The sequence below is a fragment of the Sorex fumeus genome, unplaced genomic scaffold (assembly GCF_029834395.1).
Source record: "Sorex fumeus unplaced genomic scaffold, SorFum_2.1 ptg000007l, whole genome shotgun sequence".
Lineage (NCBI taxonomy): Eukaryota > Metazoa > Chordata > Mammalia > Eulipotyphla > Soricidae > Sorex > Sorex fumeus.
The window spans coordinates 9,392,362-9,462,315 of NW_026606064.1; the positions used below are offsets into that span (position 1 = coordinate 9,392,362).

At 54.9% G+C, this 69,954-nt stretch overlaps 1 protein-coding gene across 1 annotated transcript; it reads right to left on the bottom strand.

The window, feature by feature from the left end:
- Window positions 1-6,996: 6,996 nt before the first annotated feature.
- Window positions 6,997-49,383, bottom strand: CREB3L1 (cAMP responsive element binding protein 3 like 1). Its single transcript, XM_056130826.1, has 12 exons — window positions 48,865-49,383; window positions 26,725-26,953; window positions 21,753-21,952; window positions 18,847-18,925; window positions 16,955-17,112; window positions 15,024-15,173; window positions 14,796-14,854; window positions 14,161-14,229; window positions 11,336-11,435; window positions 10,453-10,576; window positions 7,391-7,658; window positions 6,997-7,257 (listed from the first exon to the last, which is right to left on the bottom strand). Exons 1-12 carry the CDS (start codon window positions 48,964-48,966, stop codon window positions 7,221-7,223), a joined length of 1,575 nt encoding a protein of 524 aa, XP_055986801.1. The 5' UTR covers window positions 48,967-49,383; the 3' UTR covers window positions 6,997-7,220.
- Between the last annotated feature and the right edge of the window lie 20,571 nt (window positions 49,384-69,954).

A 69,954-nucleotide genomic window follows, 5' to 3' on the forward strand; every position in this document is an offset into this window, starting at 1 on the left:
CATGGTACTGTGTACACAGATGTTAGCATGGTACTGTGTACACAGATGTTAGCATGGTACTGTGTATACAGATGTTAACATGGTACCATGTACACAGATGCTAGTGTGGTACTGTGTGCACAGATGCTAGCATGGTACCGTGTGCACAAGAGACTCCTGGGAAGTATCTGTTGAATGAGCGAATGTGCGCCACACTAAATGTCTGCTTTGTCTCTTATTCCTCTAGTTCAAAATTTCCCCCTACCCCCAATTTAGCTCTGATGTCAACTCTGCCCACATTTCCTCTTGCAATTTCCCAGAGATGGGGTCTCCCCCAGGTGGTTTTTTTTTTGTACTTTTGCTTTTTTGGGTCATACCCAGTGATGATCAGGGATTATTCCTAGCTCGGCACTCAGAAATTACTCCTGGAAGTGCTCAGCGGACCAGATGGGATGCCAAGGATCGAACCCAGGTGGGCCACATGCAAGGCAAACGCCCTCCCCGCTGTGCTATCGCTCAGGCCCTGTCCTTACTTTCTGTCTAGGCTTCATTGCCTGCTCCTGGGATCCCTTCCAACCCCTCACCCATCCTTTCCCCTCTTGCTGGCTCTTTGTTGTCTCAGAATCACAATTGCGAGAACAGTCCTGATTCCTCTGGGTCTCAGGAAGCCCTGAAGAGGCCCCTCTCCATCAGGGACCAGCTTCCCCAGGGAGCTCGTGACATCCCTCCTGCCCCAGCTCTCTCAGACAGAGTCCAAGTGGGTCACTGGTGTTCTCTGTCAAGGCGAGCAGAGCCTTGGTGGTCCTCTCTCCCTTTCTCTCTCTCTCTCTCTCTCTCTCTCTCTCTCTCGCTCCCCCCCCCTCCCTCCTAATCCCCCAGCTCTGGCATTGCTCACCTCCAGCCCACTCCTGGGAGTTCTCTCTCATCCCTCTGTTTCTGGAACCTTCCATGGGTTCCCCCTTTTCTCCCTTCCTTCTCAGCCTCCCTGGTGACACCATGCCCATCTTCCCTGGGGCTCTTGCCTCTGCCCTTCCCGCAGCGCCCAGACTACCTGCTGACCATTGCCTCATCCCCATTCAGATCCTTCCTCCCAACCCCACACTCTCCTGTTAGCGTGGATTCCCGCAGGCCACTGCCACTGAGGCATGGACTGCAGGAGATTCACCTCCTCCAATAGGAAGGCCTCCAGGTTGGACCCCTCAGTGCCAGCCTTGGCTCCACCCCCTCGTCCCCCACAGCCAGTGTGATAACAGTCTATTGGGAGGCACCTTCAAGAGCACCTCAGAACTGAGTAGCTCACCCATTCACCAAAACCTTCAGGTAGTATGTATGTGTGTGTGTGTGTGTGTGTGTGTATGTGCGTGTGTGTGTGTGTTCAGGCTTCCCCAGCAGTGTTGGTCACCACCAAGGCTATACCCAGCAGAGCTCAGGAGGCTGTGTGGCTCGGGGATTGAACCCAGGACCCTGTGAACAGCGAGCATAAGCCCTAGTGCTTTGAGCCGTCTCCCCAGCCCTATAAGTCCTCTTTCTTTCCAATTCTGTAGGGACCGATCTTTTGTAAGGGGTCTTAATTGGGTCCCCCCATTCAATGGTGCTCAGGGTCTGTTCCTGGCTTGGTGCTCAGGAGTGGTTCATGCTGATGTTTCGAGGACTATATGCCATGTGGGGGCACAAACCCGGTCATGGCCTCCACAGCCATATGCAAAGCAAGTGACTTACCTCCCGCACCATCTCTCTGGAAAGAAACTCATTCATTCATTCTTCATCTCTTTCCCCCTTCCTGCTCTTATTGTTGCTACCATGAAGGGTCTGGGAGAGGGGTGGGACCCTCACACTCATACGCTCTCACTTACACTTGGGAAAAAACTCACATATTCATATCACATTCATACTCACACTAACACCGATGCACATACTCACAGACTCATACAGTCACTCATTCAACTCACACTCATACTCAAATCGTACACTAATACTCAGGCATTCACTCATACACATACTCACACTCATACTTACTCTCACCGATATGCTTCCCCCAAACTCACTCACTTGCACTTACACTCACATTCACACTCTCTGCACACACTCACGTTCACTTATGCTCACACTCACATTCATTCACACACTCACATATTCAAACTCACATACTCACACTCATTTACACTCCTACTCGTACTTCAATGAGACTTATCTTCTCCTATCACACTAAAACGGAACTCACACACTGACATGCACACACTCACACTTAACGCTTCTACACACTGACACTTATACTCACATTGACACGCATAGTCGCACATTCACACTCATACATTCATACTTACGCTCATACCCATTCATACTCATATACAGTCGTGCACTCCCACTCACGCTCACATTCGTCTTATCCTCGCACACTCATATTTATACTCATACTGTGGTCATACTTCACTCAAACACATACCCACACGCATACCCCCCCCCACACGCATGCATGCTTCACTCACACATTTACACTCAGAGACTCACACACACACACACACTCATACAATCACACACTCATACTTCACTCACACATTTACACTCAGAGACTCCTACACGTATACACTCACACTCATACACTCACATTCATACAGTCACACTTCACTTCACACTTGTACTCACACTCGCACTTTCACATAGCCTCACACGCTTTCCTACTCACCGTCCCACTTCAGTGGTGACCCCAGCAACCCTAAAGAGCGGTGCTGCCAGGACTCTACTCAACTCGGGCAGTTCCAGGCTTGGGACCCGCAGCCCGGTGCCCGCAGGACAGCTCTCTACCCCCAGGATCATGGATAAGCAAGCTGGCATCGCAGGAGGTCCTCACTGTCTCAAGCCCCGCATGGCTACCACTGGCATCCCCTGGCCCCGACCCTGATTTCGCGGCCTGTGTCTGCACTTGTTGGTCCCTGCACCCCGATTTCCTCTTTTCCCTCACTCCCCGGCTCCTACTCATCCCAGTAGCTATCCCAGTTGGTTCCCTGGCACAGCCGGGCGAGGTTCCTCTTGCTCCTGGGTTTGTGCTCTGCCGGGGCGCTCTGCTGGGGGTGGCTCTCCCAGAAAACAACAACAGAAGCTGAGGTCCAGCAATAGGTAGTGAGGACCCCAGAGGCAATCAGGCAGCAGGTCCCAGGGCACCATCCGACCCCTGCTTCTGGGGGTGTGAGTACGGGTCTGCGGGGACGTCCCGGTGTCTTCCAAGGTCTTTGGCATCCCTGGTCACCATTCAGCTGTGGCTCTCAGCAACCTGGATGGCTGCCTCCCCAGGGCTCTTTCCTCTTGCCTTTTTCTCCCTTTTTCCTTTAGGATGGGGAGGGGTGGAGAGGAAAAAGAAGGAAGAGAGGAGAGGGAGAGAGAAAGGCGAGAGAAAGGTGAGAGAGAGAGAGAGAGAGAGAGAGAGAGAGAGAGAGAGAGAGAGAGAGAGAGAGAGAGAGAGAGAGAAACGGGAGAGGGATGAAGGAGGGAAGGGAGAGAGATCCTGAAGACAGAAATCGTCCACCCTCGCTGGTTACAGGCAACTCCAGGATGGAGTGTGCGTGAGTTTTCTTGACGTTTTCTCATTTTGTTTTTGTTTGTTTGGGGGCTGCTCCTGGCGATGCTCCTGGGTTACTCCCGGCTCTGCCCTCAGAAATTATTCTTGGCAGTGCTCAGGGATGCTGAGGATCAAACCCAGTTGGTCGCATACAAGGCAAGCATCCTACCTGCTGTACTATTGCTCCAGCCCCATATTTTTTTTATTTTTAAAACTTCCCTTTCCTCTGGGCTGGAGCGATAGCACAGCGGGTAGGGCGTTTACCTTGCACGCAGCCAACATGGCTGACCCGAGTTCGATTCCTCTGCCCCTCTCGGAGAGCCCGGCAAGCTACCGAGAGTATCTTGCCCGCACAGCAAAAAAAGCCTGGCAAGCTACCCGTGACGTATTCAATATGCCAAACACAATAACAACAAGTCTCACAATTTGTTGTGAGATGTTACTGGTGCCGGCTCGAGCAAATCCATGAACAATGGGAGGACAGTGCCCTTTCCTCTCTCCTGCCTACTTTCAACAGTCTTTTATGTCACCTCCTCCAGGAAGTCCTCACTGCTCAAGTCTGGGGTGGGGGGGTACTCTCCTGCCTGTTCTGTAACACACTATTGAGGTTGCCTCAATTTGGGGGCTGCTATTGTTCAGTTTTTGGTTTCTGTTATAGTTTGGCTCTAGCTCTCCAGCCCTTTGAGGTATCTTCCAGTCCTAATGTTTTTTCCCTTTTTTTTTTTTTTTTTTTTTTTGCTTTTTGGGTCACACCCGGCAATGCACGCACAGAGGTTACTCTTGGCTTTGCACTCTGGAATTACTCCTGGCGGTGCTTGGGGGACCATACGGGATGCTGGGAATCAACCCAGGTGGGCCACATGCAAGGCAAATGCCCTACCTGCTGTGCTATTGCTCCAGTCCCTCCTTTTTTTTTTTTTTAGTTAAAATAAAACAATTTCCACTTTCCTTCCTCTGGCGGAGTTGCACACACACACACTGGTTGGTGGGGCTCTGAAGGTCTCCCTTGCTGTCATTGCACAGTGCTCCCGAGGGTGCACACATGCTCCGTGCTGGTGCTCACACATATTCCGGTCAAGGTACTCCTGAGAGGTCGCTGCAGTGCTCAACCCCAAGCTGGCCAGGGCTCACACATCTCAGTACTCACAGATGCATGCTTAATGTCTCTTGGATCTCAAGATGTTCTCATTGATGACCTCATTAAAGGCCAACAACAGCTGTGGCACTGAAGCTATTGTCCAGTTTATGGTTGTCAGAGTCTTGGGGAGTGGGGAGAGGATCATGGGGCTGCCGAGTATCTGTGCTACTCAGCAAATTACCAAAAACGCAACAACTGTTGTTAGAAAAAACTGGGGTCGAGAGCAATAGTACAGTAGGTAATGCTTTGCGCGCAGCCAACCTGGGTTTGATTCCCAGCACCCCATATGCCTGGTCCTCCAAGTACTGTCAGGAGCAGTTCTTGAGTGCAGAGCCAGGAATAAGTCCTGAGCATTCCCAGGGACGGGCCCCAAACTGAAACAAAACAAAAATTTGACGGGGAGGAGTTTTAAGGCTGTACCTGGCAGTGTTCAAGGGATGACTCCTGGCTCTGTGCTCAGGAATGACTCCCTCCAGTATTGGGGATGGGACCAGGGTTGGCAAGTTAAGCATTTTAACCCCTGGACTATCTCCCCGACCCCAAACACGACAGCTTACCCAGTGCATGGGGGACTCTGCCGCTTCCTATAGGCACCTGATGTCTTCAGGACCGGGTGTGGCTTAGCCCCGTCCTGCGCTTAGCAGCAGGCCGTGCGCTGGCCTGCCAGCTGGCCTCTCAGTTGCAGAGCTGGGGTTCTCTTTGAGGCTTGTTCAGAATTCAGTACCTTGCCCCTATGATGTGGCGCCCCCGCCCCATCCCCCTGCAGCTGGTTACAGGCCAGAAAGAACCTACATGCTTATCAGTGACTTTCTCTTCTGATAAAGTCAGACTCAGCGAGGCTGTTCTCCCTTCATCAACTCAAAAACAACTCAGTTAGAAACTTAACTGCTGCTACAAGATCTCTTTGCTCTTTTTTTGGGGGGGTGATGGTAGGGGGCATGGTGTAGGCCATACCCTGCGGTGCTTAGCAGCAGTGGGGTGGGGGCGGTGTGGGTCACTCCTGGCAGTCTCAGGGAACCAGATGCAGTGCCTGGGATCGAACTGGGACTGGCTGAGAGGCAGATGCTTTAGCACTCCTGCTATCTCTCCAGCCCCAAATCTCTTTACATTTTTCCCTTCTTGGTTTTTGAACCACACCTAGTTGGGCTCAGGCCTTATACCTGGCTCTGCACCCAGGGATCACTCCTGGAAGGGTTCGGGGCATGGGGGGTGCTGGGGATTGACCTGGTCGATATTACCCTCTGTATTATCACTTTGGCCTCATCAAATTTAACCCCTCACCATTTTTTTTTCTTTTTGGGTCACATCCGGCGATGCACAGCGGTTACTCGTGGCTCATGCACTCAGGAATGACTCCTGGCGGTGCTCGGGGAACCATATGGGATGCTGGCAATTGAACCCGGGTCGGCCGCATGCAAGGCAAACGCCCTACCCGCTGTGCTATTACTCCAACCTCTACCCCTTTATTTTTGCAGTGACATGCCTTTCATTCTGGAGTGACAGCCCTTCACTTCCACAGGTTTAGACTTCCCCCAGACCTCCCATCACTGAGGGGAGAGGGTGAGGGCGTGTGGGTGCTGGGGACCCTGTTGGGATTCTACCGAGCACACAGCTAGCAGAGAGCCCAACACGGCGCCTGGCCCAGGGGCTCTCTGGACACTGCCCCGTCCATTCCGCTGGGCCTGCTAAAGTCTGTGCCATGACTCAGCGGGAGGGGCTTGCAGGGGCCTGGGTGGGTGGGGGGGGGCTGCTGTCCAACGCTCGGCTGGATTTCAGCCTGCACCTAGCTGGAGCAGGGACCCCTCTGCAACCGCCTCCTCATAGCCCCCGCACCAAAGGCAAAGGCAGAGCACATAGAACAGAGTCTCCCAGAAACCAGCCCGCGTCCCCTGCCCCAGGAAGGAAGCCACCACACCAGGTATTGATGCTGCATCTTTTTTTGTTTTACTTTTGCCTTAAAGCATGTGCTGAGCTGATGGATGGAGCAGTTTGGCAATGAAAAAGGCCCGAGGCTCGGGCAGCGGCAGGGGGAGGCCAGGCGAGGGGGGGGATCACACCCTCTTTTCCCGGCCAGGGAACAGCAAAGCCCGCACTAACTTCATATAATATAAAACAAGGAGTGGGTGGGCTGAAGGGCGGAGGGAGATTGTAAAATACAATATCTTAGGGGGTTGGCAATAATAAAAAATAAGGTCATTATTTACAAACAATTTCTGGTTTGGGTCTCTGTACAGTAGGGGGTGGGGTGCATGTTGGGGTGTCCGTGGTGGGGGCGGGGGGGTCTTCCGAGAAGGTGGGGCTGAGTGGTTGATCTGAGGAGAGAGGGTTGTGGGTGGGAGGGAGGGGCGAGGACAGAGTGGTTAGCCCAAGGGAACAGTCCAAATTGGGGGGTGGGGCGGGGTGGGGCGCAAGGGGTGGCCCCAGCCAAGATCCGGGGCAAAGGAGGAGGCTGTGGAGTCGTGAAACCCTTTCTCAGGAGCCGGATCCGGGTTCGTGGGCAGGACACGCCCAATCCGAGTCGGGGGTGGGTGAGTCCTGCCTTCTGGTCGTCTAGGAGAGTTTGATGGTGGTGTTGGGGCCCAGGTCCCTGCAAAGGGAAGGAATTGAGGCTGTACCCTGGGCTGCGGGGAGGGCGACCTCCTTCTCTGCCTGCAACCCCCACCCCGCGCGCCCCCCTGCTCCCCCTGGGGACACCCCCTCAGAAGGGGGAAGACACGCACCTCTCGCGGAGCCACTCCTTGGGGTGCGAGAAGTCGGGGCTGGAGCCGTTGGCCCCGAGGTCCTTGGGCCAGGCCTCACTCAGGTACTTGGTGGTCTCGTGGGTGCTGTCCAGGTGGTCGTGCTGCAGGGGGTCCTGGGGCCGGGGCTCCGCCGGCCCCCCGGGCTTGATCTCCCAGCCTTCCGGGGGCTCCACAGGCAGCAGGGCGCCGCGGCCGTCCTCCCACGAGCCCGCACCCTCGTCATAGAACAGGAGGCTCCGGGAGGGCACTGCAGGGGTGAGGGGGGGGAGCGGGGCTGAGCGGGGCTCTCGCAGGACCCCCCACCACGGGGCACAGCCTGGAATCCTCTAGGCGGTTGTTTGGTTCGTTGTTTGGTTTTGAGGCCAGACCTGGTGATGCTCGGGGGGCTTAATCCTGGCTCTGCACTCAGGGATCACTCCTGGTGGCCAACTCAGGGGACCATACGGGGTGCCGGGCATCGAACCTGGGTCAGCCGCGTGCAAGGCCAACGCCTCCCCGCTGTCCTGTCGCTCCGGTGCCTTCACTCTGGGTCGTTTGAACCCCTGGCCCGCTCACTCCCTAACTGTGGGACCTCGGAAGTCACGTCTTTGCTTTTCACCTTTCTAAGATGCCACCCCAGGATCCCCACCCTTCACCTGCACGTAGATAGCAACGCCAGGACATGGCCAGGAGGTGGCGCTGTGGGGAGACCCAGTGGGACATGGGCCACAACGGCTGCATCCCAGCACCGCTAGTCGTGGTCCCCAAATTACGAGTAAAATAAATGAAGACACCAGGCGGTGGGGCTGGGAGCATGGCGCTGGCTGGGTCCGAGTCCTCCCCTCTGCTGCTCACCGCCGTTGAGTAAACCTCTCCTCCATTCTCCACCCTGCTCTGCCAGCAATGAAAACACGTCTATGGGGTCCCTCCTCTGTGTGCTGGGTTGGGTACAACCCCCCCGTTCAGCCCAGCAGGCCTCCGTGCCAGTGTGTGTGTGTGTGTGTGTGTGTATGTGTGTGTGTGTGTGTGTATGTGTGTGTAGGGTGAGGAGATGGGAGGGGCAGGGCTATGGGGGCTCTCCGGAACAAGAGGCGACACCCCCAGCTTCCAGTATGGGAAGGGCACCCCCTGCCAGTCAGCTCCAGAAGCATTTCCTCTGGTAGACAGATGAGCCCCCGCTTCCTCCTGCACCCCTCCCTCCTCCCGTCCCTCCCCTACACCCCCGCCTGAACCCCACTGCCTTCATAGGGAGGGAGGGAGTCCTTCCTGCCCGGCTCCCCGCCCTGTCCTGCTCATAGCTCAGTTCCACACTCGCCCCCAGTTTGTATCCCATCCCCTACGGCGAGGGGGGGGCTCCCTCCACCTCCCTGGCCTTAGCAGGGGACACCAGGGCTGTCCCTCTGGCCCATCTGCTGCTGCCCCTGTGCCGCCTCCCTTAGCAACTCTTCTCTTCTCTCCTTCTCAGTCCCCAGAGTGGAGCCCCCCCACCCCCACCCCCTTCCTCTTCCCGTCCCTGGCCTCCCCTGCTTCCTGCCTCCAAGGCCCTGCAGGACTCAGGCCTCCTCCACAGGAGCACTGAGGAACCTTCTTTCTGCACCCCTGCCCCCACCCCCGCCCCCACCTCCATCTGTTTCCTCTTCCTCCTCCTGCGATAGCTCAGCACTCCCCAAGGTCAGGCAGGCCTCCCTGGAATCCCGGGGCGTGCAAACCCAGCCTTTCCTTCCCTGCACCTCCTCTTTCCTCTGGAGTGCTCCCGCCCCCCCCCCCCCCGCGCTGCCCCCCCCACCCCACCAGCACCTGCTCTGCTCCACTTCCCTCCTGGCTCCCACGCTCAGTACACAGGGAATTGCTGCTCTCAGTTTTCCCTCCCCAGAGGAAGCAGTTAAAAAAAAAAAGAAGCACAGAGAGCCTAAGATACCAGCCCAACAGTCACACAGCCAGCAGTATGTTTCTAGAGCTCCATGTTGTTTTTATGTTTTGTTTTTTTTTTGGGGGGGGTGGCTCATGCCTGGCTCTGTGCTTAGGGATCACTTATGGCAGTGCTTAGGGGACCACATGGGGTGCTGGGGTTTAAGCCCAAGTCAAGCATGCTACACACTGTGCTATCTCTTTACCCCACCCCCCCCCCGCCCCCATGCTATGTGTGTGTGTGTGTGTGTGTGTGTGTGTGTGTGTGTGTGTGTATAAAGGCGTTTTTGGCTCTGCACTCAGGAATCATTCCTGGCGGTGCATGGGGGACCATAAGAGATGCCGGGGATCCAACCTGGGTCGGCATGTACAAGGCAGATGCCCTACCTGTTGTACTATTGCTTCGGCCCCCATGCTAATTTTTTTGGGGAGGGTCACACCCGGCGATGCACAGGGCTTACTCCTGGCTCTTCACTCAGGAATTACTCCTGGCGGTGCTCAGGGGACCCTATGGGATGCTGGGAATCGAACCCGGGTCGACCGCGGACACAAGGCAAATGCCCTACCCGCTATGCTATTGCTCCAGCCCCCATATTAAAATTTTGTAGTGTTTACATTTATTGTTTTGGGGTGACACCTGAGGACACTCGAGGCTCCTCCTGGTGTTCGGGAGACCATTAGCTGGACCCTGGGCCTCCGACACGCGGTGCAGGCCTGCAGCTCCGTGCTCTGACCCACCGTGTCCTCCCAAGCCTCTCGGGATGGTGAGATGAGGTGCCCTGGTCACCACCCTGTCCTCTGTCCTTGGCAGACATGGCCAGGCAGGCATCAAGGCACCCCTGCTGGCCCCGGGGTGGGGTAGGGGGATTGTCTCAGAGGTACTCAAGGCTCAGAGGTTACCTTATCAGAAGTGGCCAGTCAGCGGGCACCCCTTTGCCATCTGGCTGGGAGACACTGAGGGTCTCAGCAGGTGTCCACTCACCCTGTCTCTCCTCCCCACCTTCCCTAACCCCCCCCCCCCGGACCTGGCATCTCAGGTCCAGCCCTCCAGCGCACACGGGGCATCTGGGTGCCCTTTGACCCCCTGGATGAGGAGAGAGCAGCAGAGGGGGTTACCCCGAAGACTTCCAGCCGGGGTGGGAGGGGGGACTCACTCTGACTGTCCGTGTAGACGCTGTCAGCCGCGGGGTGCTCCTCCACAGCGTGGGGGCTGGAGGAGAACTCGGGGAGGCAGGGCACCAGGGAGCCGAGCACCAGGACGAAGCACAAGGCTGCCACCTGGGAGGGGAGAGCGCCAGGACACCGATCAGTGGGAGTTCAAAAAAGAGGCTCACCCCAGCTGACCTCCACTTTCCCTCTGACCCTCTGAAAAGTTTCCTTCCAGGGGCTCCGGGCACTACCGGGCGAGGTGGAGGGGCAAGAGAAGGGACCCTGTTTGTTTTCCTATTCTTTTTTTTTTCCTTTTTGGGTCACACCCGGCGATGCTTAGGGGTTTCTCCTGGCTCTGCACTCAGGAATTACTCCTGGTGGTGCTCAGGGGGCCATATGGGATGCTGGGAATCGAACCCGGGTCGGCCATGTGCAAGGCAAACACCCTACCTGCTGTGCTATCGCTCCAACCCCCCTGTTTGGTACTGAGGGGGGAGGGGTCTAGATTCTCAGCTGCAGGAAGGGGCCCAAAGCACAGACTAAGTGGGCACCTGCTGGGAGGCTGTCCCTCTCAAGGAGGGGCCAGCAGAGGCCCCCGCTGGGCACTCAGGGCTCCTCTGCATTCAAGGACCCCGACCCTCATCCATCCCAGAAAGTCTCATTCCCAAAGCACAGAAGCCGCTTTCATCCCCTACCCGTGAGTCATGACAAACCCATCCCAGGTGAGAACGGGTCATGTTCTAGAACATTCCATGGGCCTGGTGAAAGAGACTGGCGTGGTTCACTCCAGGCACGGGGCGCCCATAGGACTGCTGCCTAGACACCCAGCCCAGAGAGGCGGCCTGTGAAAGTCCTCCTGTGACCGGTGGGGTGGGCAAGGACACGTACCATGAGGCAGGTCCCTGTCTGGGTGGCGGCCATCTTGTACGGTCTGGAGATCTTGTTGGTGACCAGAGTCTGGAGTTTCTGCAGCTGCTGGAGCAGGGTCCTGGGGGTGGGGAGGGATGTTGGGACACAGCGGTCACTGGCGGGGACCCAGCAGGCCTCCTGCCACCCATCCTGGGAAGGACCTGGGCTGGCTCCAGACCCAGCTTCCGCCCCAGGTGGCCGTTTCACTCAGGACAGAAAAGGTCACCCCCTGCTCGGCTCCTCTGTGGTGTGGCTCGGACACCTGGGGCCTGCCTCATGGCGAAAGGCTGGGCCCCCTGAGGGTGGAGGGGGGTGTCCTCTGAGGAAGCCAAAGTGGCGGAGGATGGCCAGGAAGGCCGGCGCCCACCTAGGGGCTGAGCTCACCCTCTCCTTCTGCCCCCACCCACACCCGCGTCCACCAAACGGGCCTCCCTCTGTGCTCTGACCCCTCCCTGAACTGACAGCCTGTGGCCACTCTGGTCAGTGCTGAGTGCTCAGTAAATGGTGGACTCATTTTTGTGTCATTGCGGTTTTGGCATTAGTCATAGCACACGGAACACTGGGTTTATTTATAGACATCCCTGTCAGTCTCCATGGCTAACTCTGGGCTCCCTGAAGGCGGGGGGCCAGTTTCCACCCAGTGTGGCATCTTTCCCTCTGCACCGAGGGGGCTCGGCCCACGCAGCCTTGGAACGAGTCTTGAATCATCGTGTTCTCCACCCGCTTGCAGTTCTCAGAATGGACAGCAGGTGGCGAAACAGCTCCAAGGGCCTGGCCCAACCTGGGGCCTCTGAGGCACCTGGGGAAATTCGGTAGAAGGCTGAGGGGTCCCCTCTTCTTCCCTGAACGAGGGGGGCTTTCTAAAGGCTATTCTGAGGCGTGGAGGAGCTGGGGGAAAGGAAGGAAATAAGGAGAGACCCTGCCATCGAGCACATGCTTCTTAGGTGCTGTTGTGTCAGGGTTACTTGGTTTTTTACTTGTAACTTGTTTACTCCATCATTATCAAGCACTGAGGCTGGGGATGATGCTCAGTAGTAACTGCATCCTTTGTACGCGTGAGGTCTTGGGTTTGACTCCTAACACCTCTCCTCATAACAGAGATCTTCTGTTATGGGCTCCTGGCTGGCTCCGGGCGAGGAGGCCACAGCAGAAACAGTCATGTGAGTTGACATTTTTGTTTTGGGGGCTGCACCCAGCAATGCGGTTACTACTGGTTCTGCTCTCAGGAATGCAGTAGTGGTCCCCTGGAGATGTTCAGGGGATCATGTGTGATGCCGGGGATCAATCCTGGGTCGGCCACATGCAAGGCAAGTGCCCTACTCACTGTGCTATCACTCTGGCCCCATGAGCTGACATTTCAGAAACGCCAGGCGCAGTGTCATTGGACCCTCCCAGAAATAGCCCCCCACGTCTCCAAACCCAAGGGTCAGCAGCTTCCTCACAATCATCAAAATAACTGGGGGCACGCTGAAATAATTGGGGGGGCACACCAAAATAACTGGGGGGCAGGCAGAACCCAGAGAAGCAGCAACTTTGGAGCTGCTGGGTCAGGGCCAGGCTGTCCGTCCACCCTCCCCCACTATCCCCTACCCCCCACCCCCCCCAACCCCTGTCCTGCTCCCCATCTCTCTGACTAAACTGAGCAAGTGAATCACCCGGGAACTGGTCAAAGCACCGGCTCTGAGTCAGCCGGGCCTGGGAGACTCCCGGGCTCTAGATTTCTCACGCCCAGCAGCTGCCGCTGGCCCAGAAGCTTCTTTAGAGCAGCCAGGGGCCAGACAGTCGTTGTGAGGGGTCAAGGGGTCCTGGGTGACCCCAGGGCTTATGAGGTCCCTTATGGCAGAGTCTTGGCCGGCTGCCTCTATGAGGCCTTGAAAGAAGCTTTTCTTCTCTTTCTCCTTCTTTCTTCTTCTTCTTCTTCTTCTTCTTCTTCTTCTTCTTCTTCTTCTTCTTCTTCTTCTTCTTCTTCTTCTTCTTCTTCCTTCCCTCTTCTTCTTCTTCTTCTTCTTCTACTTCTTCTCCTCCTCCTTCTTCTCTTCTTCATTCCTTCTTCTTCTTTCTTCTTCTTCTTCTTCTTCTCTTCTTTCCTCCTCCTCCTTCTTTCTTCTTCTTCTTCTTCTTCTTCTTCTTCTTCTTCTTCTTCTTCTTCTTCTTCTTCTCTTCTTTCCTCCTCCTCCTCCTCCTCCTCCTCCTCCTCCTCCTTCTTCTTCTTCTTCTTCTTCTTCTTCTTCTTCTTCTTCTTCTTCTTCTTCTTCTTCTTCTTCTTCTTCTTCTCTTCTTTCCTCCTCCTCCTCCTCCTTCTTCTTCTTCCTCTCCTCCTCCTCCTCTTCTTCTTTCTCCTCCTTTTCCTTTTCCTTCTCCTTCTTCTTCTTCTTTTGGTTTTTGGTGGTGCTGAGGGCTTATTCCTGCCTCTGTACTCAGGGATCCCTCCTGGCAGGGCTCGGGGGACCATATGGGATGTTGGGGATCAAACCTGGGTTGGCCGCATACAAGGCCAGCACCCTCTCCACTGTCCTACTGCTTCAGTCCCCAGAGAAGCTTTTCTAAGAAGTCGTGCGGGGGCCACTTGACCCTTTGACCACACTTTGAAAACCTTGAAAAGCACTGAGCCTCCTGCCACATCTTGGCTCTCTCTGGCTCAGCCCAGCCCTGCCCAGGCCGTGGTGTGCAGGCAGGCTGGGGAGGTCTGTGGGGCCCCTGGCTTGGAGTGCCTGGCCTCCTGAGTTCCCCAGCCTCCCAGACCCATTCCACAGCCAGGCACCCCCGTGGCAGGGTGGGGACGGGTGGGGCGGGGCCCTGCCTACCTGTTGGCGTTCTCCAGGGTCTCCACCTTCTTCCACAGCTCGTTGTTCTCTGATGTGAACGTCTCTACCCTGCGGGGGCGGGGCACACACCCGGCTGAGGGAGAGGCCCACCTGTGCCGCCGCCCCCTCCTCCTGAGCCCTGCCTCCCACCTCTGCAGCCCCTGCCCACTCGCTGTACCCCCTCAGGATGATGCCCCTGTCTGTGCCCTGGTGCCTGGGGGCAAGGGGCTGGGGAAAGTCCAAGCCTCTTACTTCCTTTCTTCTTCTTCTTTTATTTTTTCCTTTTTGGGTTACACCTAGCAATGAACAGGGGTTACTCCTGGCTCTTGCACTCAGGAATTACTCCTGGCGGTGCTTGGGGGACCATATGGGATGCTGGGAATTGAACCCGGGTCGGCTGCGTGCAAGGCCAATGCCCTCCCTGCTGTACTATCCTTCCGGGCCCCTCTAACTTCTTTTCTTTTTGTTTTTTGGGGTCACACCCGGCGATGCACAGGGGTTACTTCTGGCTTTGCACTAAGGAATTACTCCCAGCAGTGCTCAGGGGACCATATGGGATGCTGGGAATCGAACCCGGGTTGGCCGCGTGCAAGGCAAATGCCCTACCCGCCGTGCTATGGCTCCAGCCCTCTTACTTCTTTTCTAGGCACTCCACGTACTCCTTCTTCTTCCGGCGGCTCTCCTGGGCCGAGATCTAGAGGTGGGGGGGAAGGCCGGTGCAGGGGTTACTGTGGCCACATACAGAGCCACTTCCTGCAAACCTCCCCCACCCCACCCCTCACTTCCGGGCTGGTATTTCCAGGGGGGCTGAGCTCCCCATCCATCCAGGCAGCCCCCCGGGAGGGAACCGGGCCACTCTTTACCTTATTCTTGATTTTCCTCCGGACCCTCTTCAAGGCCTTCTCCTCGGCTTTGGTGAGGGGGAGTTTGGTGGGGATGGGGTAGCCCTCGGCGATCAGGGTTCGCTTCTCCTCCTCTGTCAGCAGCAGCGGCCCTGAGGTCCCCTGCAGTTTCTGCGGGAAGGAGGACAGGACTGTCCTGGGCTCCAGGGCAAGCTGCCCTGCACTGTGGCCTGGCAGGGACCCCACTTCCCGGACCCAGTTTTCTGTCTCTCTTTCTTTCTTTCTTTCTTTCTTTCTTTCTTTCTTTCTTTCTTTCTTTCTTTCTTTCTTTCTTTCCTTCCTTCCTTCCTTCTCTCCTCTTCTCTCCTCTCCTTCTCTCCTTCTCTCCTTCTCTCCTTCTCTCCTCTCCTTCTCTCCTTCTCTCCTTCTCTCCTTCTCTCCTTCTCTCCTCTCCTTCTCTCTTTCTCTCTCTCTTTCTTTCTTTCTTTCTTTCTTTCTTTCTTTCTTTCTTTCTTTCTTTCTTTCTTTGTTTCTTTCTTCCTAACTACACCCAGCAATGCTCAGGGGTCATTCCTGGCTCTGCACTCAGGGATTATTCCTGGCAGCGCTCAGGAGATGATGCAAGACTCTGGGGATCGAACCCAGGTCAGTCATGTGTGAGGTAAGCACCTTTCCAGCTGTGCTATCCCTCCGGCCTAGTTTTCTCATCCGGAGAAGGGGGCTTGAGTAGCCCTGAGGGGGAATGTGTCAGGCTTTCAGCACATGACCGGGGTTCCCGAGCTCCAAACCTGGATTCCACAGTCTCCAAACTCTTTTTATTTTTTATTTTTGGGGCCACACCTGGTGGTGCTCAGGGCTGAGTCTGGTGTCCTCGGGGGACCATATGGGATGCTAGGGAGTGAACCTGAGGTGGCTGCGTGCAAGGCAAATGCCCTCTCCACTGTGCGATTACCAGCCTCCAAACTCTTTCCAGGGCTCCTGAAATAGCACCCCTCCTCAGACCCCTACAGGTTTTCACTCCCGGAGTCCTCAGCCCCATCCCTGGACTCAGGGTTCAGTACACTCGGCCTAGGGTATTCTGGACTTCCTCAGCTCAACTCCCCCAGAAGAACTCTCCAGCTGCCTCGAGAGTCACAATGTTAAGTTTTATGGGGCTTGAGTGATAGCACAGTGGGTAGGGCATTTGCCTTGCACGCGGCCAACCCAGGTTTGATTCCCAGCATCCCATATGGTCTCCTGAGCACCGCCAGGAGTAATTCCCAAGTGCATAAGCTCGGAGTAACCCCTGTGCATCACCGAGTGTGACCCAAAAAGCAAAATAAATAAATAAATAAAATTTAAAAAAAGAATGTTAAGTTTTAGGTGGGGATGGGTGGGAGCACCATTCCCAGTGGTGCTCAGGGTTCATTCCTGGCTTTTTTTTTTTTTTTTTTGCTTTTTGGGTCACACCTGGAAATACTCAGGGGTTATTCGTGACTCTAAACTCAGGAATCACTCCTGGTGGTGCTCGGGGGACCATATGGGATGCTGGGCATCGAACCTGGGTTGGCCGCATGCAAGGCAAATGCCCTGCCCGCTGTGCTATTGCTCCAGCCCCTCACTCCTGGCTTTACACTCAAGAATCACGGTGGGGCTCTGGAGACCCTGTGTGGTTCCAGGGATTAAACCAGACGAACCATGTACAAGGCACGCGCCCTCCCCCCCTACTGTCTCTCCAGCCCCTCACATTCTAGTCTTAGCTCTGACATCCGGGCGGGGTGGCCTCACAGGCCCCTCCTTGTTCCCTCTTCACAGGAGGCAGGATTAAAGGGGCCTCACTGCCACCAGCCTGGCAGGCCGCTCTCTGAGTGCCGACGGGGTGGGGACCAGATCTGGGGGGCCTCATGAGCAGGAGGAGCGCCTTGACTCAGAGCCAGTACCCTGCACCCTCAGCCCCGGGACTCCCTGCTTACATGTGGGGCAGTGAGGAGCGGAGAGCTGGAGATGGCCGTGGAGGAGCGGGCCATTGGCCGGACAGGGCTGGAGGGGGGCAGGGAGCGGGGACTCTGGGAGCCATCGCTGTCACTGCCGTGGCTGCTGGGGGGCGTTGGTGGCATCTGCACCAGGTCCTCTGGGGAGAGAGGGGAGCCGGTTAGCAGGGTGACCCTCCCCCATCTGCTGGGCATCAGAGTGGAGTGTAGCGCCCCTGGCACGGTGGGGGACAGGTTGTGGTCCCCGAGCTGTGATGTCAGAAATCCCCTTCCCCACACACACACTCCACCTGTTCACACAGACAAGCACAAAGTTGCTTCTGGAAAGCTGTCCATCCCTGCTGCCCATTCCTGCCGTCCACCCCCACCATGCATTCTCTCCATCTACCCCTGGGCTCCTCCATCCTCACCGTCCCTCCCTACTACCCATCCTGTGTCCACCCCCGCCGTTCATACTTGCTGTCATCCCTGCCATCCATCCCTGCCTTCCATTCTTGCCCCATCCCCACTGTCCATCCATCCATCCATCCATCCATCCATCCATCCATCCATCCATCCTACCATCCATCCATCCATCCATCCATCCATCCATCCATCTATCCATCCATCCATTCCTGCTGTCCATCCGTGCCCCTGCCTCCTTGGGGCCTGGTCATGGACATGGATACCACCAGGGCTGGATTCTGGGATCCCTTCCTTGGCTCCATTTTGGGGTGGGGTCACGCCCCGTGGTACTCAGGGCTTCCTCCCGGCTCTGCACTCAGGGGTCACTCCTGGCAGGCTCAGGGGATCATTTGGGGTGCCGGGGATCGAACCCAGGTTGGGCTCATGCAAAGCAAAGGCCCTACCTGCTGTACTGTTGCTCTGGCCCCAAGCTCCTTTGCTTTTGGACCACACCTGAAGGTGCTTAGGGCTTCCTCCTGGCCTTGCACTCAGGGATCACTCCTGGCGGGGATCAGGGGACCATATGGGATGCCAGAGATCGAACTTTTGAGCACGTGCAAGGCCAGGGTATTAGCGCCTGTATTGTCTCTCTAGCACAACTTTGTGGAACATAACCCAGGCCCTGAAACACAACAGGTGCCTCTTCAGCATCTGAGGGATGATAAGGGGGATGAGATTTAGTTAACCCTTTTTCCTTTGGGCCAACTCAGCCTTTTCTCCTAGTCAATCCTAGAAGCTCCTGTGTTCCCTTCTCCCCGGCTGGGCCTGGGATGTCAGGGTCTTCAGGCTGCTGGGGTTTTGCTCTCTTCAGTTCACAGACCAGCTATGTTTGGGGCTCTCACTGCTCTGCGGTGCTCACTGGCTAGGGACTGTCTCTTCTCTCTGCTTCCAAAGCTCCTGAGAAGTCCAGTGCACTCTTGTTCTATACATGGATGGATGGAGGGATGGGCAGATAGCTTGATGGATGAACAATAGAGAGATGAACGGATAGACAGATGGATGAACAATGGATTGGTGGTTGGAGAGATGGGTAGTGGACAATCAGCCAACAGACAGATGGATGGATAGATGGGTAAGTGGACAGATCGACCAACAGACAGATGGGTGGATGACTGATGGGTAGATGGGTAAATGGACAGATGGATCAGGAGATGGATGGATGGAAGGAAGGGATGATGGATGGATGATTGCAGATAGTTAGTGATGGGAGGGACATTGACAAAGAGGGTGAGAGGGTGTAAGTCACAGTGTGACAATTATAGACTGGGTAGCAAGGGGACAGAAGGGATGGAGAGTGGGCAGGGTGGGGAGGAGATTCTGACCTGGGCATTATAAGCAATGTCAAAGGAGATGGGTGGGTGGGACCAAGGGAGTAAAGATGCCATCTCCTTGTGATGGGGCCTGGACGGTGTCCTCCTGGACACTCTTACCTTGTGTCACTTTGAGGAACTGGTTCACCTCCTGGGGCTCTGCTTTGATCACTGGCAGCTGAGTCATCTCTCCTGGTGCCTGGGAAAAAGCCAGGTGGAACTCTGTGTTTCTGGGGCTGCCATCCCATCCCCCCACTTCCTCCCACTGAGGAGCTGAGGAGGTGCCAGGGCCAGAGTTCCCGGACTCCTGGAGGCTACGGAGGCTGGTTCTCCTTCTGGGAGGAGCCAGGTCACTCGAGTACGGCTCGTGGAGCAACCCAGGCCAGAAGCTCTGGGAAAGAGGAGGATGCCCTGCGGATTCTTGAGGCCAGGCCCCCAACGCTGACCACCAGGGCTTGGGAGTTGACTTCAGCATGGCACTGGGGAAGGACTGCACAGGCTGGGCAGCTGTGGGAAGTGAGCCTGACCCCTCGAGAGGGACGCTCCAGAGGAAGGATGGGGTGCATCACGGCAAACCTGAGTCAGGCTGGGAGAGGAGCTGAGGTCAGGTGGTACCCGAGATCTGAAAATTGCCAGAACTTAGGGTGCTGGAGTCGAGGGGCAAGGCAGTAGATGTCGCTGGGGTGAGGTGGGGGGTAGAATGTAGGCCAAAATTTTGAGCCATTGAGGAATCCTGGGCTGGAGAGATAGTACAGTGGGTAGGGCATTTGCCTTGCATGCAGCCAACATGGCTGACCCGAGTTCGATTCTTCCGCTCCTCTCGGAGAGCCCGGCAAGCTACCAAGAGTATCTCGCCTGCACAGCAAAGCTTGGCAAGCTACCTGTGATGTATTCGATATGCTAAACACAGTAACAAGTGTCACAATGGAGACATTACTGGGCCCGCTCGAGCAAATCGATGAACAACGGGAGGACAGTGACGGTGACAGTGAGGAATCCCAAGGTGTTTGAAGCGAGTGTGGGTGTTCGAGTTACCCTTCGAACAAACAAGCATTTCTCTCTCCCTCTCTCTTAGCCAACTTCCTGTTCCAGAAAGGACTTGAACATACGGAGCTGCAGGTACATGACGACCAGCATGCAAATATGGGGTGTGCTCTCCGAGGGGGGCACCGCGCAGGGGGGCTGGTTTCAGGATCACCCGCCATCCCCTGGCACCCTGGGGTCTGCATCCAGCAGAGACAGGGGTGGGGTGTGCAGAGACTCTAAGATTGAGGAGAATGGGTAAGAACTGCAGAAGGCCGGAGCTGGTAAGGAGTCTGGGGAGTCCCACGGCACAGCTGAGGGGCGGGGGGACCCTGACGGGGACAGAGGGGGCTCCATTGGTGTCACATCGCACCCTTGCCCAAGGCCTGGCCCTGGCTCCTGGGCCTTCTCCTTGGGGTTGTGACCTCACTAGTCAGGCTGAAAATGGGGACTGGGAGCATTTCCCATCCTGCTGGACAGGGCTTCAGCGGTCATGGTCAAGGCCATACAAGTTCCTCCACAGGGGCAGCCAGGCCTGACCTCAAGGTCAGTGGACGCAGAGAGGCTGACCTGTTTCTTCGATATCTGAGTCTCTCCCGGCGGGACTCAGGGGCCTACTTCTGCCTCTGTGCTCAGGGGTCAGTCCTAGGGGTGCCGAGGGATGGAAGCGGGTTTGGCCACATGCAAGGCGAGGGCCTTAGCCCCTGGACTGGTCCAGACTGGCCACAGGAGCTGATTCGGGCGGCCAGCAGGGGGCGGGGCTGACCAGATTCTCACCCTGAGAGTCTGCACTGCTGACCCTCCCTGGGCAGAGAGACAGGGTAGAAACTCAACAGCAGAGAAGGAAAGGAGAGGAAGGGGGAGGCTGCAGCCCCGTTGTGTCCCCTGAGGGCCCCAGGACACAGGCAGCGCCATTCCCAGAAGGACTCTCATTCCCAGGAGTGTCTTCATGCTCTGCCTTTCATCTCGGGCTGGTGCTGTCACCGTGACACTCCTGGGGGCTGATGTGGGCATGAGAGTCGGGTGGGCAGACTCATCCCGGGCCAAGGACATAGCTCAGCTGTGGGTGCTGGGACCCAGGTTTGAGTCCTGGGATAGCATGTTCCCCTACACACACACACACACACACACACACACACACACACACAACATACCCCTTAGAGCAACATCTGGAGGGAGGCCTTCAGACACTGCTGAGGTGGCCTTCGTGGCTCCTAGCCCCGTGGTAGCACCATGTCCTCAACCCTGCCACCAGCTCTGTCACCTGGCAGTAGCCCTGGGAGCAGCCTCCTGAGCTGTTTGTTTGTTGCTTGTTTGGGGGCCACACCCAAACGATGCTCAGGGCTTCCTCCTCCTGGCTCTGTGCTCAGGGATCACTCCTGGTGGGGTTTGGGGGACCATATGGGGTGCCGGGGATCGAACCTGGGTCATGTGCCAGGCAAATGTCTCACCCATTGTACTTTCTCTCTGGCCCCCTCCTGAGCACCATTTGGGACACCCCCCCTCACACCCCATCCGACCTCTGGAAAAAACATGACTTGGGGGACTGGGGAGATGTTCAAAGGGCTGGAATGCAGGAACCCCAAGTTCCATCCTTGGTGCTATAGGGTATGGCCTCCAGCCGTCAGCCCCGTCCCAGTCCCTAATCTCACGAGTTTAACAACGAAATAGAGCATACAGATTTTTGTGTTTCCCTTTCAGCCTTTCTTCATTTTAAAAAATCCTGACCCTTGGAGGAAGCAAACTGGCCAGGCCAGCTCCATCTGCGGGGTCCCGGTCCAGCCCCTCCCACCTGCTCCTGCCTCCAGCCAGGTCCCTGACCACTTCAGGAGGCTTCGGGGGGGTGGGGGGTGGGCAGAGAGAGGCCTGTGGCTTGGACCTCCCTGTCCCCAACTTGTCCCTGTTCCAGAGCCTTGGGATCAAGGGGGGTATGGCTGCCTCTTCCCCTGGAGTCCCACGGTCCCTCCTCCCTTCCTCAGCCCCTCTGAGGAGCCCAGACTCACCTGGTGGGGGATGGGCAGCCTGGACAGGGGGCTGAGGCCCAGCAGCGGGGCAGGGCCCACAGGGGTGGCAGTGGTGGCAGCGGCGGCAGCAGCGGCAGCAGCGGCGGCCAGCGGGTCCACGGGCAGCTCTGGGCTCTGCTCCTGCTTCACCATGACCGAGCAAAGTTTGCGTCCCAGCAGCCAGGCTCCATGTTCCACTTCTGGGGGTGGGGGCGAGAGCAGAACCCAGGCTCAGGGGAAGCCAGGCCCGGAGGGTTGTCACCTAGCTGGAGCACTGTAGGTCCGGGCCGAGGACAGAGGCTGGGGTGCTGGGAGGGCAGGCAGGAGAGGGAAGGAGGTCCCCCGGGAGAGGGGAAGCAGGGCCAGGACCTGGAGGAACGAGGCTGGCATTTTCTGTTTGTTTATTTATTTATTTATTTGCTTTTTGGGTCACACCCGGTGATGCTCAGTGGTTACTCCTGGCTTTGCACCCAGGAATCACTCCTGGCGGTGCTCGGGGGACCATATGGGATGCTGGAAATCGAACCCGGGTCGGCTGCGTGCAAGGCAAATGCCCTAACTGCTGTGCTATTGCTCCAGCCCCTGTTCTTTTATTTTTCGTTGTTTGGGCCACCCCTGGCGGTGCTCAGGGATGACTACTTGGCTCTGCACTCAGGGATCACTCCTGGCAGGGCTTGGGGGACCAGTTATGGGCTGCCAGGGATCGAACCCGGGTCAGCTGTGTGCCAGACAAGTGCCCTATCCATGGTGCTATGGCTCCAGCTTTGGGGCTGGCTCTTTCGTCCTGCACCTGACCGAGTGGGCGTGGCTACAGCCTGGGTCCCTCCGGATAGCCACCCTGCCGCCACCTCATGGGTTGGAAGTAGCCAAGAGGAGGTCACTAATGGCCTTCCAGCTACCGCTGGGTAGCAATGGTGAGCTGGTGACTATTGTCTATGTGCTATGCTAGTGTTGGCACCCAGTGGGGAGCCCTATTGAGATGCTGGGGTGGAAAGGGAAGGAGAGATGGGGTGAGAGGAGCCAGCGAGGCTGGTAGCCAGGCCTTGGAGACTGGGGCTGTGAATTTTGCAGAAGCAGTGAAGAATTTTTTTTTCTTTTTGGGTCACACCCAACGTTGCTCAGGGGTTATTCCTGGCTCTGCACTCAGGAATTACTCCTGGCAGTGCTTGGGGGACCATATGGGATGCCGGGAATCGAACCCACTTGCAAGGCAAACGCTCTACCCACTGTGCTGTCGCTCTGACTCAGCAGTGGAGAGTTTGTCGAAGTTTTCAGCCTTGCTCAAAAGATCAGAGAGAGAGAGAGAGAGACAGAGAGAGAGATAGATAGATAGAGAGAGAGAGAGAGAGAGAGAGAGGGAGAGTGAGAGAGAGAGAGAGAGAGAGACTGTACAGCAGCTTGGGCACTTGCCTTGCAGGCAGCTGACCCAGGTTCGATCCCTGGTGCTCTGTTATGGTTTCCTAATGCTTCACCTGGAGTGATCCCTGACACTGAAACCCTGGAATTGCTGGGTGAACAAATCCTGGGGAGATGACTCAACAGGCTGGAGTGCAGGCCGGTAGGGCGTTTGCTTTGCACGCGGCTGACTGGGTTCGATCCCCGGTATTCCATATGGTCCCCTGAGCTCTGTCAGGAGTAATTCCTGAGTGCAGAGCCAGGAGTAACCCCTGAGCATCACTGGTATGACAAAAAACAAAACCAAAACCAAAACAAAAATGATCTCCAGAGACTAGGGGAGGCCTGAGCAAAGTCAATGATAGTGGGAGTGGGGAGTAGGGAACATTCTAGAGACACACCTGGAAGGAAGAACACACTTCCTCAGTGTGACTGAGGCAAGTGGTGGGGGGGGTGTGAGGGGTCACGCCTGCTCAGGCTTTCCAGGGCAGTGCCCACTTTCTGACCTTCCCATCCCCCCAGTGCACCTACCCTTGGACACTGGACTGGCAGCCTCACCCCTTTCCCACATCCTGGTCAGCCTGGCACACGGGGGACGGCGCATGGGAAGCAGCCGGCAAGGCCAGCTGCAGAGCAGTGGCTAGGGGGGGGACCCTGGACTTGGGGGGGCGTGGATGAGAAAGGGGTCACCAACCCCTTGTCAGAGGCCAAGCCCCGCCCTGCTGGGAGCATGAGGGCCTGGCACTGGCCCACAGGCCACCCCTGGGCTCCAGGGACACCCACAATCTTCCAAATTACAGGGCCAGCCCGCTGGCCTCCGGGAAGTTGGCCCCCGCAAAAGGCCCACAGACAAATTGCTCTAAAAATAGATTTGGGGTGGCCCAGCAGGGGTGGGTGGAGGGGAGAACTGGCAGGGGCGAGAATCCGCCCCCCATGCAGGCTGAGGCCTCTGCGGCTGCAGGATCTAGTAGCCCCACCAAGATGTCCCAGCCTTCATGGGGTGGGAGGGGGGGAGGCCCAACAGCCTGATCCTGGGCCCCAGAATCTGAAAGATGTGCACGAGCACAGCTGTCAGCTCTGCATCCATCCGCAGAAACTGGCTTCAGCCTCCCGCGCGTGGCGGGCAGGGATTCCGGCAGCCTGCAGTGCCCCCCTCTGGCTACTCCTGAGTCCTGCTCCCTCACCAAGGAGGTGGGAGAGACTCGCTGGAGAACGCGGTCCTCCGAAGGCGAAGAGGACGCAGGACACGGCTCACAGTCAGAGTAGAATTCATTCAGAAGGACTTTGGGGGCCAGAAAGATAGGGCAGCAGGCTAGAGGGCATACGCCTTATAAACAGGAGGCCTGTGCTTGGTCCCCAGCACTTCATAGGGTGCCTGAGTACCCCCGGGTGTGGCCCCAAAGGAAAAAAAAAGAAAAGAAAGACTTTGGGACCAGGGGCTGGAGCGATAGCACAGTGGGTAGGGCATTTGCCTTACACGCGGCCGACCCAGGTTCGATTCCCAGCATCCCATATGGTCCCCTGAGCACCGCCAGGAGTAATTCCTGAATGCATGAGCCAGGAGTAACCTCTGTGCATCGCTGGGTGTAACCCAAAAAGAAAAAAAAAGACTTTGGGACCAGATGATAGTACAGCAGGTGGCGGTGGCCTTGAATACGGGCCACCCCAGCTCAATCCTCAGCATCCCATCCCATATGGCTGCCCAAGCTCAGCCAGGAGTTATTCCTGGGTGTAGAGCCAGGAATAACCCCTGAGCATTTCTGGATGTGACCCCAAAGCCATAAAAAAAAAAAGAAATGAAATGAAAGACTTTGATGAGTGTAGCCAGAGACTAGCCACTAATTATTGATCTATTATTATTATCGAGTTATATAGACATTTAAATTTAATCCTGACCAGGCTTCTCTAGGCACATATGATCATTATTTTATTTTGTTTCTTGGTTTTGGGACCACACCCAGCAGAGCTCAGGCCTTACTCCTGGCTCTGTGCTCAGGGATCACTCCTGGCAGGGCTCAGGGGACCTTCTGGGGTGCCAAACCCAGGTCAGCGACCTGCAAACAAGTGCCCTGCTTCCCTGGACTATTTCTCTAGCTTTTTGATCTTCATTTTATAAATGAGGAAACAGAGACTCAGTGAGGTTTAGTAACTTGTTCAAAATCGCTCCGTAGCTAGTGGAGGCATGGGGGTTTCCACTGAAGACAGTCTGGTTCCATGGCCAGTGCCTCTTGGCTGCAAATTTGGGGGATGCCAGGGTGTGAAGCATAGAATCAGACTTGCTTGTTTCCAAGTGTCGGCTCTACATTTCACTGTGTGTGTGTGTGAGAGAGAGAGAGAGAGAGAGAGAGAAAGAGAGAGAGAGACAGACAGAGAGAGACAGAGAGAGAGTGTTTTGTTACTGGTGCAAAGTGGGGATAATGATCGAAGTGGTTTCTACCTCACGTGTGAATGGTGAGGACCAAACACACAGGTCCCTTGGACCCTTGGGCATTCTATAGAAATGTCCCCAGTTACTCCCATTTGCCAGTGAAGAAACTGAGGCCCAGAGGCCAGGAGCCATGACCGTGGTCACCTCCTCGGTCTAATAGGGCCAGGAGTGTCTGTGCTGGATAGGGCCAAAGGGAGCTCCTCTGGGGGTGCAGTTTGGAGTCTGGAATAAGAATTCTATCAGAGAAGAAACTCAAGGGGCCCTTTTCCTAAAAGGGGTTGGGTAGGGAGGGTTAGCTACCTAGAACATGCTAGAATAGGCTCTAGCTTCAAGAATAAAAGTGGGGTGTAGAAGCGTCTCCCAGTTGGGATCTGGGAGGATATTACAGTAGGAGGAGGTGGAAGGTTCTGAAATTTTGGTAATGTTCCCACATTTATTATTTAATTCCCTTCACTCTTTCCTCCAAGTCAGTGATTGTCAAATACAAGTTTGTGCTCAGAACCATCTGGAAGGTCAGTCCTAAATCCTCAGGCTTCCTGACCTGGAAGAGTGCCGCCTATGAATGTGCATTTTAACACGTTTCTAGAATTCTTCAGCAACAACCTCCCCTGCGACATTCCCATGTGGGTTTGGTCTGAGGGAGGATGAAAAGACCGGGCGAGGGCCTGAGAGACAGTATGGTGGGTAAGGGGCTTGCCTTGCACACAGCCTACCAGAATTCAATCCCTGGCACTGCTTCTGGTTCCCAAAGCACCGCCAGGAGTGGTCGCTAAGCACAGCTGGGTGCCACCCCAAAACCAGATCCAAATAAAATATAATCATTTCTAGATTGGAGACAGGAACCAGGGCCAAAAGGACAGTAAGTATAGTGGTTAAGGCACTTGCTTTGCATGTGGACAACCTGGGTTTAATCTCAGGTCCTCCATATGGTCCCCCAAACCCCGGCAGGAGTGATCCCTGAGCACAGTACCAAGAGTAAACCCTGAGCACCAATGGGAGTGGCCCTCCCAAACCAAAAGGCCAGACCAGCCTCCTCCCGAGAGATGTTTGTAGGGATGTCTTAGTCTGCAGAGAGCCCCCCAGGGTCCCTTGGAAGATCTCTGCTCCTGCCCTTGGGGGTCTGTGCCTGCCCTTCTCTCTCCTCCTTACCCTGGGTGGTGTCCTCCATTTTGATGGGCACGAGGGGGCTCTGGGGCGCCGAGTCTCCGCTGAGCGAGTAACTGTGCTCTGCCTGGATGCCTGGCGTGGGGGCATCCAGCTCCATGTCCAGAAGGGGGCTCTTGTCGTCCAGCACCGGGTCGTCAAAGAAGCTGCTGAACAGGTCATTGGAGAAGTCCTCCATGTTCTCCGTGAAATGGTCCAGGTGCTCAGGGAAATGCTGGGGGAGGGGGTTAGAAGGGGGGGGCTTAGTTTAACTTGGGACGGGGTGCAGGTGCTGCCGGGGGGGGAGTAACCCCATCCTCGTCACCATACCCCCACCCATATCCCTCTTTTACTCTTTTACAGCCCCTTCACCACCAGCCTCTTCGTTACTCTTCCCGTCCTTATTCTAGCACCGTCTTCAACATCTGTCACCCTCTAGCATCTGCGGCTAGCTGACCACAGCACCACCATGCCCCTCAGGGGCATTATCCTTCAAGGGAGGGCTGTGAGTGACAGGCAAGAATCCCCCCCGAAGCTTGGGGTTTGGAGAGACAGCTCAATAGGCTGGAGTACCTGTTTTGCAGGCCGTGGGTGGTGCCTGGGCTTGATTCCCAACACCCCAGGGTCCCCCTGAAGACCACCAGGAGAGATCCCTGAGCACAGAGCCAGGAGTAGCTCCCGAGTACCACCATGTGTGGCTCCAACATGAAATTAAAAAAAAAAAAAAGCATCCCTAGATAGGAGACAGGACTGGCTCTGTGCCCCGGTGCAAATCTCTTTGATTATCCAAAGCCATTTATGAGTCCACTCTGCTTCCCTCGTGGAAAGTCTAAATGAAAGGAGGAGTGTGCCGATGCCAGCAACTTTTGGGTCCCAAAGGCAGTTTTAGAGGTCTTGGCATGAACCTTTGCTGGGATGCAGGAGGGCAGGGTTCCCGGGGCCTGCAGCCCCTTATTTAGTCCCGTCCCCATTGTCCTCAGGCCTCCAGGGCCCCCTTCTCAGGTCATCCCTTGTACTGAGAGAGGAGTCTCAGGAGCCACGTTCCTTGCCTTTGCCTCCTGGCCTGGATCCTTCTCGCTTATGACTCAGTCCCGATTAAACTGTGGGTGGTGACTCATTAATGGTTGTGAAATCAATTTAGTAGGTCACGACCAGAATCTCAGAAAAAAAATAAAACAGACCAAAATAGAGTAGAAACTATCAGAGCGCAAGAAGCACAGGGAAGTTAAATACCCCATGATATTTTTATCTTAGTCATGTGTTTGTGTGTGTGTGTGTGTGAGAGAGAGAGAGAGAGAGAGAGAGAGAGAGAGAGAGAGAGAGAGAGAACTGGTTAATGATGTAAAATGTATTTCTTAGAAACAAAAAAAGACTGAAAACCAGTGGCCACTGTGATCTTGGGCAAGCTAATTAACCTCTCTCTGTTTCATTTTCTCTGCGCACTTGGGGACTGAGGTAGTTCCTATGTGCTAGGAGTGTAATGAGGATTAAGCAAGCCAATGTATGAAAAGAACTGAGAAAGATCCCAGCACTTAGCAATTCCCCAATACATGTCACCTCTCACTATTAAAGAGCAGCCAGAACTGGCCCTTAGTAGGTCTTTCTTGATGTATCTGTAAGGAAATGTCCTTGCTGTCCATCAGGGATGAATTTACTGAGGGTGTGGGGCGTAGATGCTAAGACCAAGGGTGCTAGGGCACTCGTCGCCTTTTGCCCATAGCTAATGATAGAAACCCCTCCTAGCTGAACTGCTCCAGAGGTCAGGCTCCAGATACCCGGATACCAGTTGGTCTCCAAAACTCTCTAAAAGGAGTTCCATCTCCAAAAGGGGTTTGGAAGAGATGGTGGGTGGGGTTGGGGGAAAGTGGTGGAGTTATTACAGGCTCTGGGGGTTCTGTCTGGTGCTTGGTTAAAGACTGGCTTCTGGGGGGGTTGTTGAGGGGCCTGTGGTTGCTGGTCTCTCTGGCTTAAAATACTTGGACCCTCTCTAGGGATAGAAGCAGAGAAAGAAGCCCCTGGAATTCGGGCCAGGGATCCAGATGCAGGCACATTGGCTTATAGGGGGCAGGGGAGCGCACGGACTCTGCTGTTAAGGACTTGGATGCCTCTCCCAGCTCTGTTCTTCTCGCTAAGAGCCTGCATTCCCGTATCACTGTATTCTCATCTGTGCGGTGAGACTCATTCCTACCTTATCGCGTTGTCTGAAAGATACGATGTTTGTCAGGCACTTACTACTCTCCTCAGGGGATTAAGAGGACAAATGGTGTAAATTTGTATCCCGCGTGCAAACATCTAACACAGTGAATACACAGAACACGTATAGCAGTGCTCAACTCAGAGTCTCAGCTGAGACTGGAGCCGGTGAGGGCAGATGGTCTGTCCAGGACAAAATGAGTTAGGAAACCCTGTTGACCTAGGGACCCTCTTCTCTTCTCAGCTGGCTGGAAGTGATCATTGTCCCACATTTTTGTGATGGTTTCAACTTCCCCAAGAACGTTCAGATGCATGAAATCTGCTCAGCTACCCCAGCGGAAGAGGAAGCTGTCTGTTCGTGACAGGAATAGTGATTCTAATGTCTTTTCTTTGTGTGTGTGTGTGTGTGTGTGTGTGTGTGTGTGTGTGTGTGCATGTGTTGGCAATGGTACTTCGGGTCACACCTGGTAGTACTCAGGGCCCCTCTTTTAGGGGGCCCCTAGAAATCTACTCCTGAATACCCCTGTGTTCAGCCAGGGGTGACTCCTGGCAATGCCTGAGGAATCATGTGGGGGTGCAGAAGTTTGAAGTGGAGTCAGTCAGTTGCATGCAAAGTAAATGCCTTAATCACTGTACTATCTCCCTGACCCAGAATTCCGATTTATTAACAAGGAAAACTAGATCCAGACGGTAGAAGGGAAGCAGCCATGGCACTCACTGTACTGTCTCCTGCTTTTTTTTTTTTTTTTTTTAGATCACACCCGGCGAAGCTCAGGGGTTACTCCTGGCTCAGGAATTATTCCTGGCGGTGCTCAGGGGACCATATGGGATGCTGGGAATCGAACCCGGATTGGCCTCGTGCAAGGCAAATGCCCTACCCGCTGTGCTATCGCTCCAGCCCCTGTCTCCTGCTTTCCAACCACAGCGGATGCTCCCTCTCCTGGATTTGCTCCTTGGCTAGAGGAGGCAGGCTTTCATCTCTGGGTCTTAGCCCCCTTCCCAGGGCCATGCTAGGTACAGGGACAGGGGTGGTACCCCAGGGCAAGGCCACTAGCAGGTTATATGTCCATCACTCCTGGGTAGGACAGTACTAAGCTGAAGACCTTGGCTGAAAGTCTCTCAGAAGAACTTTGATCCCTGATGAAGACCATTGAAGGGTGTCATTCCCCTCCTCCACAAGACACCCCATAGTTATAGCCAGGACTGAGCTAGCCTCAGCTCTCAGATCCAGGGCAGCAGGCTCAGTTCACTGCCGCTCATTCTCTCAGGGTTCTCTCTCGAGCCCTGGTGTGGGGCCCAGTGTGTATGGGCGGGGGGCGGGGGCCAGAGATGCAGGCGGTGAGTCAGTCACTGAAGTATTTCTCCAGCAGCTGCTTCTCAGGCGATAAGCCTTTGCCAGCCCTTTCCAGGATCCTGGGAGAGGAGGGACCCTTCCTCCAGGCTGGCCAGGGGTCCCTGAGCGCCTCCAGTCTACATAGCAGAGCCAAGTCTTATTCAGACCCTTCTTTTAGGGGGCCCCTAGGAATCTGCCGGAGGAACTCAGCCCCCGCCCCACCTGCTGGAAACTGCAAGGAAGGCCCAGCAGCAAGGAGCTTCCAGAGGAAGGGGCCCAAGTCTTCCAGGGAGAGAGAGCAGCCAAGGGGCAGGCAGCGGGGGTGGTGGGGACGCACAGACCCTGACCTCCTCCATGTGGGTTTCTTCCTGGCCTGGGCGGACCCCTTATGGCAGGCAGGCATTTCCCATCACTCCCAAGCCCCTTCCTGACTCCTGGGCATGCCAGATGGAACTCCTTCTAGAGAGTTTTGGAGACCAACTGATATTTGAAGCCTGACCTCTGGAGCAGATTGGCTAGGGTGGGTTTCTATCATTCACTATGGGCAAAAGGCGACGAGCAAACCCTTGGTCCTAGCGCCCGTGCCCCATGCTCCCTGCTGATGAGGAAACTGAGGTCCAGGGAGGGAAAGCCACCTACCCAGAGTCACTCAGTGAGTTAGTCACGTTGGTGGGGAGGAGTGCGTCCTCTGCAGTGCAGGAATGAGGTATGGGGGGGCATCTTCTTATTCTCTCCCTTATTCTTGTGAACTCATTCTCTTCCCCACTTCCTCCCCACTGAGCCCTGGAAAATCCCACTTTGGAGGTTTAGGGCTCCTCAGCAATGGTAAGGTTCCTGGACTCTCCCTACCCTTAACAAATACAGACAGACACACACACACACACACACACACAGATACAGGCATACAGAGAGATACACACAACAGACACACATAGACAGACACAGAGACACACACATAACAGGTACACATAGATACAGACACACACAACAGATACACATAGACACAGACAGACACAGACAGACACAGACACACACACACACACACACACACACACACACCAGCTTTCCCTCCAGTTTACACACCAAGAGTTCACGTTTCAAGCTAACTGATGGGGCCAGGAAACTATAAATCTATAAACGTCGGTGGTCTGGGTCATCAATCTCAGGGTGATAGAGGATTCTGCGCGGGACGAGCAGTCTGTGGGGGCGCCTGTCCAGGCAATGGAGCTGGGAAGCCAGAGTAGGAAATATTATGATTTGTTTCCCTCCTCGTTAAAGATTTTTTTCCTACAGTCCGGCCAACATAAGCTCCTTCTGGGCTGCCACGCGCAGCCGGCGCCTGGAGGAGAGGTCCGAGCCCTCGGCTGGCTGCCCCGCTCAGCGCTCAGCCCCTCCCGCCGCGCGGTACCTCCTCCTGTCTCGGGGGCGCAGGCGCTGGCCCTTTAAATAGGAAAGGGGGCGGGGCTTCCAAAGTAAACGTCCTCGTGCGCAGGGGCCCGCCCCGCCCCGCGCCGGAACCCTGCCTGCTCATTGGCGGGTTCGGCAAGTCCCCTGGCCAATGGGAAGAGGCTGCGAGAAGACAGCGCCGGGCTGAGTTTGGCGTCGAGGATCGGGTCCGTGGGGCAAGGGATGGGTGTTGAGGGTGGGCGATCGTGGACTAGGTCTGGCCTTGTGTCCCCTTCTGCCTGGGGGGCAGTGACAGAAATGGCCCCACCTGAGTTTCCAGGTGGGCCTGGTACTGTGCATGGGGTTCTAAGGAACCCATCTGCTGCGTTGGGGCCCTGACCCCACACTCTGAACAAGGAAAATAAAGACAGGCTCTCCTCCGAGTTCCCTGACCCCAAAGGGAGACCTGGCCCAACTGTGGCTCCTTCGGGACCTTGTGGCTCTTCCGGCTCCGCTCGGCTGCCCCCCCTTGAAGAATCCTACCACGGGGTGCAGGAAAGGAAATGCCCCTGGAGTGAGGGACTGTAGGTCCTGTTCAGGCTCTCCTGCCCAAACCCCTCCCTGATTCAGTCTCCGTGCAGAGCGAGGAAGAGATCCCAGAGTCCTGCTATTGCTGCGGGCCGGGGGGAGGCGTGGGCGAAGGGGCTCCCCCAGAACACCAACCCTCTTCCCCCCTTCCTGACTTCTGCTCCTCCCAGGGCCCAGGCTGATTCAGCTTGTTTCCAGGGGAAAGGAGGGAGGGGGCCGGAGTGGGTCCAGATTGAGCTGTGGGATAAGGAGTGGGGGAATCCCTAACCCCAGCATTCCTTCCGAGAGAGAGCTTGAGCTCTGGGGGGCAAGTAAGGGGGAGAGCTGAGCGTCCTCTCACATTTCCCCCTTCCCCACTCCCTCCTGCAGGCTGGCTGACAGGCACTATCTCCCCCCCTCAACGTCGATGCACGCACATGCGCGCGCACACACACACACAGACAGACAGACAGACACACACACACACTCTGACCCATGCATTCCAGGACAGTTACTTGCCTCGTGGTCACTAGAAAATTGCCCCCTTGTAGGCTGATGGCCACCAGTCTTGAACCACTGCTGTGCCTAGCGGGGGTGAGGTGGGGGAGGAGATGGCCCTTCCCTGACTTTTAAACATCACCAGGCAGGCATTTGGGGATCCCATCCCCAGCGTCAGACTGTCCGGGGATGAGGAAAAGGCACAGATTCAGACTCAGGACCCCAGTTCAAGGCCCAGCTGTGTTCAGACACAAGGGTGGGGTGACTGGGGAGGGGAGCGGGAGTGACCACAGTCCTTCCAGTCTGCTCCTGTTGGGCCAGGGGTGGTGGCACATGGCGAGGACAATTCTCAGAACTCTGAGCTCTCCCCTCGGCCCTGGCCCCTCTGGGAAGGGAGAGAGCCAGTTCTCTCTGTTCCTGGGACTGGCCCCTCCCTGAGCCTTCCTGGCAGGCCTGGGGGATGCAGGGAGGCACAACGTTCCAGCCTCCAACCTCGCTCTCAACCCCCAGTCTCCGCAGACCCGGGCTGCTGAAGTTTCATATTTTCCCCCTACCGAACTATTCACCACAGCCCAAGTCCAAATAAAGCAGGAATGCTGTGTGTGTGTGTGTGTGTGTGTGTGTGTGTGTGCGTGTGTGCGCGCGCTCGTGTTCGTGCAGACTCCACAGACACAGACTGTGCAGGGGTTCTTCTTTGGCACCCCATAAAGGGGGGTCCACACCCCTGGCTACTCTGTAGGCTGCCTGGCCCAGGTGGCATTGCACAGACTTATTGTAGGGACTCCACCCCCCCCACCCCCACCCCCCATGAGGATGCACTCAGATGTCCTCATGCATATGCAGACTCTGACACGCACACACACACACACAGACACACATGCAGTGCTGAGTGCTGTGCTAAGCCATGTGACTGAGATGGCCGAGTCATGGGGTCCCCCAGTGAAGAGCTGCCCGGGGGGGGGTGCAATGTCTCAGGCTGGCTTGGATTAGGGATAGTGAAGCTTGGAACTGGAGGAGTAACATGGGGAACTGAACTTTCTAGGTTGTGGGTGCTGGAGAAGTGGGGGGGATGGAAGAGCAAGCTGGCCCCCACCTCAGGCCTCTGCAGCACAGGGAGGGGGGGAGGAGGTCTGACCTTTTCTCTTGTCCCCTGGCACTGGTCAGGCTGGTGGTGGTCTGACCTGTAGGTTCCCAGCCAGCGCCTGGCATCTCCTGACCGGGCGGTCCCTGTGCTGTGGCCCAACCCTGGGGTGGGTGCCAGGTACTGTCTGGGCAAGCGGAAGAGATGGCAGGGAGAGCTGCCGTCCAGGGCTGGAATTAACTCTGATTGAGGCCACAGCAGCCCGTGGTGTGGCTGCTGGAAATGTCAGGCCATCGGCAGTGTCTGCAGGGTCCCTGCAAGACAGCTAATAACCCGGGCCACCATGGGCCAGGGCTGGCCGTGGGGACCTCTGGGGAATCAGAGGTCCTCGTCCAACATTTATTGGGCACCGACTGTGTGCCCGGCCTATGGATCCAGAGCTGAGCAAAGCCCAATGCCTGCTGGCAAATGGTTCCTGATGGGCAAGCTGAGCACCCCATGGAAGAAGGGGTTGGGGGTCCCAGCCCTGAGCTCTGGTCTCTCTTAGGGGTCGTGACCACCTCATCTGGGTGATCATCTCATCGCCCCCCGCGCCTGTCCCCCGCAGTTTCCAGGTTCTCTAGGGCAGGCGACCCCTGTGCTCAGCCAGGTGTGCCCACTACTCCAGCACCCAGGAGGTGGGCACCAGCTGTTTGCTGACAGACTGCCTGACTGATGTGTGTGTGTGTGTGCATGTGTGCATGTGTGTGCGAAAGATGAACACAAGCCCCCTTGCCCCCTGCAGCTGAGCCTCCGGGCCGAGTGCCCTGAATTCTGCTCGGATGCCAGTTTGCCCCTGTGCCAGGCAGTTTCCATGAGCCTGGCTGCCTTCCTGCCGCTCCTCCCTGCTGTGGGGCCCCTTCTCTAGCTTCGTCCCCAGGGTCCCTGTGTTAGTAAGTTCCAGCCGTGCCAGGTATACCTGGGCACCACTGACCCCCGCCCAGTGCTGAGCGAGTTTCTTTCTAGGCCAGGCTCGAGAGGACCCCACAGGGCCTGGTGGCCGAGCAGCCAAGTGGCCCTGCAGGTCCCGGGCCAGCTGGACGGCCGCGCTCGCGGGGCGCCTGGAGCCTGCCACCGGGCCCTGGCCAGAGCGCCTGGCTACTTCACTCTCCCCTCTCCTCCCTGTACCCTGCCCAGCTCAGTTGTCCTCAGGTTTTATTTTTGGAAGAAGCTGCCACTGTCTCTCCTGGGTTCCTCCCTTTCCTGTAGGGGGAGGTCAGGGACGTGGAGCTCAGCCAGGGCTTGGGCTGTGACTCCGGCCCTGGGGGCTTCCCTCTCTGGGCTTCCAAAGGGAGGGAACCTACAAAGATTTTTGTTTTGTTTTATTTTTGGGACCATACCTGGTGATGCTTAGAGCTTCTTCCTAGCTTTGCACTCAGGAATCATTCCTGGTGGTGCTCGGGGAACCATGTGGGATGCTGGGGATTGAACCTGGGTTGTCCGCATGCAAGGGCAAGCACCCCACCCGCTATCCTATGGCTCTGGTCCCCAAAGACCCTTAATGCCGCCACCACTCCCCCATCCCGCCACCAATGGCTTCCAAGTCTCTGTCCTGCTCCCACACCCAGTGTGTGACTCACGCCCGGCCCTGCCTTTCTTGGAAGGCCCCGCTGACAGCCAGAAGGAACAGTGACACTTTCAGGGATCTCTGGCATTGTTCACTAGGGTCCATGCTCTAACTCCGTGTCAGGGTTCTTAGCCAGGGGGTCCCTTTCTACCCTGGCTCTGCTGCCTGCTACAGTGTAGCCCTGGGCCAGTGCCTTAACCTCTCTGAGGAATATGGTCTCTGGTCTCTCGCTATCTCTCGTCTCTCGCCTCCAGGGTACCAATAGTGTCTGAAAAGTGCTGTATCCTTTGCAGAGAGAAGTACGGGGCAGGGAAGAGCGTGGCCTGTCCAGAGTCCCACCCATCCAGGTGAGTCTGGGGCCTAGAATCTCCTTCCACCCCCCACCCCCCACCCCATGGCTCTCTGTGGCTCCCATGGGGAAGAGAGGCGGCTGGATCAGCCCTAAAGGGGAATCTTTTTGAGTGTCTCACATGGGCCCATCCTGGGGCTCGAACCTACCTCCTACCACCCAACTGGGCTAGGGGCGGGAGCCTGGGGAGAGGGGGGCTCTAAGCACGCAGCCCCCAGGTGCAGCCATCCGCAGAGCTCGGAGTAGAGGGGGATTGCTGGGTCCTCACATCACAGAGCGAGAATCAAGGAGCAGCGGAGTCACAGCTGGGCGGGCCAGCTGGGGCCCTTCCAGCCAGGCCAGATGTCTCAGGAATGTGCTGAGCTGGGAACTACCTCGCGCCTTCCCTCACCACCCCCCAACCCCTCACCCCCTCATCCCTCCCGCTCACCCCCGCCCCCTTGCATCTTGCCTCTGGAAGGCCACTTGGGTCCCTAATCACCACCCAGCTCCCTCTAGGGCTCTGAAGGGGTCACAGTAGGTAGGGCCCGCCCCCTCAGCCCCACCCGGCAGACCCCCAGGAGCTGACTCTGTGGGGTAGGGGGGTGGGGTGGGGGCTGGGAGCCTGAGCTAACTGGGAGGGGAAATTCTGAGCAGATTAGCGCCTGCCAGATCCCAAATGTGGAACTGATTTGCAGCCCTGGGAGAGAAAGGGGTGAAGGCTCTGGGGCGGCAGAGGGCAGGGCCAGACCCCCACTCTGGGAGGACGATGAGAGGGGCAGGATCGGGAGCCCAAGGAGATGAGGTGTCAGGTGGGGCAGCGCTCAGGTCTTCCGGGGGGCTCCCCCCAAGGGACGGTCAGGCCAGGCCACACTTTGCTGGAGAGCCAAGGGGCCTGGACTGAGGAGGAAGCAGGGAACCCTGTGAGGGTCTTGGGGCCGGGCCAGGAGGCAGGACATGGTCTGGGCTGGAGCTCAAAGGAGGACAGCTTGTCCCTCAGGGAGGGCGGGGTCCCCGGACAGCCAGGGTCAGCCTGGCCCTGCATGAGTGCCTGGGATGAAAGCGTCTGGGGTGGGGGGGGGCTGGCACGCGGGCTGTGGGTGTGGGGCGAGAGTCACATGAGGTCACATCAGGACAAGGGGCAGAAGGGGGAAGAAGTCAGGACGGAAGGGACCCCCGCAGTGGACTCTGGCTCTCAGAGGAACTGGGGGCTCCGTTCCACCTGCTGAGACAATTCCTGGCCTTAAGCATGGCATTTGAGCTCTGTCATAAACTGAGACAGGGACCTTTACCTTTCTCTTTCCTCTAACCTGAGAACCAGTCATGAGCGCCACGGTCGCAGGGCCCTTGCACGGACTGTTCTCTGTACCTGGAAGGCCTTTGCCCTGTAGCCCTACGCAGCAAGCCCTATCATCTCTGAAGGCCCCAGTGCCACTTCCTCTAGGAAGACTTCCTTGATCACCCAGCTGGAACAGTTCTCTCCCTTTCTGTAGTACTTACGGGCACATAGGTTACAGGTTAATCTCATGCCTGGAACTCTATGCACAGTGCGGGCAATCTCTCCTACACTTACACTTCCTTGAGGGAAGAAGAGATCTTCCTTGACCCACCCTGTGGGGCCCACCATATAGTATGCTTAACAGGAAGGAACAGGTTGTAAGAGCTAATTTTTTTTTTTGAGGGGTGGGAGTCCACACTCCTGGCAATGCTCAGGGGTTTCTTCTCACTCTGCACTCAGAAATTAGTCCTGGTGGTGCTCGGGGACCATAAGGGATGTGGGGCTTGAACCCAGGTTGGCTGCGTGCAAGGCAAAAGCCCTACCCACTGTATTATCTCTCTGGCCCCAATGAAGCCCAGTTTCAACTTAAGCACACCACCTAGGTTCATTTCTTTAGCAAGGGGGCAGTGCTGGGGTTGGCATTTGAACCCAAGTTCTGAACGTTGGGCTTGTGGTCTTATGAGGTAGTATTTTAGTTTAGTTTTTTTTCTTTAAGTTCTACCTGATTATACTCCTCCTGGCTCTGTGCTCAGGGTCACTTTTGCTGGTGCTCAGGGGACCATGTAGTATCCCCCAAAAGATTAAAACTCAGCCCCCTGCATGGAAAGCATATACCCAATTCCTTTTTTTTTTTTTTTTTTTGCTTTTTGGATCACACCCGGCTATGCGCAGGGGTTACTACTGGCTCTGCACTCAGGAATTACTCCTGGCGGTGCTCAGGGGACCATATGGGATGCTGGGAATCGAACCCGGTTTGGCTGCGTGCAAGGCAAACGCCCTACCTGCTGTGCTATCGCTTCAGCCCCCTTACACCCAATTCCTTGAGCTTTCTCTCTGTGCCCAAGTATTGCTGTTATGGTTTGTTTGGGGGCCACACCTGGCAATACTCAGGGGTCTCTCCTGGCTCTGCTTGGAGGCCCACGATGTGGCACTGGGGTGTGAGCCAAGGTGGGCTGCATGCAGGGCCAGCGCCCTCACCCCTGTACTCTCTCTCCGGACTGATGATGATGATGATGATGACGACAATGACTTTGGCCATACCTGGCAGTGCTCAGGGATTACTCCTGGCTCTGCACTCAGGAATTACCCTTGGTGGTGCTGGGGGGACCATATGGGGTGTCAGGGATTCAATCTGGGGTCAGCTGTGTGCCAGGCCAGCCCCTGACCCACTGTATTATCGCTCCGGCTGCAGAGTTTTCTTGTTTTTGTTTTTGTTTTGGGGCCACACCTGGTGATGCTCAGGAGTTACTCTTCCTGGCTCTGTGCCCAGTAATTGCTTCTGGCGGTGCTTGGGGGACCATACGGTATCCCGAGGATCAAACCCGGATTGGCCTTGTGCAAGGCAAATGCCCTGTCCACTGTCCTATCACTCCTGCCCATCCAGCCTAATAATTACTAATAGAGACTTCACCCAGGTGATGCTGGGGGCTATTTGATGCTAGCACAATGGAATTCAGACCTTGCACACACTAGAAATTTATTCGGCTCTGCTCCCAGCACTGGTGCTTTTGAAGCTCACGTGTCCCAACCAAGGAGTTGAGGAAACAACCCGCCACTCAGTACAGGGCCAGATGAAAACTTGGCCCACCCCTCTCTCCGTGTGCGCTGGGTGGATAGAGGCCCCCAATTTTGTCTTATCCCTGGGCCTCCCCCTCCTGATACCCAAAGGACAGAGCCTGAGAAGGCACGTGGGTTCTATAACTTCACCCCAAAGAAACTTCCTACTCCAGAGAGGTCTAGCAGAGAGGGAATCATGACAGAAATTAGACAGGGAAATCATGTCCCTCTGGTCCAGCTCAGTAGCGGAATGCTCCGTGGGACTCAGCTCTGACAGCCGCCCACGCTGGGCCCTACCTTCCAGGTGGCAGTGTGCAAAAATGCTGTTGTGCAGGGCACTGTGCTGGGCCCTCCACCAGATCACCTAACTGCATCTTCAGAAGAGCCCCAAGTTCTGAGGCTTAGAGAGAGAGCACAGGAAGGAGGGCACCTCATGTGTTCCCCTGAGCACTATGAGGGGTGATCCCTGAGCACAGAGTCAGGAGTAAGTCCTGAGCCTCACCAGGGTGGCCCTAAAACCAAAAGAACCCAAGTTCGGGATCACAGTGCTAGTACAGTGGCTAAGGTGCTTGCCTTGGATGCGGCTGACCCAGGTTCGGTCCCCAGCATCCCATATGGTCTACCGAGCCCACCAGGAATGACCCCTGAGCACAGAGCCAGGAGCAAGTCTTGAGAACTGCCACATTTGGTCTCCAAGTCAAAAGAACCCTAAGTTCTGCTGTTATCCCCCCTTTGTGGATGAGGAAAGTGACCTCCGAGGGGTGCAGGTTCCTGTCCACGCTCACAGGGGAATGAGGGGTTGAGCCAGGGCTTGCTCCAGGGCTGGCTGAGTCTTGCTCCCCAGTGTTTCTCAAGAGGTGTGTGTGTGTGAGATTGGGCATGGGGGCTCAGGACTATGGATTTCAGGCTTTTCTGCTGGGAATCGGCTTGGGGTGCAATAGATTTGGGGATCCCCTCATTATCTCTTCCTTTATGCCTGAGCTTTAAATGTCCTGGGCTATTCAGAGCTCTGTCTAATTCTTCAGCCAGAGAGAAAGAGCGTGCCCAGGTATCCCTTTATTATTCTTTATAACCCATTTATACTCTTTTATGTGCACACTATATTTTGTAATAGAAAAGGCCATCGTGGCAAAGTGAAAGGAGGACGCGGGATTTCAGTTGAGGCTCACTACTTGTTTGAATAAATAAAATCCACTTGAAAAAAAGAGGAAGAAAAGGACCGTTCCAGCGAGAGCGCCCTTTCTCCCACTCCCATCCACCCACTGACTCATTCATCAGCCCTTCTCCCCAGGCCCCCGCCAACCTCCGACCTGTCTCTCCCTCCCTCCTCCTCTCCTCCAGTCCACAAAAACAGAATCGTGGATCACCGGGGCTTGAGCATCAGTGATGGAAAGAGACCAAAGCAATGGCCCTTGCTCTCGGGGACCTCTCAGTCAAGGTCAGTTCTGGGGAGACCAAGCCCATTGCAGAAGAGACTTGCTCTAGGTCGCTCATCGGGTTAGGGAGATGAGCCAGTTAAGGAGCGATAGCACAGCGGTAGGGCGTTTGCCTGGCACGCAGACAATATGGCTGGCCCGAGTTCGATTCCTCCGCTCCTCTCGGAGAGCCCGGCAAGCTACCGAGAATATCTCGCCCGCACGGCAGAGCCTGGCAAGCTCCCCATGATGTATTTGATATGCCAGACACAGTAACAACAAAGTCTCCAATGGAGACGTTACTAGGCCCGCTCAAGCAAATCGATGAACAACGGGAGGACTGTGACTGTGACATAAGGCAGAAGGGAGCAGGGGCCAAAGCTCGGGCCTGCCTGCCTGTCTCAAAATAGGTTCCCTCGTGGCTGCTTAATTTGAGTTAATTTTGGATTTGTGGGCCACCCTGTTGATGCTCAGAGGCTACTTCTGGCTCTGTGTCCAGGGGACCATGCAGTGCCAGGGATTAAACCTGGGCCTCCTGCATGCACGCAAAGGAAGCATGAGCCCATTGAGTTGTCCTTCCGGCATGAGATTTTGTTTCTTTTTTTGGGGGGGAGGTTCACATCTGGTGGGATACTTCTAATTCAGTACTTAAGAGGTCACTCTAGCCATGTTGGGGGAAACCACGCAGGTGGTGTCCGAGATCGAACCAGGGCCTCCCGCATGCAGAGCCCACGTCCAGCCCATTGAGCTGCCTTCCAGGCCCTCAGTGCCTGCTTTAAGCTTACTTTCTGGCTGTCCTCTCTAGGGGGGCCCCTGGAGCCTGTCTTGCCCCCACTTTGCTGCTTTCATTTTTGTTATTCACGGGAAGGGGAAGTGGGGTGTGTGTGTGGGGGGGGGGTGGGCAGCTGCTGCTGTCCAGCTGTTAAGAGGGACCACACAGATGTGTCAGCCTCTCAGTGATGGGGGAAGACGGCCAAGAAGAGTCAAGGGTCCAGGCACTGGGGACTCTGTCCTCGCAGTGGGGAGGGGGCCTGTGGAAGCCAGAGGGCATAGTGACTCCTTGCTGGCACTGGCGTGTCTGGGCCACGGGGACCAGGAGCTCTGTATGCCCAGGAAATCCGAATCTCAGACATTCTTTCTCTGCTGCCTGGAATTCTCTGCCGTGATCTTGGCCTTCCCTGGCTTCTACCTACCAAGCTCTCAGCCCTGCCTCCCCTGACTGGTTATGGTCCAAGGAAGGGCCTGTTCCTTCCTCTAGCTTCGCCTGGCCTGCTCGTGGGGGTTACAGAGTGTTCCAAGCAGCTCATGGTCTGAACTCCACCCTAAATCTTCTTCCTCCCTCCTGTGTCCCCTTCACCCCCACCTCCTCAGTGTCTGATTCTTCCAGAACAGCGTGTTCTTCAGCATCTGGAGCTGGTTTCTAGAGGGATGTTTAGGGGCCAGCCAGGTCCCAGAGAGGGGTGCTCTGGGAGCGTCTCCCCACCCAGGCTGACTTGCAGGAGGCACCCAGTCCCCAAAGGCGAAGGCCAGAGGGGGGCTGTTCCCCAACCCTGGTCCCTGCTTCTCCTGGTACAAGTAGCCAGGCCAGTCCAGGCCCCATGAGCAGACCTTCCGGGGGAGTCCTGGAGATGGCAAAGATCCAAGTTCCTAGGCCAACTGGGGAGCAACCTCCTGGAGAAAGTGAGAACAGGGCAGGAAGTGGGAAGTGGGGGGCCTTCTCCTGCCTAGAGGGGCCAAACAGCCTGAGGGTTCTGGACAGTCATTGTGCCCTCAGAGAACCGGGTGTGGGGTGGCCCTCAAAAGCCACGACCCAACCTCACCCCAGAGGGTCAAGTTGAAATCCGAAGAGGAACAAGAGAGAAAATGGCTCTTTCCCCCTCCTCAGCTCACTCCTGGGGACCCTTCCTGAGAACAGAGTGGAACCTTGAGCTCCAAGTCTCTGTTCTCTCATCTGTACCCCCCCACGGAAGGGAAATGCCTGCTGGTAACAGGGGTGAGGGCACGGTGGGTGGGGGAGGGGAACCTCCCCTGAATATGATTGCCACTCAATGTCTCTTTTGCAAACCACAGCACCCAAAAGGAGAGAGAGAGAACAAAAGGGAATGCCCTGCCACAGAGGCAGGGTGGGATGGGGGGATAGGGGGTGGGAGGGATACTGGGATCTGTGGTGGTGGAAAATGGGCACCGGTGGAGGGATGGGTACTTGATCATTGTATAACTGAAACCCAAGCACGAAAATTTGTAAGTCTACAACTGTACCTCGTGGTGTTTCACTAATCAAATAATAATAATAATAATAATAATAATAATAATAATAATAATAAACAACCTCCTCCAGCTCCCAGCATGCTCTGTTCCAGCATGGCCGGGTCCTGTTGTGCTGCTCACTCCTCTCACACAGCCCAGGCGGCTGGAAGACGGGTGTGTCTTCTTCATCCCGGGATCTCTGGCACCAGTCTAGATGCTCCTGTTCCCCCCACCCCCACCCTTTAGTTCCAGGAATCGAACCCAGGGTCCACAGCATCCAGACACTCCCTCTAACTGATAAGTGCCACTCCCAGTCCCCAACTCTGCCTAGTTGTTCACTGTAACTATCCTCCCGTTGTTCATCAATTTGCTTGAGCGGGCACCAGTAGTGTCTCCATCGTGAGACTTCTTGTTCCTGTTTTTGGCATATCGAATACACCACAGGGAGCTTGCCAGGCTCTGCTGTGCGGGTGGGATATACTCAGTAGCTTGCCGGGCTCTCCGAGAGGCATGGACGAATCGAACCCTGGTGGGCTGCGTGCAAGGCAAATGCCCTACCCACTGTGCTATCGCTCCAGCCCACACTGGAGGTACAGATAATTTTTTTTTGTGAGGTTCAGTATAATCAGAGATCATCTCAGAGCTGACCAGCCCCTAAGAACTCTTAAGTCCCTTTTGGAATTATCAGTAAAATTCTTGAACATTCAGACCTCTTTTGGGGAGGGCAGAGGATTGCTGTCCAGAAGGTCTGGAGAGTCCTTCCAGGGATTCTTGGTCAACCAGGCAGCAGATCAATGCAGGGCTCTAAGGATGTGGAGGTCACTTTGGCAGTCACCGGGGGATTCCGGGACCATCCCAGCAATGCTTGAGAAACTTTGCAAGGTTGGCCCTATGCAATTATGCACTTCCATCCCTGTCCTCACTCTTTGGCTTCTCTTTCCCTTTTTCTCTTTCCCCCAGGGTGCCAGGGATTAAAAACCTGCAAGGTAGGCTCTTTCCCACTGAGCTGATTTGAGCCTTTGGAAATCCGTTCTCCCTTCCCTGACAGAGACAGCCCAGGTCCTAAGTCACTTTCTTGACAAATACAGTAAATCCTGACTGGGATTGACAAATACTTTCTTGACAAATACAGTAAATCCTGACTGGGTCACTACCTGTCTGACCGGAACCTGGCTTCAGTTCTGTGTCTGGGACCCATTTCCCCTCCAGGGGGCCATGCTGGTCCCTAGGGGGTTGGTCAAATAAGGACTGCTTCGTGCTCCTCTGGAACTTTCTCAGTTTGGCCTTCTGCATGCAGTAAGATTTCACAATCTTTGCTTTTGTGGTTCTGGGGCTAGTCCAGACCTACTGAAAAAAATCTTATTTTTTTTCATTGATCCTGCGATAAAAGATGTCACCTTTTATGTGGTGGAAAGTTAGGCTCTGTGGCTTGCACGTTGAGGGGGCAGGGATGGGGGGGGGTGGTTTGTTATCTTGAGCCTGAGTTTGTGCCACGGCACCTGGCACCGTGCTAGAACTGACCAACCAAACTTGACAGACTGGCTGAACTTTCTCCCAGAGGAAATATCCTGGAGCCAACTGAAGAACTACAAACTGGGATGAGGCCTATGAAGAAGTCAGAAAACAGAAAGAAAAAAATAATGGAGGAAGAGGGGTGGAGGGGAGGATGTCTTACTTTGGGGGTTGGGTGGGCAAACAGGTTACTCTAGACACATGACATGTGAACCGAAAAGGAAGAGATGGCAAGAAAGGAAGGGAAAGGAAAACATTCCTGAGGGTAAGAATAGTCTGTGCAAAGGGCCTGAGGCAGGACTGGAAAGACTTCCCTTGTAGCTGGGTGAATGTAGATTCAGGATTTGCAGATAATCTAAAGAAGAAAAAACCAGGAAAGATGGATGCCTGAGCATCAGTGCTGAAGGCTGTCCTAAGCCCCAAGTTCTAATCTGTCAGGGCAATGCCAGCTATCCTGGACCTATCTGTAATGCAGAATGGGAGGGACTTAAAGTCCTGGAAACCCTGAGCAGCTCTTCCAGAATCTGGGACAGTGTAGGCAGCATGACCCCCGAGGGCCAGGAGTAGACAAGCTGAAGAACTTTTTTGATCTCCTCCTCCTCCTCCTCCTCCTCCTCCTCCTCCTCCTCCTCCTCCTCCTCCTCCTCCTCCTCCTCCTCCTCCAGGAGTAGACAAGCTGAAGAACTTTTTTGATCTCCTCCTCCTCCTCCTCCTCCTCCTCCTCCTCCTCCTCCTTCTCTTCCTCCTCCTCCTCCTCCTCCTCCTCCTCCTCCTCCTCCTCCTCAAAGGTGGTGAGGTGGTGTCTGACCTGGCTCTTCGATTCATTCTGCAATGGTGGGTGGAGGTGTACTTTGTGCCAAGCTTGGGATATAGCACTGAGGAGACAGCCTTGAGCAAGACAGATAAAGCCCTGCCCTCAAGGAACTTGTGTTCCTGACATCCAGCCGGAACTGAAGCAGAACCAAACTAAACGCCTGTCCTGAACCAATGGCAGGTTTTGGAGAAGGAGCAGGGGCTTAGGAGGGCTCCCTCTGGGAGCAGGAGTCCAGAGCCCTGGGCATCCCAATCCATTCTCCTCCCTTCTCTCTTTCCTAGCAGATTTCACTCAGGCCAGAAGGCCCGGGCCCTGGGGTCCTATTTCCTATTGGTGAGAATTTAAAGAGAAACACGCGTACTGACACCTCCCCTGGTTCAGCGCTAGAGGCCCACACACAGACATCAGAACATCCCAAAGCACATACTTTTCTAATCTTCCCCAAATCCCCCAGAGGCTGGGGATGCCGGTGGGGGGGGCACGATTGGAGAGGGCGATCATCTGTTCCCCCAATTAGCTCAGGAGAAGCCAGGCTGGGGACCTGGGGAGCAGCACTCAGCCCCACGCCCGCCCTCCCCTGGCAGCTCCCGGGCCTGTCCCTCACACACCTGGTGTCCCCAGCTGCTGGCTGAGGTGAATGAGTGTGCTGGGCAAACATCCTTGCAGCTTCCTGCTGCTCCCCTCTGAGACAACAGAGGCTCCACTCACCCCCCCTCAGCCCGCGCCCCACGCCCCGCACAGCTGGGGCTTCTCCGGGATCCAGAGCTATTTCCCTCTCAGGAGACCACAGTTACACCCTCCCTGGAGCCAAAAGAGGCCCCCCACCCCCTCCAGGGCACACCCGCCTCTTGTGTCTTCCTGGAGACAGGACTTGATTTCCCTCAGGGCTTTGATGGCAGCTCCCAGAGCGCCAGACCTCGCCAGATCTCGTATCTGTCCAGGGGCAAAGGGTCACTGAGGTTTCAGGGAAGGGGGTGCAGGAACTGTGGGAGAGGAGAATAGAAGGGGCAAGGCCCGACCTCTGAGGGGTGTCTCAGAGAGTCACACGGGCAGATACCCTCACAGAAGAGACACCTCAGCAACACCTCACTTCACTCAGGACACGCTGGCTCATGTCTCTGTTCCGCGGAATTCGGGCTTCTCACACGGTAGTATTCTGTGTGAGCAGCCTCTGAGTTCCGGAATTTTGCACAGAAAGACCGAGCATGCATTTTTTTTTCTTTTCTTTTTTTCCATTTCTTATGACCTTTATCCAGATGAGAGAAAGAGCATATTCCCCTCTTCCTTCTTCCACACGAAGCAGCATCCCTTTGCACCTTAATTCTGGAACTTTCTAATCCTCATGCGGGATAAAGGGAGACGGGGTGGGAGGGGGTGCATCTGGGATCCTTAGATATCGGAAGAGAGGCCCAGAGGCCAGAGTGACAGTACAGAAGGTAGGACACTTGTGTGTGGCCGACTAGGGTTCGATCCCTGGTTCCCCATATGGTCCATGGAGCACTGCCAGGAGTGATTCCTGAATGCAGAGCCAGGAGTAACCCCTGAGTATCACCAAGCGTGATCCCCAAAAACAACAAAAAAATTAATCAATTAATTAAGAAATGGAAAAAAAAAAGAAAGAGTTTGTGGGAAGAAAACTGACCAGCTCTGGGCCCTGCAGCCCCTCACAGCTCTGGAATGTTCCGTACTACTGTCAACTCGACACTCATTTCCTCATGGAGTCCCACACGCTTTCTGGGGCAGGGTCCCTAACTCTTTTCAAGCGAAGGAACCAAGGCGCAGAGCAGGTCGAATCACTTGTCTCCGCTGGCCAGAGTCAGTGACTGGACCTTAGCTAGAACATTTCCCGGACCAGGAATCCTCTCTCTTCCCCACTCTGAAACTCTGTCCTTTCTCCCCTGCTTGACCTGGCCCAGCCCCAAGGTCAGGCACCTCCCAGCAGGGTTGCACTCCTGTGCGGACACCAGTGTCTGCTCCGGCCTCCTTTTCTGCCTTGGACCCAGGCCCAGAGCAGCAGCTGGGGGCGCCAGTCTGGACACGGAGCAGGAAGAGGCTACAGGCAGCTGAGTTCATTCAGAAGAAAGCCCGGCTGACAGTAAAGAGCTGAGGGCAGCTCACAGGAGGTTCGATCGAAGCCCCGTGCTGCGGGAGTTCAAACCCCAACAAATCCTCCTTTCTTCCCATCTCCCCAAGGTCTCCGGCAACCCCAGGAAGAGCCCAGATTGGCGCCATTTTCATCCTAGGATCCATGCCAGGCTATCCTTAGAAAGACTCCAGCCACCCTCACCCCATTTCACAGACCAGGAAACTGAGGCCCAGGCAGGAGAGCTGATGACATGGTATACCAGAACCCAGAGTTCTCCTGCAGCTAGTGTGAGCCCTGTCCCATTTTCTTGTCAGCCCATGTGGGCTTCCCTGTGGCTGGGACCCTTTCTCAGAGAGCGGGTGACCCAGAAGGGTTGCCAAGGAGGTGGTGTCACCCCTTCCCCACCCCCCCCTCTTGGGGTCTGCAGGACTCAGATGACAGTTTCTGGCCATCTCCTCACAAGAGAGCCAATCCCTGGTGTCTGTACGAACTTGGTTCTCGGCAGGCCAAGTTTATCTGAGTCCCAAGGGGTAACGGAAGGCCAGCGAGCAGAGGTGGGAGGTGATGATCATAGTGATGGTGAGTGTCTGTGTATGTGTGTGCGGGGGTGATTCAGAGCACGGGGGTGCACGGGACTGGGCTGCGGTCCCATCAGATCCCCCAAGTTGCCCACATTTCAACCCAGCAGTCCCTTTTCAGTCCCTTCTGAACCCAGATGTTTTTTTCTTATTACTTGAATCCATGGGCTAGAGCGATAGCACAGCGGGTCGGGCACTTGCCTTGCTCACAACCGACCCAGGTCGACCCCGGTTGGATTTGGATTCCTTTGCCTCTCTCGGCGAGCCTGGCAAGCTACCGAGAGTAGTGCCCCCAAGCGGCAAAGCCTGGCAAGCTAACCATAAGGTATTCGATATGCCAAACACAGTTACAAGTCTCACAATGGAGACGTTACTGATGCCCGCTGGAGGAAATCAATGAACAATGGGAGGACAGTGCTGCTATACAGTGCTATACTTGAATCCATGCCCTCTCCCCAGGCAGAGCCTGGGGGTGGGTGGGTGGGGGAGAGAGAGAGAGAGAGAGAGAGAGAGAGAGAGAGAGAGAGAGAGAGAGAGAGAGAGAAACAGAGACAGAGACAGAGACAGAGACAGAGAGAGGGAGTGAGACGGAGATAGAAAGGGAGACAGAGGGAAGGAGAGAGGGAGAGAGAGGGGAGAGAGAGGGAGAGAGAGAGGGAGGGGGAAAGAGAGAAGAGGGAGAGAGAGGGGCAGGCCACGTTTCCTTAGGGAGGGAGGGGAAGAGAAAGGAGAGAAGGACCAGCCCACCGTCTAGGTCCTTGGGAGAAAGGCAGGGTGAGTCCCCGCCGGGAAGGACAGAGACATAGACCTGGACACGCAGATGCGGGGAGACCTCGCCGGGGTCCCCTCACCAGCTGGACCAATCCCTCGGTTCCCTTCCCGGCGGGGTGGGAGGGATCCCCGGGGCAGTGCCGGGCAATAGCGCTGCACGTCTGGGGCTGGCTCTCGCTCGCGGGTTCCAGAGCGGGGTGGGCTGCGCGTCCCCCAGCCGAGTAGCAGCCGCCCATCCTAAAGGGGGCGCTCGCCCGAGAAAGGGCGCTGCCACCCAATCTGGTCCCAGAACCCCGGGGTAGGTGGCCGGCCACTAGACGACGTGGGCGAGGGCGGGGGTGCGGGTGGGGGTCCGGAGTGGCGCTTCTCCATCTGAGGGTCGGGTGGCGCCCCTCGACGTGCCCTCCGCCCCGAAGGCGGCGTCCGCGGGCGCCAAGACAGAGCCCCCCGCAGTGTCGTCCCCGGCTGGGGGAGAAGGGGGTCTCGGAAGGTGTCCCCGGATCCGGGTGTCCAATCCCAGAGCCCTGAGCACGTGTCCCTCCAGGGTCCGCCCGACCCCGAAGCCCCTTCCCGGGCTTCTCCCTAATGCTGTGCAGTTCGGTGCGACCCCGCGGTGGCGGGGGCCCCCGGGCGCGCCGAGCAGTGGCAGCGGGGGGTCGCAGGCCTCTGATCTTACCGCACTGTTGAGGAAATCCGACTCGTTCAGATCCCCCAAGTCCAGGAAGCTGGATCCGGGGAACAGCCTGTCGGCTGGGAAGGGCTCCAGGACGGCGTCCATCGCGGCGGGCTGCGGAGACCCCCCCTTTGGCGGGGCTTCCCTCACTCCCGGGGCGGCGGCGCGCCCGGCCCGGAGCTCCTGCCTGGACGCAGGCAAACGGGCGCGGGGGGCTGGTCCGGGGCGCGGGGGGCCTCAGGGCAGCGGCGCGGAGCGGGCTGGGCGCAGGGGCCCCGGGCACACGGCGGGCATGGAGCCCACACCTCCTCCTGCTCCTCCGGGGACGCAGCTGGCTTCCATGGGGAGCCGCGAGCCGGGCTGGCAGGGCCTGGGGACCCCACCCCCGGGCAGGGTGGGAGCCGGGGCTGGGGGAGCTGGGCGCTCCCCCGAGACTGGGTGGCTGCGGGGCGCTCGGCTCTCCGCGCAGCTTCTGTCTCTTTCCGCGGTGAGACCGGGAGCCCCGGACTGGGGAGCCCAGCTGGCCGGGCCGCCACGCCCCCACATCAATATTCACGATAATTTCATATTCATGAGGGGTGGGCGTGGCCGCCGGGACTCGCCCCTCCCCTTTTAAAGGAACCGCGGCAAGTCCGTCTCTTTTTTTCATTTACGATTTTTTTAAAATATTTTTTTTATTAGTGAAACACCATGAGGTACAGTTGTAGATTTACAATTTTTTGTGCTTGGGTTTCAGTTATACAATGATCGAGTACCCGTCCCTCCACCAGTGTCCATTCTCCACCACCAATGATCCCAGTATTCCTCCCACCATCCCCCCATTCCCCCCATCCCACCCCGCCTCTGTGGCAGGGCATTCCCTTTTGTTCTCTCTCTCCTTTTGGGTGTTGTGGTTTGCAATAGAGGTATTGAGTGGTAATCATAGTTTACTTTCAGCATGCATCTCCCATCCTGGGTGGACCCTCCCAACACCCTTTACTTGGTGTTCCCTTCTCTAACTGACCTGCCTTTCCCCCCGGCATGTGCTGCTGGCCTCCAAGCCATGGAACAAACCTCCTGGTACTTATCTCGACTATTCTTGGGTGTTAGTCTCCTATGTCGTTACTCTATATTCCACAGATGAATGCAATCTTTCTATTGCATTTATTTCTATGTCTGTCCCTCTCTTTCTGACTCATTTCAGTTAGCATGATACTTTCCATGTAGAACCACTTGTATGTAAATTTCATGACTTCATCTTTTCTAACAGCTGCATAGTATTCCATTGTGTAGATGTAACAAAGTTTCTTTAACCAATCATCTGTTCTTGGGTTTTTTCATTCATCATTCTTGCCAATAAGTGTTCTCTGAATGCTCACTGTTAAGGAAGGTCTCCATCTAAAATCGTTCTGGAGCCAATAACTCGGTATCTGGAGCCTTGGTGTCTTTGTTGTGGAGTTTCAAAATTTTCTGACTGAATGCTCCCGATATTCATCAGGGAGCTGAATTATTCCCCATTCTTCCTATTTTAACGCTACTCAGGGAATTCTATATCCAATGGAACACCCTCTGGATATCTCATGTCAATGAAGAGATGTATTCCCCACATGGCTCCTCCTCCAAGAAGCCTTCCCTGAACAACAGGATGAACCAACTCTCTCTGGTATACACTCACAGGAGAACATTGTGTGCCTACCTCCATTGTGGCGGATTTAATGTGGTATTGTCATTGTTCACTCTGTTCATGCCTGTGACCTCTCTGGGTCCCAAGATCCCTAAAGCCCGGATCACGTCCAGCTTTCCTGTGTGTGAAAGGGCCAAGTGACAGGAAGAGATGAGGCAAATCCCCCTCCTCCCCGCCGCCCTTGACATCAGGTCGGATCATCAGGTCCCCCTCCTGGTTCTAGAGAGCAAGACGTTGGGGAATGGGGTGGTCTTTGAATGTGCAAGAAAGCAAGGTACTGGCTCTCTGCCGACTTCATGGTCACCGGTCACTCCTAGGTCCCCTAAATGGCCTGCTCCGGAGTCCAGCTTAATCTCTTGAAAGGGTTGATAAACAATCTGCAGGCACCTGAACAAATGGAAGTGGTTCCAGCAGGCACACCCTCGGAGGGCTGGCCACTGTTTCCTGCCCAGAAGTCATTAATAGGATTAAGTGTGTCCTCCTTGTCTGGGGCTTTTAATTAGCTCGGGAACCAAAAGTCCTCTCAGAAGCAGAGATGTCATCACAGCTATGCAGGGGTGTCGTTGGACGGCTCTCTCCCTGCCCAGGTGGGAGAAGGGCTCACAGCTCTCTGCCTCTGGGGCTGACTGGCAGCCTGCCCCCAGCACCTGACCGGCGGACCCAGTTCTGGACCTTGAAGTTCTGATTCCCTGGCCTCTTGCCTGACTCTCAGTTCCAGGCCTCCTTTGGTGGTGGGGTATGCTCCCTGAGATGCTGGGATAACAGCCCCTGTGCTGGGGATCGGCTGGAAGGCAGACAGACTCCTGGGTCCTAGAAGCTCCGTATTGTTCAAACAGCAGTGGAGGGGCAGGAGCGCTTATACTACAGGCCTTACAAGTGGCAGGCCAGCCTTCAATCTCTGGCATCCTATATGGTCCCCCGAGCACTATCGGGAGTGATTCTTGAGTGCAGAGCCAGGAGTAAATCCTGAGCATTGCCTGGTGCTACCCCCAAACAAAAACAAAACAAAGCAAAAAAATCATCAGTGACCTGCAAGAGGGATTTTGGCTTATTTTTGTTTGGGGGCCATGCCCAGTGATGCTTAGAGGCTACTCTCGACTCTGTGCTCAGGTGTCACTCCTGGTGGTACCCAGACGACCATGGGCTGTGCTGGAGATTGAACTGGTGTCAGCCACAAACAAGGCAAGCACTTTATCTCTTGTACTATCTCTCTGGCCCCAAATATGTGACATCCTGTCAAGTGTGGAATATTCAAAACTTGAGACTGTGACTGGACCTCTGTAGAGAGCAGAGAGGAGGGAGCAAGGAGGAGGAGAGAGAGGAGGGAGGGGGAAGTGGGGAGAAGGAGGAGGTGTGGAGTGGGAGCAGGGAGGGGGTCTCTGCTGGGCCGACAACCAGTCTGTGACAGCAGGTGTCTGGAGCCCGAGGGGCCCCCCTGGGAAGGACAAAAGTGCCCCTCCGCCTGAGGTTGGCTGGAAAGCCTGTGTCCCTCCCAGCCTGCTCTGTAATTAGATACACAGGCACCATTTAAGTGATTGGGGAAGATTATATAGTTTTAGATAAATAGGATTAGAATGTCCTCTCTTTCCTGATTCTTCCCCAGGTGAACACCCCAGAAACCCTCGACAATAATCCCGGGGAGACATTCTGGTTCCAGCCCCTCCTGTGTAGTCTGAGAGAAAGGATCCCTGGAGAGAAGTCCTAGGGGGGCCAGGGTGGGGAGAGGAGAGAAGAGGCCTTGGGCAAGGTTCAGCAGGGGGAAGAGACAGGGGGTCCTTTTGTGCGGGTGGGGAGAGGGTGCAGCCAATGGTGCTCAGGATTTATTCCTGGCAGGGCTTGGGTACCAGATGGGATGCCAGGGATTGAACCTGGGTCTGCAGCATGCACGGCAAGCACCTTACCTGCTGTACTATCATTTTGGTTGTTGTTTTTTTTTTTCCCCTAGATGAAGGAGATGGCAAAGTCCACATGCTAGGGCTGGGTGGTGAGGAGGGCAGTGTTGTGAGATGAGAGTGGTTATCTAAAAGCATCAATGAGGTGAAATGGATGGAAAAGCATTCTGGGTAGAGGGAACAGCAAGGAGTAGAGGAAAGGAGAAAGAGGCCTGAAGGGAAGGGACAGGCAGCAAGGGACCAGAGACAACACCTGCGTGCTAATCCTGCTAATCCTTTTTCTCTCTCTCTTTTGGGGTCACATCAGCTAGGGAGCTCTCCCTGCTCAGTGCTTGGGAGTCACTCTACCCTTAGAGGTGTTGGGGGTTCTGTGCAGTGTGGGTGACAAAACCCAGGGTTCCTGCATGCAAAACCATTTGAGATGCTTCTCCAGTACTAGATGGTTTCTTTATTTTATTTTTATTTTTGGGTTACACCTGGTGATGCACAGGAGTCACTCTTGGCTCTGCACTCAGGCATTACCCCTGGCGGTGCTCAGGGGGACCATATGGGATGCTGGGAATCTAACCCAGGTCAGCCGTGTGCAAGGCAAATGCCCTAACCGCTGTGCTATCGCTCCAGCCCTGGTCTCTTTATTTTTTATCTATTTACTTTTTATTGGGTGTAGGGTGGGGTTGGGGCCACACTCAGCAGTGCTCAGGGCTTACTCCAGGCTCCAGACACAGGAATTACTCCTGGCGAGCTGGGGGACCATATGGGGTGCCAGGGATTGAACCTGGGTTGGCTGTGTGCAAGGCACTTGCTCGCTGTGCTATCTCTCTGGCTCCATTCTAGATGGTCTCTCTCTTTTTTTTTCTTTTTTCTTTTTGGGTCAAACCCGGCGATGCACAGGGGTTACTCCTGGCTCTTCCCTCAGGAATTACTCCTGGCGGCGCTCGGGGACCATATGGGATGCTGGGAATTGAACTCTGTTCAGCAGCGTACAAGGCAAATGCCCTACCCGCTGTGCTATCACTCCAGCCCTTCTAAATGATCTCTTAAAGATGCTGCAGGAGAGGAGATTCTCACTGGTGTGAATTTGTCATCTTGCTCCATGGGGGAGGAAGTGTGAGGGGGGGGGCGGAGGAGGGGTGCGGGGATGTGGCCTCTCCCTTTAGTGCTTGGGCCTGGTCCCACCTCCTCACCCCACCCCACTCAGGCCCCTTCTCCCATCCCAAGGGGGCAGGAGGAAGCCACGAACGGGTCTCCAAACACCCTCCACAGCCTTAGGTGCAGAGCCCTAGATGGTTGCCCTTCCTGTGATGGGCTGAGGAACATCTGGTCTCTCCAGCAGCTGCTCCAGCTGTAAAGCGAGATGCATAACGACATCCGACCCAGGTAGTGACGCACAGGACAGAGAGCACAGAGATAAGCCTGGGCTTGGCCTCACCACTCCAATCAGGGGGAGGGAGAGAGGCTCCTGCCAGGCGGAGCTCGGAGCAGCAAGGATGGGGGTGGTGCATATGCCTGTGTGTGTGTGTGTGTGTATGCGTGCGGGTGAGGGTGGGTGCACGTGTGTATGCCTGTGTGCACTGCGAGGGGCTCAGCTGGATACGTCCACCTCTAGAAACCTGCAGTTCCTGCCCTTCCCTGGATCTCAGTTTGCACATCTATCAAGTGGGAGAGGTTATTGGTGGCCCCATAGGGTCCTGCCCTCTGCAGGTACCTTCCCAATGGGTCCCTTCACGGATGGGCCTGGCAGGAAATAGGAGAGGGGGGTGGGGTGCAGGTCCTGCTTGCCAAGGGGTCCTGGTGCTCAGATTTTTCCGGAGTCTTTGGGGAAGGTGTGAGGCCAGTGTTGACACTCGGTAGGCAGGCCCTGGGGGGCGGTGAGAAGGTCACCCAAAGTCAACCTGCCTTGTTTGTCTGGACTGGAGAGGGAAAAACGCTTTGGCACGCTCTAACAGGAACTTCTGAGAAACAAAAACATATTCATCCTGGAGATTAGACGATTTCCGGGGCACTAGTGGGGGAGGGGGCTTTGCTTTTTGTGGTTCCCCCCAAATGGGTCACTGGTTGCAAAAAGGGAGGTCGGGGCGGGGAGGGGGTAACTGGATGAGACTTGGAGCTGGGGAGGGCTTGGTGCCAGGAGGAGGGGGTAGGCTTCAGACACTGGCTCTCACTTCTTCCCTTCCCCACTCCACCCTGCACCATAAAAGTTTATTGAACGCTTGCTGAATGCTAGGCTACTACTTCTGTTATCTCCCTTAATTCTTGGAGCAATTTGTGAGGTGTCCCACGCACTTGTTTTCAAGGAGAGCGCTTTCCTCTTCAAAGTCATCAAACAGCAACAGCATTTAGAATCACTGCAACGTGAAGTTGTCATCATCCGCAACCTGCAGATGAGGAAACTGAGGCTCAGAGGTGATGACGTTTTACCCTTTCTTTATGAATACTGTTTAAAAAAGCAGACAGAAAACCGAGGCCCAGACCCCTAGTAAGTTTATCTTTGTTCACCCAGTTTAGATCGGGGCAGAGACAGCAACTGAAATCCAGAGATCCAGGCCCCCTCACTCAGCGCCCTTTCCGTTCACCCCAGATGAACTGGGTTTGCTCACTGGGATAAGGATCTTCCAGAACCTTCCATCCCAGCTTGGGAGCCACTGCCTTGGACAAGGGCCTGCGAGATAGATTTTTTTTTCCCTTCTCTAATTCTCAGAAGACTGAAGTTCCTCAAGGACTAAGAAAAACACTTGCCACCCTTCCAGCTCCTTTTCTTGGTAATGATTTTAGCTTCTTTTTCCCTGAATTTCAGCTCCACTGTCCCGGCCTGGGACTGGAGACAGGCCCGCCCCTTGGCGGCCGGAGGCCCCGGGAGCAACCCCACCCGCTTCCTGCTTTGCTCTCAGTCTTCCTCCAAACCTAACCTTCTTTCTTCCACCTCCAAACACCTGCATCAGCTCAGCAGCAAGATGCTTCTGGAACCCAGGCTGCTGGGTGCCTGCCCTGAAGACATGCATTCAGCCAGGCCGGCTTCTGCCCCCCACCCCCCCACCTCCCCTACTCCACCCTTTGGCTCCCTAAGCCTAAAGGAAAGGCAGAAAAAGCAACACAGTCAGCCTTTCTCTAGTAAGTCAATCCTGGTGGTGCCGGATACTCCCCGCAAATCCTGCCCCACCTAAGACTGGCAGAGCTAGACTGGGCCAAGGAGGAAGGGCAGAGGATGTCGGAAAGCCTTGCCTCTGCCTAGGATGGCCTGAACTTGCTAAGCTCTTACTCAGTGCCTCCCCTCCCTCCCAACCACTGAGGCCTCAGTTTCCCCAACTTCCAAAGCTGGTGAGGTTGAGAGTGGTTTACCGGGAGGCAGAAAGACAGCCTGGGGTGACAATATAAGCCTTGCAGGCAGCTCTGCCAGGAATCAAGGATGCGTCTCTCACTGGGCGATTCTCAGATAGTTCTCAAGTGGTCCACCCTGGCAGCTGTGCCGGTGATTCCGGCTGTCTGGAGTTCTCAGAGCATCCATCCGCTGGGATGGGCGATGCCGTGGCACCTGGGGGCGGGCGCTGCCCACACCGCTCCAGGTGGGTGTTGGGGGTTTGGTGTGTGGACCTCCGTGAGGGGCTTTTCGCCTTTCGTGCCCCCCCACTCTTACTCCATGCGAGGTTTTGGGGGTGATGGTGCCAGCTCCCACTTAGAAGATGTCACCGTGCAGAAACCCAGCCAGCGTGTGCACCTTGGAACCGCTCCTCACCTCGGTACGTAGCGAGCCCGAGCGGAATACGCATGTGGCGGAGGGAGGTCCATGAATGCGGTGTTCGGAGGGAGCAGCCAGGAGAGCTATGAGGGGAATGAGGGGGCGAGGCCACAGGAGCAGGGTTCCCTGGGGGTAGATGGGCATGTTTGCAAGGAGGCAGAGTCCGGAGACCCAAGCAGGGACTTTGAGTTTGGGGGTATCACGGTGGGCTCCAGCTAGAAACAGGGCAATGCTCATGTTGGCTGAACCAGCTCCTGGCATGCGGGAGGGCACGAGGGCTTCAGTGAGCGATGGCATGGAGGACAACCCGGGGAGCACGTGCACAGAAGCTCTCAGGGCTGGGGGAGCAGAGCGGGGAAGGGCCCAATCACATGTCCAGCAAGAGTGAGCCTGGGTGGTACCACCCAGATGGTACCTCTGGGTGATACCATCAGGCCTGGGGGTGGCATCAGCACCTCTCATTGCACCCACAATTCCCTCTCCTCCAGTTTGCCCCTTTGTGAGAATGTATCTTTGACTCCAGTACTCTGAAAGCTGGGCTGCTTCTCACAGTGGGCTGGTATTTTTTTTTTTTTTTTTTTTTTAGGGTTGGAGGAAGCCTTCAGGGTCAGGTGAATGAGACCAGTTGTAGTTACTGGAATAAGAATAGAAAGAGAATAGAAAGAGCTATGCTTGAACTATCACGTTTCACTCAAATGAGAGAAAGAATCTGGAGTTCTGACATCCGTCGACGATCAAGGATCAGGGACGCTGTCTCATTTGCCAAGGTGTCGAAAATCAGATGGGCTGGTCACGTAATGAGATTTAAAGACGACCGTTGGACTAGAGCTGTTACTGATTGGATTCCACGGGATGTCAAGAGACCGCGTGGCCGCCCACCTACCAGATGGTCAGACTTCTTCCTGAAGATCATGAACGATCGGTTTGAGGCCCTTCATGTTCCCGGAGCGAACAGATGCCATTGGGCTACACTAGCACGCGACAGGGACAAATGGAGACGTTACTGGCGCCCGCTCGAGCAAATCAACGACTAACGGGAAGTTAAGTGATTAAGTGATTAGGGTTGGAGGAAGGGGCTCCGCAGCAGAGATGTCCTGGAGACTGCTCCTCACTCTGCTCCAGAACCCACACAGCACAGAGCTTCCTGCCCAGGGCCTTGTGCGTGAGGGGCGTGTGCTCCACCTCTGAGCTGGTGTGGTTCTGTCCTGACAGGAAGTGCTGGAGCTGGGGTAGGTTATGGGTGGGGTTGGAGATTACCCCTTTGAACCACCTCCCTAACTGTAGGCTGATTTTAAATATAGTGACTATTCTGGATTTTTTCCTTTTTTCAGTGGTTGGGCCACACTGGTGGTGCTCAGGGCTTACTCCTGGCTCTATGCTCAGGAACCATTCCTGGCAGGGATCGGAGGACCATATGGGGTATCGGGGATTGAACCAGGATCTGTCATAAGCAATAAAGTTGCCCTACGTGCTGACCTCTCTCTCCAGCACCACCCAAGATTTGGTAGCTCACAGTATTATATTTCTTTGCTGTCTTTATCTGGACTGCTGGGAAGCACAGAGATAAATCCGCTGAGCCTTTGCAACCCAATCTTTGTTTGCTTTGTTTGGGGGCGATACCTGTAGTTCTCTGGGCTGCCTCCTGTTCTGTGCTCAGGATGATGGATGCTAGGGGAACCATATGCTGGTGCTGGAGGTCATACTGGGATCAGCAGCATGCAAGGCAAGTGCCTTACCCCAATACTATCTGTCTGGCTCCTGCAACAAGATCTTATGGGGGTGCATATCACAAACTAACCAAATCCCTGGCTTCTTCTTAGTTTTTAAATTTAATTTTGCCACACTCAGTGGCTATTCTACCTTGGTGGCTGGGGAGAGGGATTGTTCCAGTTGGTGCTGGGGTGGGAGAAGGGGGTGGGGTTCCTATATGATCCCAGTAGTAGAGCCTGCCAAGTGTACACACCAGTTCTTTGAGCTAGCTCACTCACTAACCTCATGTCGGGTTTATGGGCAGAGTTTCTCAAATTCTTTCAAGGCACCCTGAAGTGAGACATGGTGTAAATATACAAATACTTTTGCTTCTAAAGCCTTTTTTTTTCATTTTGGGTCATACTCAACAATGCTCAGGGGTTGCTCCTGGCTCTGCACCCACGAATCACTCCTAGAGGTGCTTTGAGGACCCTATGGGATGCTGGGGATCGAACCCGGGTCGGCCGCGTGCAAGGCAAACACCCTCCCCACTGTACTATCACTCTAGCCTTTATTTTTGCTTCTATTGGTGATGAAGGTGAGGCTCGGAGAGGTCATGTGGTTTGTCCAAGGCTACACTGTTATTAAACAAGAGAGTTGGGAATCTGAGACATAGGTCTGTTTGATTTTTCTGCAGTGCCAGGGATCGAATTTAGGATCTTACACATGCAAGTTCGGCTCTCTGCCTGCTGGGCCACACCCCCTGGCTCTGTTTGGTTTTTCTTTCTTTCTTTCTTTTTTTTTTTTTTTTCACCAAACCAGGCTCTGGAGCTGAGCAAACCGCACAGTTATCATGCATTACCTGGGAGCTGGGAGGAGCCTGGGGAGGAAGGGTCTTTGCAGAGTCAACGGTTAAGCCCCACTGGCCATTATCTGGTCTCCTCTCCTGGGGGGAGCCGGACCCGCGGGGCCTTCTGTCTCATGTCAAGCAAAAACTGGACTCTGGGCGGACCTGGCAGTCCCCGGTCTCTGAGCCCAGCCCCGGCCGCCATAGCTGAGCAGAACAAACAGAAACTCAGCAGAGCTGGCCTTGGCAATCACCAGTCAAAGCAAATATATATTCCAGATGCTCTGAGGAACATTTCTGGAGCCTCCAGACCTGAAGGGCGGGCCAGTCCCCCGGAGAAAAGGAATGAATTTTGGCCCAGGAGAGCCACATTTTCCCATTTTATGCAAGCAAGCACGGAGGGTTTGAGGTTAAGGAGAGGGGCCCCCGGTCCATATATTCTGTGCCTCCGTCCTGACTGATTCCCTTCGCTCCTGCCCACCAGGGCTCCGTGCCTCTGAGGGTTCCCTGGGGTCAGCCTTACACTTACCCATTGGTGAATTGATCCCTTCCAGGGCTCCTAGCGCCATGCATGCCCTCAGCTCTGACCATACAGATATACTGAGATGATAAGAAGCCAAGGAGTAAAGACCCTGGACCTTGAGGGTTCTCTGGATCAGCATTTCCCAACCTTTTCCAACTGTGGCCCCTTCTGACATAGCTTTCTTACTGTGGCCCCTCTACCCTACTAGTTGGCTCCCTAGACTTGTGTTCTGCCCCTCACCCTATTCATGTGATTATCACCTGTGGTTCCCTGTGACACCTTGGGAGCTCTCAGTGAGCACTGCAGTCTCCAGTGCAGGCGCCTTCAGAGCCCAGCACACGAAGCCCAGGCAGCGATCATGAGTGTCTCGTGGCCTTTCCTTGTGGCCCCATGATCCTCCCAGACTCCATCTGGTTTGCAGGCCACGTCACCATCCTTGGCATCTTTGAAGCACTCCTATGAGTCACATGACAAAGACCACCATGCAAGTGAAAACTAATAACCTAGAAGAGGATCAGTGACTCAGGATCACTTGTGCAGGTACAGGAAGCAGGTAGATTTCAAAAACATAAAATGAAAGAGGACGTGTTCTCCTGGGCGCGTTCTCACTGCAGCCTCATCAAAATCCTGGGTGGCAAGACCTATGACCCCCGCCTCCTGTCTGCCCGAAGCTCAGAGTATGTGTGTGTGTGTGTTTGTGTGTGTGTTGCCTAAGATCACACAGTTGATTGATCTGACTTCACAGTTCATTCAAGAAAGGCCTAAATTGGGATGTCAGGTTTCTTGGGACCCAGGGCTTCCGGTAAACCTTGGAGGGGCAGGGAAGGGAACACACAGAGAGGCTGCCAGCCAAGGCAGCATCAACTTTACTAGCAGCTTGGGAAGGTGCCCAGAACCCCTAATGTCTAGGTAGAGTTTTTTGTTTTTTTTTCTAAGAGGGGGGAGGTGTTGTGTCTTTTTCTTGGTTTTGTTCTTTTAGATTTTTTTTGAGTCGATAATGCATCCCAGGACTAGGAATTATAAAGGCACAGGATGAATAGTAAGCCTCTCATCCTTACATTCTTAACCACTAAGTCCACCCTTCAGCCAACGTGTAATCAATTTTATTACTTTCTCGGGCTTCCTTCTGTGCTATGTGAGTGTGTGTTGATATATATGTGCATACATATTTTCTCTCTCTCTTTTTTAACTGAAAAGGAGAATATTATGTTCAGTATTTTGTGTTTTTTTTTCTCCTTCATTTTATGCTCTGGAAATCTTCCTGAGTTAATTCGCAGAGAAAGTTCCACATCCTTCTTTTCTTTCTGTTTCTCTCTCTTTTCTGTTTCTCTATCTCTCTCTATCTCTCTCTTTCTTTTTCTCTCTTTCTTTCTCTCTCTCTTTCTCTCTCTCTCTTTCTTTCTTTCTTTCTTTCTTTCTTTCTCTCTCTCTCTTTCTTTCTCTCTTTCTCTCTCTCTCTTTCTTTCTCTCTCTTTCTTTCTTTCTTTCTTTCTTTCTTTCTTTCTTTCTTTCTTACTTTCTTTCTCACACCTGGTGATGCTCAGGGGTTAGTCCTGGCTCTGCACTCAAGAATTACTCCTGGCAGTGCATGGGACACGATATGGGATGCTGGGGATTAGACCCGGGTTGGCTGTATGCAAGGCAAATGACCTCCCTGCTGTACTATGGCTCCAGCCCTATCTTCTTTCTTTTCTTTTTAATAACTGCTTAGCGAGCCTTTGTATGAATGTAACTTACTTAACCTGATGGATTTGCATTGTGTCCAGTTTTTTACTATAACAACAATGTTGTAACAATAGTCTTATTCAAACAATCCCTATCTGGAGGACAGATTCTCAGAAATGGCATTGTCGGATGCAAGAGAACATGCATCTGAAATGTTGATGGTTATTGCCAAATTCTCTGTATTCACAGCTATCCCTACACTGCTTTCTTTGCAGACCCTTAAAATCAAATATTAACAAACTTTTGAATGAGCGCCAGAATCTCCTTAGTATTTCTTAGTAATGAGGATGAGAGTCTTGTTAGTTGTTCTAGAATAACTTACTCTTTTCCCTACAGACTCTGATCAGACACTTGCTTGGTGGTTGGAGATCACAAATGACTGGATAAAGAAGTTGTGGTACAGACACAGTGGAATACTACACAGCTGTAAGAAAAGATGAAATCTTGTCATTTTCTGCCATTTAGATAGGGCTGAAGGCATCGTGTTACATGAAATATGCCATCAGGACAAGAATAAATACCTGATGAACTCACTTCTCTATAGTATAGAGAGAGAACAAACAAGGGACTAGGCAGTGTTGAATGATGAGAACCCCTGGCCTTGGATGAAGAACTGAAATTACCAAAGGATGTGGGGATATGGGCAAGGAGGAAAGAAGAAGTGACAAAGAGGTGACATAAGGACAGTGCTGGAGCATGTTGGGGATGGTGGGTGCAGTAACTTTGTACATTAATATTATAAAATTTAAACCAGTGTGACTATCTTACCTAAACAACAAAGAATATTATATAAGTACATTTAAAAAAAGTTCAAAATACTTTTGCCTCTACTAGTCATGTGTTGACCACATTTTCTTCAAACATACACACACATATACATATACATACATACACACATACATATATATAAATAAACTTTTTTGGGGGTCATACTCAAATGCTCAGGGTTTATGCCTGATTCTGTGTTTAGGGATCACTCCTGGTAGTGCTAACGGGTCCCTATGTGGTATCAGGGATTGAACCTGTTTCAACTGCATGGAAGGCAAGTACCCCCGTCCACAGTATTATCTCTCTCTCTTTCTCTCTAGTATGCATATGTATTTGCACACACACAGAGATACACATATGGGAGTATAAAAGGAGGCTCCCAGAACCATACCACTGGACTCTGCGCCAGGCTGTGGGGTGGGTGAGAGCCCTCCCCAACCCAAGGGACCCAGCCCTGGCAGCTGACCTCCACTGCCCAACCACTGCCACACTCCAGGCCTTTTTCTGGAGGCTACAAAGCGACTGTGTGACACATTATAAGACACTTCCTACCCATTTATGCCTCTCAGAGAGCCTGGCAAGCTATCGAGAATATCTCACCCGCATAGGCAGAGCCTGCAAGCTCCCTGTGGTGTATTTGATATGCCAAATACAGTAAGGACAATAGGTCTCCTTCCCCTGACCCTGAAAGAGCCTCCAATTGTTGGGAAAAGTAGAAGGAGGCTGCTAAAATCTCAGGGCTGGGGGGAATAGAGACGACCAATGGGATGACAGTGATACAGTGGTACAGTGATGTAGCACTGTAGCACTGTCCTCCTGTTGTTCATCAATTTTCTTGAGCAGGCACCAGTAATGTCTCCATTGAGACTTGTTACTGTTTTTTGGCATATCGAATACGCCATGGGGAGCTTTCCAGGCTCTGCCATGCGGGTGGAATAATCTTGGTAGCTTGCCGAGCTCTTTGAGAGGGGCTATATATATGTGCACTGCACTGTCCTCCTGTTGTTCATCAATTAGCTCGAGCGGGCCCAGTAACGTCTCCATTGTGAGACTTGTTGTTACTGTGTTTGGCATATGGAATACGTCACAGGGAGCGTGCCAGGCTTTGCCGTGCGGGCGAGATACTCTCCGTAGCTTGCCGGGCTCTCCGAGAGGGGCGGAGAAATCAAACTTGGCTCAGCCAGGCTGGCTGCAAGCAAGGCAAATGCCCTACCTCTGTGCTATCGCTCCAGCCCATATATATATATATATATATATATATATATATATATATTTTTAAACTAAAACCACATCACCCCCTTTGACCGTGGATACAGAACGGAAAATTCAACTGTCTATGAAGCCATATGTTATACTAAAATCTAAAATAATGCCACTTTTCTCACCAAATGAGTCTTGGTTTTGAAAAATAGATTACTTTCCCCTAAAATGTTTATTTGTGTGTACCTTTAATAATGCTTTTATTGCTGTTTTCAGTTAATATTTTAACAACACAGAATAAAATGGAAGAACATTATTGATGGGTTTCAGCTCACTGATTTCTGAAGGCTCTGAGGGAGGATGTGACAAAGATGTGATGTGCCCCCTGCCCCCCTCAACCCCACTGGTTTCCCCTGTGGGGAAAGTGGTAGAGGCAGGTCTTCCCCCGACTCAGCCGCTCACTGTAGCACCATCACTCAGAGAGCACTGACGGGGCATTTCCCATGCTCAGGGAAGAGACTGGGGTCCCCATCACCCAGAGCGCAGACCCAGACCTTAGCTAGCCCCGGTGAGTGAGGTAGCGTGGCTGTAATCAGGCCGGTCGCAGTCCAGAAACTGGGAAAGCTGGGAACCCAGAAAGAACATTCCAGGAGCATGAGGAAGAGGCAATCTCTGCCTGCCCCCACAGACTGTCCCCTTGCCTGTCCCAGTGGACTGGTCCCAGCTCACGCTGACTCAGTGCTACCCAGGCTTTGTCCACCTTCTCTCTCAGCCTGTGATCGTGGCTCTCTCAGGTACAATCAGAACACAGAACATCAAGCCCCTCTCTGTCCACATTGCCTCCAGGCAGCCTGCCGTTCTTGCTCCTTCCTTCTCCTTGTCCTTCACTGCTCCACTCTGTCCTGTCCCCACCCCGTTTCCTGTCTCTCCTGGCTTGCCACCTTCTGAGTGAAGAGAGCATTCCTGAGGTTCCCCTTCCCTGGGAGGTGCAGAGAAGGCTTCTTGGAGACCTCATGAGCTGATGCCCTATGGAGGTTAGGGAAGTTGGAAACCCCCCAGGTGGGGGGTTACTCGTGGGGCAGGGAGGATCATCAGGCTACTAGTGGGTGGTCTGCAAGTAGAGACCCCCAGCTCAAGGCCAAGAAAGGGTTAAGCTCGCAGGGGGTGGTGGGGGGTTGTCTATGAAATGGCACCAGGAAAAAAAATAAAAAGTGCAGACTAGCAATTGAGTCCTGTCTCATCCTGGTTCAAATGACATCGTCTGCGCTGCCCCAGCCTCGCCTCCTGCCTGCGGTAATTACAGGCCTTCCCTGGGGAGGAAGACGGGCCTGGAGGTCCTCATTACAGGCTCCCTCACTGGAGGGACCAAACCCCAATGACCAAACCAATTCTCCTGAAGGGAGCCCCAAGGTTTCTTGGCTGAGCTGGGGTCTGGCGGGGAAAGGGTTAAGAAGCAGGCATTGCCAGGAGGGACAGATGGAGTGTAATGATGGAGGTGTGTGTGTGAGGGGGGGGCGCAGACCTGGGCTATGTTACTCCTTCCTGGTCCCCCTTGCTTAGGCCTGGTTTGTCCTTCTTGCCCCCAAAGGTGGCTGCCGTCAGGTCAGGGCTGTGTCATGGCCTGCCTGCTGTGGTCGCCTGCCTGCAGCCTCTCCCTGTGGCCTGTGGGGACCTCGGTCTTCTCTAATCTTCCATTTATCGCCCTGCCTCACCCCTCTGAGATTGGCTTTGATGTGGGACCTGCCCCAGGGAGGGGGGAAATCAAGGGTTTCTGAGGCCTGGACTGGACTCTGCCCACTGCCCCCAGCCCAACTGGGGCTCAGAGGTCTCCCCGGACTTCAGGGCCAGACCCCAGAGGGTGACCTTGGCAGAAGGAGAAAGGGTTTTGGGCCCTGGATCTTCACACAGATGGGGGTGGGTGGTGGCTGCTGTGTGGGCCCTGCTGAAGAGAGAGCCCTGGAGACAGAGTGCGAGTCATCCCGCACGACCTTCCCGACCTTCCCGGGAACAAAGTGATGGTAGCAAAAGCAACAGTTAGTTAGGGTAGTTAGGAACAAGAACAGCAGCATGCAACATGGTACGCAACGAGCTTAAACAATTTCCACTGTTGGGTCAACTTGGATTCCACCCATACGGGTTCAACCCCCTTACTACTTTTTTTTTTCTTTTTTGGGTCATACCTGGTGATGCTCAGGGGTTACTCCTGACTCTGCACTCAGGAATCACTGCTGGTAGTGCTCGAGGGACCATACGGGATGCCGGGGATCGAACTAGGGTCAACTGCAAGCAAGGCAAATGCCCTCCCTGCTGTACTCTTTCTCCAGGTCCTCCTGGTACCACATTTGGTTCCCTGAGCATCACCAGGAGTGATCCCTGAGCACAGAACTAAGAGTAAGCTCTGAACCCCACTGGGAGTGGTCCCTTCCACTCAAAAAAAAAGTTATTTTACCCTTAACTTCATTTAATCTGCTGGCATGATTTTATTTGTTGATAAATTGGCCCCTGGTTACAGATCACTGCCATGTCTGGTGTGCCTCGCAAGGGTCTGAACTCGTGGCTTTGCTCGGGCCTTTGCGCGGGCATTTTCAACCCCTTGGCTACACCTTCTGTGCCCCTCTTGCTGGGGTCATGCCCAGCTGCACTGTTTTGATTCCCTTAACGCATGTGGTGGCAACAGGATTTAATGTTTAATTTAATTTAATGATGTGCTTGCCTTGCACATCAAAGGAGTCCATCTTCTGGGCCCCTCTGTATGCTTTTTATTATTTCACTACTTATTGCTTTTTTTATTTGGGGGCTTTTGGATCACAACTGGAGGTGCTCAGGACTTAGTCCTGCTCTGCACTTAGGGATCACTCTTGGTGGGGCTCAGGGGACCAGATACAGTGGTAGGGATGAAACCAGGTAGGGTGAGAGCAAGGCTGTGCTGTGCTATTTCCCCATCTGTATTCTTTTTTTTTTTTTTTTTTTGCTTTTTGGGTCAGACCCAGCGATGCACAGGGTTTACTCCTGGCTCATGCACTCAGGAATTACCCCTGGCGGTGCTCTGGGGACCATATGGGATGCTGGGAAGCGAACCCGGGTCGGCCGCTTGCAAGGCAGACGTGCTATCTCTCCAGCTCCACATCTGTATCCTTTCAAAGGGGGAGGACACAAAGCTATAGATTTGTTCATGTTCACAACATTTTATTGAGTCTCTACTATGTGCCCGGCCCCATTCTAGGCACTGAGGATGTCATTGTGAGTCCGAGGGAGACAGCAGAGGAGACAGCTCCCAAACTGGTGTCTCATGCCATAGGCTGGTCAAGTCCGGAGCAGCAGGGCCAGTGTTCGGGACACAGTGCTGTCCTCCTGTGGGGACTCGGGTGGAAACAGCGTCCAGGAGAGGGAAGGAAGAGCCGCTGCTGGGAACATTGCTCCAGGTGGAGAGAGGAAGTGAGCTGGGTCAGGGCATGGGGCTGTGGTTGGTGTGGTGCTGCAGGGCAGTTTTCCTTTTCTGTGTTGATATGGGGGTGGGAGTTGGGTCCCTCCCCAGGGGTGCAGGGGACCACAGGTGGTGTCGGGGATCAACCAGGCTCAGCCGTGTGCAAGGCAAATGCCGTAACTTTGTGCTTTCGCTCCAGCCTGGAGTTCTGCTTTTATTCCCAATGAGGTGGAAGCAACCCGAGGCCCATCAGATCTACTTTACGTTTTGAATCTCAGAGTCACCCTGCGGGCAGCAGAAGAGATGCAGATACAGGTTCCTCGCCTGGAGACTGTATCACTGAAACCTGAGCCTGTCTGTCTGGAAGTGGCCAGAAACCAGCTCCATCTCACCCCTGGACCCCCACCCCCGCCCGGGTGAGGCCTGGCATGAAGGGGCTTCGCTGGCCTGGAGTGTCAGAACGTGCTGTGCTGTCTGATTTCATCTGTTCTCTGTCCCATGACGGCTCAGGGACACATACGTGCTCTTGAATCTCTTTGTCCTGCTCTTGGGCAAGACTCAGTCTTGTCACCTGCCTTGAGTATGCCTGTTTGCCTTTTCCCCTGTGGGATCCTGATGTCCCGGGAGCAGAGAGCTGGAGGCTGGCTTTCCCGTCACCATTCAGATGAGACCCCGTCATCTCTAGAGCTCTTCCACACTTCTGGCCATCAGCTTACCAGGAAAGCTATGGTGACAATTGCGAACCTGCCTGCAGACTGCCAAGCACTCTTTGTTCTTTATACCTCAGGGCTCAGCGTGGGACTTATTCAGCATAGGCCCTTCCAGGCCCTGAATCAGAGGGGCTGGGAGCTGCTGGGTTTCTGGGATCTTCCTTCCTTCCTTCCTTCCTTCCCCCCTCCCTCCCGCCCTTCCTCCCTTCCTCCCTTCCTCCCTTCCTTCCTTCCCCCCTCCCTCCCACCCTTCCTCCCTTCCTCCCTTCCTCCCTCCCTTCCTTCCTCCCTTCCTCCCTTCCTCCCTCCCTTCCTCCCTTCCCCCCTCCCTCCCTCCCTCCCTTCCTTCCTTCCTTCCTCCCTTCCTTCCTTCCTTCCTCTCTTCCTTCCTTCCTTCTTCCCTTCCTCCCTTCCTTCCTTCCTTCTTCCCTTCCTTCCTTCCTTCCTTCCTTCCTTCCTTCCTCCCTCCCTCCCTCCCTCCCTCCCTCCCTTCCTTCCTTCCTTCCTTCCTTCCTTCCTCCCTTCCTCCCTTCCTCCCTTCTTCCCTTCCTTCCTTCCTTCCTTCCTTCCTTCCTTCCTTCCTTCCTTCCTTCCTTCCCTCCCTCCCTCCCTCCCTCCCTCTCTCCTCCCTCCCTCCCTCCCTCCCTCCTTCCCTTCCTTCCTTCCTTCCTTCCTTCCTTCCCTCCCTCCCTCCCTCCCTCCCTCTCTCCTCCCTCCCTCCCTCCCTCCCTCCTTCCCTTCCTTCCTTCCTTCCTTCTCTTTCATTCCTTCCTTTTCCTCTCTCTTTCCCTTCACTTCCCTCCCCTCCTCCCCTCTCCCCTCTTCTCCCCTTCCTGTCATATCTTCTGAATGTTACTGCACCGTGCTATGTTCTGGGGACACAGACATCAATTAGAATCTGCCATCTTCCCTCCTATGTAGCGGGACTCCCCGAACTACAGGTGTAGATAACAAACACAGCCTTGTGAATGATGAATATCTTTGCGGAAGATACCATCAGGGCTCAGAGGAAGTGGTCTATTTGCACTTCCTAATAGATGTGAGAATAGATGGTCTATTCTGCACTTCCGAATGGAGAAGTTTCACGGTTCAGGGGTTCCTGAGGAGGGCCTAGAAGGCTGATTTGCATTCTAGGCAAGGGAAGAGTGTGGCAAAAATCCTAGAAGCAGAGCAGAGCCTGGGACCTGAAGAAACCCCTCCCAGTGGGGTCTGTCAGGAGCTTATCGCATCCAGGGAGGGTGTGGTGGGCTGCAGGGCTGGGGAGGATAGCAGGGAGGAGACTGGGCAGGGCTGACAGTGCCCTCACAGCTCTCCTGAGAGACCCAGCAGGGTGTTGGTAGGAGAAGAGCCAGAGTGGGATTTGTGACAGCACTTGTGACAGCAGCCAGGAGGTGAACATGACCAGAAGTGAGTGGTGCTCGGCTCTGCTCCATCTGGCCCCGAACAATGGGGAGCAGCTCTGTTAAACATTTGCAGATCTTATCATGCTTTGCCCTCCTGGCTCCCTGGCGAGACAAGCCGGGCTCTGGGGATAGTCAGTACCAGGATGGTTGGGTGAGCGGGGCGCAGTCACTTGGCTAGTGAGGGGCAGGAGTGAGGCTTTGATTCATGCTGACTGCTGTAACCCTATTCTGCTCCTGGAGGAAGGCGGTGGGGGGGGCACAGGGCTGGAATTGTGAGTTGGGTACAAGGGTCACCCACCAGGACATCCCTTAGTGGGATTCAACCAGAGAGCAGACTAGGGGGTTCTGGGACGGCATCTAGGCTCAGGAAGAAGATTCTAGTCTGTCCCTGTTACGGCCACTGTGGGTCCCTTTATGCTGATGTGAAAATGGGTTTTTACTGACTATCGCGCTTTCCCTGTGGTCATTCCAGGAGCAGGGAACCCCCAGCCTCAACAACGGATCTGGGGGGACTATTCTGAGGTTTGTCCTGTCTTTCCAGACTCTGGCCCTCACTAAGGTGCTGTCTGTCAGCACGCATGGGGCAGAGCAGATCACATTGCCTGGGCCCAGGTGTGGACTAGGACCAGCACATCCCTTTGGTCCCTGTGGCCCCCCAAAAGCAGCGGGGAGCAGAGGCTGAGTGAAGGGGTCGGAGTGGAAAAAATGGGGTCGGCTTCCTCTGGAGTGTTTCCAGCCGATTGTGTGGGCTACGCTGGCTTCCCTGTCCTGTCACGAGTGCTGGCCTCCACGTCCATCTGTGGACTTTTCCAGACCTGGAGCTCGCTGGGCCCATTGACGTCAGGCCCGTGCTCTCCGGGCCACCAGTGCGTGTGGCTGACTCATCCCCAGCAGTCTCCACCTGCAGCTTTGCTGCGTCCTTCCCAGGTCAGGGCACGGCTTTTCTTTCTCTCTTTTCAAATAAAGGAAGCTGAACCTGCTTCCCAACTCAAGAGCGGCTGTGGCTGGCTCGGAGGCCTCCGAGTCACCATGGCAACGCCATCAGGAGTACTCGAAAAATGTCCTTATCAACAGCATCTCCGTCTCTGCCTCTCACCTCACTCCCAGCCGCCCCAGCTGGCAACTTCCGGTCTGGGTGAATGGTCCAAGATTAGGCCTGTGCTCCCCACACAGCAGGGAGCTGAAAGTAGGGGGCTGGGGTTTCTGGTCCAGCATCGCTACCTGCCTTACGCTGTCCTCCAGAAGGAGCTGGGGACATTTTTTTAAAACTAGGGTAGCACAAGGAATAGATATGAAGTCTACATTTATATATATATTTTTTGTTTTGTTTTGTTTTTCTTTTTTTGGGGGGGGTCATACCTTGTGGTGCTCAGAGATCACTTCTGGTGAGGTACAGAGGACCACATGCAGTGCAGGACTTTAACCTGGGTTGACTGCATGTAAGGAAAGCACCTTACCCACTTTCTCTCACTCTCTCTCTCTCTCTCTCTCTCTCTCTCCCTCTCTTTTTCTGGCC

Excerpts from the sequence above, each read along its gene's own strand:
- CREB3L1 (XM_056130826.1), bottom strand. The coding sequence starts at position 48,966 with ATGGACGCCGTCCTGGAGCCCTTCCCAGCCGACAGGCTGTTCCCCGGA. Across the intron at positions 7,659-10,452 it reads CGTCTACACGGACAGTCAGA|TGCCCTCCCGGAGCCTCCTG; the intron begins GTGAGTCCCCCC and ends TCACCCCTGCAG. Across the intron at positions 7,258-7,390 it reads AAGGAGTGGCTCCGCGAGAG|GGACCTGGGCCCCAACACCA; the intron begins GTGCGTGTCTTC and ends TTCCCTTTGCAG.